General features: G+C 41.2%; 2 protein-coding genes across 2 annotated transcripts; one reads left to right on the plus strand and one right to left on the minus strand.

Annotated features, from left to right (window-relative positions):
• Positions 1–23,269: 23,269 nt before the first annotated feature.
• Positions 23,270–32,529, plus strand: ANKRD1 (ankyrin repeat domain 1). Its single transcript, XM_014839420.3, has 9 exons — positions 23,270–23,668; positions 24,312–24,491; positions 25,416–25,553; positions 25,681–25,788; positions 26,827–26,925; positions 28,425–28,523; positions 28,822–28,920; positions 29,059–29,157; positions 31,662–32,529. Exons 1-9 carry the CDS (start codon positions 23,456–23,458, stop codon positions 31,770–31,772), a joined length of 1,146 nt encoding a protein of 381 aa, XP_014694906.3. The 5' UTR covers positions 23,270–23,455; the 3' UTR covers positions 31,773–32,529.
• Positions 32,530–35,111: 2,582 nt separating this feature from the next.
• On the minus strand, positions 35,112–60,313 carry RPP30 (ribonuclease P/MRP subunit p30). The gene is made up of 11 exons (XM_014839421.3): positions 60,185–60,313; positions 58,622–58,677; positions 57,997–58,053; positions 57,512–57,586; positions 54,754–54,825; positions 48,767–48,856; positions 39,873–39,989; positions 39,299–39,328; positions 38,866–38,903; positions 38,393–38,472; positions 35,112–35,330 (listed from the first exon to the last, which is right to left on the minus strand). The coding sequence occupies exons 1-11, from the start codon at positions 60,264–60,266 to the stop codon at positions 35,221–35,223; spliced, it is 807 nt and encodes a 268-aa protein (XP_014694907.1). The 5' UTR covers positions 60,267–60,313; the 3' UTR covers positions 35,112–35,220.
• Between the last annotated feature and the right edge of the window lie 635 nt (positions 60,314–60,948).

Here is a 60,948-nt window from a genome sequence, read left to right on the forward strand (position 1 = left end):
TCCAAAGTATTACTTATGGTCCACAAATTCCCGCATGACCTGGCCTTCACTACCTCTCTGCCTTTCTCTCTCTGTTGCAGCCACGCTACCTCTTTGCTAGTCCTTAACCTTGCTAAGCATACCTCTGCCTCAGGGACTTTTCACATGCTGTTCCCTCTGCCTGGAAAGCACTTCCTGCAGATATCCCCAAGGCTTCCTCTTCCCGCAGACCTCTGTGCAGCTGTTACCTTATCAGGGAAGCCTTTCTCAATCTCCCTTATAATATAGCAACTTCTTACCTTGTTTGATTTTCCTTTTTGGCACTTATCCCCATGCAGTCTACACATTTACTTGTTTATATGTGTCTAATTTCTTTCCTCTCACTGTAGAATTTTCTCTCCTCTATGAGCTGCTCCACAAGGCCAAGGACTGGGTCTTGTTTGCTGCTCTAATCCTAGAACAGTACCTGGCACATTGTTATCATTCAATATACAAAGGTTGGGTATTGTTAGGGATTACTAGGTATTATTATCATTAGGTAACATGTTAGGTATTATTATACTCCTCATTTGTAGAGGAGAAGATGCCTAAGGTGGCACAGGAGGAGAACTTGGGTCTTTTAAGTCTTAATTCAGTGATCCCTTTGAAACCTTGTGGGACCAGGCTGCTGTGTTCGAGGCAGGAGTTCTAAGTTAAGTGGGAAGGTTCAGACCCAGGTTTTCCCACATCTCACCCGTCCCAGCTTTCACTGTTAGAGGCCGGAAACTGCAAGTTTCTGTGGTTAGGCTATGGCTGTGTGTCCTGCACAGGAAGTCAGTTAACCACGGCAGTACTCAGAAAACAAACCGACACGACCTTTTCCTTCCCAGGTTGGGCTCAGAGCAGGTCAATTCTATTACCAGTGATGCGAATGCAGAGGAAGGCATGAATTCTCATCAGGTGGGTTCAGGTACTTTGTCAGAATCATAGGCACTAGTCAGCATGAAATGCTGAAAATCAGGGGTTAGGATGAAATCCAGTGTAAACCACAGTAAATCATAGTCTAGTGGCGAGTTTTAGTCCTACTAATTATTTGCTTTCTAAACTGTTAGTTAAATATAATTTAAATATAATATGTTTAATTAATTTAATTTAAATAATATTTAAATAACTTACTAATTATATAAATACATATAAAATATAACTTTATAAAAATATATTATATAAAAATATATATGGAATATATAATTAAATAATTTAAATATATAAATAATTTAAATAAATAATATTTAATTTAATTTAATATAATTAAATATAATTACCTGAAAAATTCCAACTGTGCAAACGACATAAAGATTGTGAAGTTTGGCTCAGCGTCTCAATGTTTTAAGAGGTTGTCATTTTTTTGCCAAAACAGACATGTTTTGTTTTAGCTTCATACTAAAAATTATCTTTCACTTACTGAAAGTCAGGTAAATAAGTATTTTGGTTACCTATTGCTGCATAACAAGCCAACCTCAAATTTTGTGGTTTAAGACAGGAATTTGCTCTCCTGATCCTGTGGGTAGGCTGCTTGCTTTGGGTTCACTCATGCTGCTGTATTCAGCTGGAGACTCAGCTGTGCTCGGGACAGAGGTCAGAAAACTGTTTCTATAAAGGACCAGGTATTAAATAATTTAGGCTTCGATGGCCTCTATCGCAAATCCTCAAGTCTGCCATTACAGCACAAAAGCAACCACAGACAATATATAAACAAGTGAGTGTGGCTATGTTCCAATAATGCTCTATTTGTGGACTCTAAAATTTGAATTTCATCTAATTTTCATATGCCACAAAATATTAGTCTTCTTTTAGTAGTTTCCAACTGTTAAAATGGTTAAAACCGTCTTAGCTCATAGGCTATACAAAAATATCTGGGCCGGATATGGCCCACGGGCTGTAGTTTTCCAACCCCTAGTTTCAAAGGTCCAAGATGGTCTCCCTCATGTGTCTGGCAGTTGTTCCTGGCTGTTGTCTGGGGCGCCTTTGTTCCCCTCCACAAGCCCCTTATCCTCTAGGTGGCTGGACCAGCTTCTGTCCATGGCCATCTCAGGGCAGCATTCCAAGTTGGGGAGGCAGAAGCTGCAAGGACTCCAGACCTCACACAGTGTCCGTCCTGTTATATTCTCGTAGTCAGAGTCAGTCACAAGGGCTGCCCAGACTCAAGGGATGAGAGAATAGACTCCATTTCTTGATGGGAAGAGCTGTAAAGTATTGCGGCTGTGTTTTTCTACCACAATGAGTAACTGTTATGGGTTGAATTGTGTCTCCCCAAAATTCATATGTTGAAACCTTAACCCCCAGTACCTCAGAATGTGACCTTATTTAGAAATAGGGTTGTAGCAGATGTAATTAGGTAAGTTAAGATGAGGTCACATTAGAACAGAGGATGGGCCCTAATCCAGTTTGACTGCTGCCTTTTATCAAAAGGAGAACTTTGGAGACAGACAGGCACACAGGGAGAATGCCATGTGAACATGAAGGCAGAGATTGGAATGTTGCATCTACAAGTCAAAGAACGTCAAAATTGTCAGTTTATGAGTTTCCTAGGGCTTCTGTAACAAAGGACCTGAAACTGGGTGGGTTTAAACAACCAAAATTTATTGTCTCACACTTTTGGGGGATGGAAGTCTGAAAGCGAGGTGTTGGCAAGTTTGGTTCTTTCTAAGGACTATGAGGGAAAGATCTGTTCCGGGTGTCTCTCCTTGACCTGTAGATGACTGTCATCTCCCCGTGTCTTCACATTTTCTTCCTCCTGTATGTGTCTGTGTCCAAATTTCCCCTTCTTGTAGAGACATGAGTCATATTGGATTAGGTCCCACGCTGATGGCCTCCTTTTAACTGGATTAACTCTATCTAGACCTTATCTCTGAAGAAAGTCACATTCCGAGGTACTGAGATGGGACATCAACATACGAATTTTAGGGGAACATAATTTAACCCATAATGGCCAGTAACCCACCAGAAGCTAGGAAAGAGGTGTGGAACAGACTCTTCCTCACAGTCTTCAGAAGGACCCAATCCTGCCAACGCCTTGATCTCGGAATTCTAGCCTCCAGAACTATAAGAAAATGAATTTCTGTCTTGTAAGCCACGCTGTTAGTGGTACTTCCTTACAGCAGCCTTAGAAAACGAGTACCGTAACCACAGTAAAAGGAAATTTTTCAAGAGCTGAAACTGCAACTGGAAATCAATGAGAGGTTATAACACATTGAAGATCTAAGTTCAGCACTCAGATGCGTCTATTCAAATCTGTTGACAGATAAAAATATTCCAAAAGTCACTCGGAGTGATTTTACATGTGTTAGTTACAAATACCAAGGGTTGGGAATCTTCACATTTGACACTTTTTCAAAATAGAAATCCAGGCAATAATATTCTTGATCCTAATTTATATTCCTACACAAACATGAAAACATAAATTGAAGCAAACTAACTCAAAAATAAAAATATTTAGGGATAAAAAGGGGCATGTGATAACATCTAGTCTAACATTTTTAATAGCTAAGAAATTGAAAGTTTAAAAAAATTGTGTGATATCTCTAAATCCAGGAAGTCAGTCCAAGAGCTAGGTCATTACTGGGACCCACTATGTAAGTACTGTGACCTCTTTCTTCTAAACCACTTGCTCTTCCAGCCAGCCGGGGAGCTCCTCTCCTTTGGAATTCAATCCAGAAAGGTCATATTGTATAATTTCAATTTAGGGTTTATAAAGGTTTTTTTAACATATGCATCCTCATGTTTGTCCTGAATGATAGGATTTATTATCTTAGTTTTATAGATAAGAAAATGGGAGCTCAAGATCACTCAATTTAAGTGGACAGAACATGAGCCCAGGTCTTCAGATTCCAAACTCAGTCCGCTTTCTACTACACTTTCACTGCCTCCCTAATATTAAACAAAGGTGTCACAAAACTCAGAGCCAGTTGGACCATAGAATCAGGGAAGTCACATCTTGCCTTAAGTTGTGAAACCAAAGCTTTGCTGTAAAAGCCCTATGAACAACTTTATTTTTTTAAACCAATATTGAGCTTCCTTTAGAAAAAAAAAGAATATATATATATATATATATATATATAATGCCTGCTCTAAATATGGTGAGAAGGGTGTGGATTTTCATTTTGTGGCATGAAAGACCAGCTAGCATGGAGCACACACCCTACTCGGTGAGGTCTTCAAACATCGTTAACCATCATTGCCTTTTCAAAACTACGAGCTATCACCAGTGTGTTCACTCCTCAGTTAACCAGAGCACTCTCATCCTTGAGCGCTCGGGCTAAGACGGCACTGTCAGCATTTTCCCATTTCTCGTAACAGCATTACAGAGTTGAGTTTAGTGAAAAATGTGAGCTTAGGAACCAGCAGATCTGACTTCAAACTCTGGCTCTGCCACTTGCTGGTTGGGTCCATGTTGTCTAGCTACTTAATCTCTATGAGCCTCAGGGACCCCATCTATCATATGGGGATGACAACTAGAAGTCCTAGCACTGTACTCAGCACATAGTGGTTCTCAATTTTAGGCATCAGCATTATTAATCTAAAGTATACCATTAATTGCAGTGCATATCAAAACTGTTACAGCAATGGAGGACAGGGCGTTGGACACTGATAGCCACTGGTGTTCACTCCTTGATCACACTGTGCACCTCCCAGAGCATTTTTATTCTGGAAATTGTCAGCATATTTTATCTCTGTTATCATTTAATGGATCATCTTCCCCTTTCTGCTTCGGCTGCTGGAAAGATTGGAACCAAATTTGTGGCTTAGCCCTAACAAGAGTGCAGGACTGGAAGGCCTGTGGATCTTTGACCTGACTTTCCCTTTTCTTGACTATCATTCTATTCAGTTTATATTTTTTCTGAACCTACTTTTCATTTTCCACTGTATTAAATGGCTTTTTATAAATTACATTAAGTCTTTTGTGGGACAAAGTCAGGTATGAAACTAGGTTTCTGAGGAGTTTCAACTTGTTGGAGTATAAACATGAAACATTTTGATTTCTTTCAAATGCTGCTCCCAAGTCCCAATTATACTCCATCAAATCATTTATGCTTTAACAGCAACTTAGGTATATTCCATAACATTCTTTTCACTTTCAGCTGTTAAAGTTTAGTCTAGTACAGGGACTGGCCTGGTGGTGTAGTGGGTAAGTTCATGCGCTCTGCTTTGGTGGCCTAGGGTTCACAGGTTCAGATCCTGGGCATCTGATGGCTCATCAAGCCATGCTGTGGTGGCGTCCCACATAAAATAGAAGAAGTTTGGCATAGATGTTAGCTCAGTGACCATCTTCCTCATGCAAAAGGAGGAAGATTGGCAACAGATGTTAGCTCGGGGCAAATCTTCCTCATTGAAAAAAAAATTTGGTCTAGTACATTGTAAAACTTCAACCTCCTATGTGGTTCAAAGCTCTATACCTTTCCTCTCCACTCATCATTGCTCCAGCTCCTTCACTGTGCTGGAGCTGTGTACTAGTCAGAGTCTCTAGAAAAACAGAACCAACAGGATATTACATCCATATCTATATCCATATCTATATGTATATCTATATCTGTATCTATCTATCTATCTATAGGCTAAGATTTATTATAAGAAGTTGATTCATGTGACTATGGAAGCTGAAGCCCCAACATCTGCAGATGGCAAGCTGGAAGCCCAGGAGAGCCAATGGTACAGTTCCAGTCCATGTCTGAAGGCCTGAGACAAGGAGGGCTGTTGTCCAAGTTCCAGTCTGAATCTGAGTCCAAAGGCAGGAGAAGACTGATGTCCCGGCTCAAAGACAGCCAGGCAGAGAGAGCAAATTCTCTCCATTCAGGCCTTCAACAGATTGGATAAGGCCCACCCACATTGGGGAGGGCAATCTTCTTTCCTCAGTCTCCTGATTCAGATGTTAACCTCATCCAGAAGCAATCTCACAGACACACTCAGAATAGTGTTTAACCAAATATCTGGACACCCTGTTGCCAGTTAAGTTGACGTATAAAATTAACCAACATAAGTGGGGAAGAAGGAAGGAGAAAAGGCAAACTAGTCTTTACTTAACTGGCTGAGGCCCTCCCTTGTTGTATTGCTAGTTATCAAGCTCATGCTTGTCAGTGTCCACGCCACCCGTGTGACAGATGCTCATGCAGCAGTTCTCTGGAGACTCCTTCTGCTGTATAAACCCCTCACTAGAAGATTTGGCTCCAGCCCCACCTCTTCTACTCCTGGGCTCTCCTTCCACCTCAGCTCCCTCCAAGGGTGGTATCTGCAACATATCCTATTGTTGTTGGGTATCTGCACTGGATGGACAACTCTCAAGATGGCTCAAGCCCAGCTCCCTGCAATGCAGTGTGTCCAGCTGTCCCATGGGAAACTCAAGTTCACTGAGGCTCAAACTCAGGCTCAGTGCTGGGCGTGCAGCTGTTCCAAGGGGTAGATCATCTCTCTGCACCCTCCATATCGCTCCAATTCTCTGACACAGAGGCAGAAGAGCTAGTCTGCTGTGAATGTCTGTCTCCCCAGGGAAAGGAGGTGCCTGTCTCCTGTTCAAGCTGGAAGCCCCACTCTCTACACTCAATTCTCTTGGCGCCCTCTCCTTACTTGGCGTGGATGGGAAGTTGCCTCCCTACTGCAGGGAGCTGCAGCAGAAGCCACAGCTAATGACACTGTCTTAGACTTCCACCCCTTACCCAGTCTTTTCTATAAAGGACTATGTCCTCAACAACAGTAATACCATCTCCTAGGGGCACTTTGGACATATGTAGAGCTGTCATTGGCTGTCACAGTGAATGGAGACTGCATGACACTTAATGGGCTAGGCCAGGGATTCCAGACTTCCAGCAATGCAAGGGACAGTTCCACACCAAGAAGAACTGTCTCACATCCCCTGCATCTTTCTGGTGCCATCCAAGATATTTGATGATTATCTGAGCCTAGAATCTGATTCTATTTTATATTAAAAATATAAAATTTTTTTGTAGGGCTTTAATAGACATTGCAGAAACGTAACTACCATGTAAATCAAGGGAAGATTATACAATACTTCTTTCTTCTGGAACTTTACCAAGAGCTTTTAATCGTTGTGGACAATCACATCACTGATGACAAGGCTGGTTGTACTCTTCAAGTTGCCAATATCAATCTGCATTGGCAGTAAGTCTATATGTACAAACACATTTACCTACTTATCCCTTATTTCAATGTGTTAAATATAAAGACAAAATGTCAACAGTATTCAACTATATATTGCCCTGCTTTTTTCTGAATCCAAACTTATTCATTGTTTATAGACCCAAGCAATTGCCTACTTCATTATATCTTCTAGTGTTGTTGCGCTCCAGAAGAATACATACTAAAACACATATTATTTTAATTATAAATTACCTCCCTTTATTTATATTACTTCTACCAAATCGAGGCATTATGTTGGTTTGAGGGCGAATTATACGCATATACAAGTTACATTATCTATCGATTACATTTCATGATGGCAAATTGTCATTGAACAATAAAAGGAGGCACGCAGTCTGCTGGAGTTGATAGTCATTCATACACACTGAGGAGGTAGTATGGGAGGGGTGGTAATGGGGCTAGTTCCACCATCTCTTCCCTGTGGTAGGGTTTTTGGCCCCCACCCTTACAGTGTGTGGATGTTCTCCTTCTTTTTCAGTCATAGGCCCTAGACAGCAAATCTAGGGCAAGAAGAAAAGTACCACTCAGTGTCTTGTTATAGGTATAAATTAATTAATAATATTTGCTATTATCAATTTATTGGTGATTCCTAGATATTGGGAATATGGGATAGGAAGATGCTCTGTATTTTCCTTCTCACAAATTGTAGCTCTGCTCCTGTTTCATTTCAACATTTTGCTGTGTAATATATTGATCATTAGGCTTAACATTACTTTGGTCCAGGTACGTTTAGTTCAATTCAACTCAAATCAATTCACTTCACCTTAATTTATTTGATTCAGTTCTAGTTCAGCTGGAATCAACTCAATTCAAATCCTGAGAGGTCTCAGAATTTCTTTTTTCTTTTTTTAAGGATTGGCAACTGAGCTAACAACTGTTGCCAATCTTCTTTTTTTTTTTCTGCTTTTTCTCCCCAAATCCCCCCAGTACATAGTTGTATATTTTAGTTGTGGGCCCTTCTAGTTGTGGTATGTGGGATGCCACCTCAGCGTGGCCGAATGAGTAGTGCCATGTCCGCGCCCAGGATCTGAACCAGTGAAGCCCTGGTCCGCCGCAACGGAGCATGCCAACTTAACCACTCAGCCATGGGGCCAGCCCCTCAGAATTTCTGAGGTAGACCTTTACTTCCTCTTCTATAAAATTATGGGATTGCACTAAATAGATCAGAGATGACGTAATTGTGGTAAGCACGCTGCCACTCCTCATTCTAGAACATGCAGACTTGGCTAACCAATCATGACACTTTTTCTTGCCAAGTCTTGATCCATCCTGAGACTATTTTTCAAAGCAGCACTTCAGATTAGTCTTGATCAATTGACTGGAGTTGGCCCAGGGGAAATAGCTCAAAGGGGACTGGACAAAGAATCAGATGGATCTTGGCCCAAGTCTTGGTTCTGTTGGTTACTGGGTATGTGACCTTGAGCAAGACATTTAAGCTTGTTAGGTTTTCAGGTTTTTTCCTGTTAAAATGGGAACAACAACCCCTAAGTCATGGAGTTCTAGAAAAGATCATCTGAGATAATAGATATCAGTCTTTGCAAATGGTATAGGGCTTGATAAACGTAAATGGTTCTTACTTCAGTGGTCTTCATGACATTCTAAGATTTATTGAACAGGCCTGGGGTGGGCAAGCAGGCTCCCTATCTGGGACTTTTGTTGCCACTGGGCCTCAGAGCCAATTTTCTCTCTGTAGCTGGACTCTTAGGTGGTGAGTCTGGCCATGAGACAGGTATTTGTAAACGTAGACTGTCAGGTCAGCAGATATGGATTTGAATCCCAGATCTCTCCTTTCCTAGCTGTGTGAACAAATTGTTTTAACCCATCAGGCTCAGTTTCTTCATCTGTAAAACAGGGAAAATAATTGTATCTATATTCAAGTGTTACTATGAGATTTATATGAGCTAATTAAACATTTATCCCAGGGCCTAGCACATGGTGAGTGCTCAATAAATGTAATAAATAGGTTGGGTTGAGGGAAAAGTCCTATTACAGTTTAGAATTTGTCCTAGGTGGAAAGTTTCACACCCTGCATAGCCTTTCCACAAGACCTTATAAACCTTTTTTAATCAATTTCATGAGCCAGGAATTTAAGGGATAGGCTTCCCTGACTCTTTGACTGAGACTCTCCTAAAAAAAAATCACAAAAGGGAAATATAGAAAAAATGGAGCCGTGCTCGACAGTCTGCACCATAGCCTGTCTTCCCTGCCCCTCACTGCAGCTGTCTTCTGCAGCTGAAGAAGAAATGGTCCTGGCCATTTTGAAGATTTCCTGAAGGTTCTAGAAAGAATCAGTAAAAATAAATTCCCTAAAATGCCATAGAGGAATGCTTGATTAAGCAAAGCTCTTTGTTTCCCCATAGGTTGGTTGAAAGTTTTTCAGCCAGCCTTTTGCTCAAGGGAGCGTCTTGGAAAAATACTTCTCAGGTGGGTTAAATCTCAGGCAAACAAAATTATTCTTTATTCTTCACTCTAAGCAACAAGCAACTGCAGTGTTCTAGAAGGTTCCTGGCTTTAGCCACAGCAAGAAATGAGAGGAATTCTTAACATTTTAAAACTATGATGTGGCAATTTCTTTGAACATTCTTTTAAAAGGAGGTTGGGTTAAAAAAAAACAAAGATCTTTCAATAGTTTCATTGTTGTACCTGAGCGTTCCTTATCCAGTGGATTTACTCTAATTATCTAAACGATTCTAAGGAAGATGATTTCCCTCCAGTAAAGGTATAGCAAAGTGATCATAAGAGAGACATGAATGTAAATTGCTATGGGATGGAAAATTGACTGAATTCTAACAAGTGGCAGCTGCCAACAGAGAGCCTCTGCTGCCTTTTATAAACCAAGGTCTGGCTACATCCCTCTGTCTCCTCCTGATCTTAGGTGTCTGGATATAAGGTGGGCCAGTGTCTGTGACAGGCCTGAGTTTCCCAAGCACTGTGCAGGGTGCGAGCATTGCCTGGCTACCATGATCTCACTCCTGACCGAAACCCATTACCATATTTGGGCATCCTTAATGCTCACTCCATCAATAGAAAATGCATCATAGCAGCAGGGGCAGCAGCCATAGTCAGAGCAAAAAGCAGGAGTAAGGAAGGGAGGGAGACAGAAAGAGGAAGAGAGAAGGGCAGACAGCCAATGACTGAGAGAAATACGCTGAGCCCGACGGAGAGACACACAAAGACTTGACCTACCTACTGGCAGACACACAGGGAATGAAATAGAGGCAGAGAGTTACAGACCAGAGAGAAGAGAAAGAGAAAAGAGAACATAAGGAACGGAGAGAGAGAGACAGAAGGAGACCCCAAATTGATATCTGTGTATCTATTTATAGTTACATATATAAAAATATATGTGTGTGTGTATGTGTTCAACCCATTCACACACCAAAAAACCTTGCTGGTCAGTGACCTCGTAGGGTCTCCATTGTGTGTTCCCGCAGAGTTTGGAGGCATTTCTTTGGTTGGGTGTAGAACATAAGGTATAGTGGGGTCAGCTACGTCCACTCCCCTTCGAGTCTAGGGATCTCGCCTTGGTGTACCTGACAAAGGATCGGGAAGAAAAATCTCTCTTCTCTTGGAAAACTATTTCTCCAGCATTTCTAGCCAAATCATTGCCTGATTTACACTTATCAGCATAAATAAACTCTAGATTAGTACTTACTAGTTCTAAGTTTTCCTTTAATATCAACTCAAATCTCATTCTCCAAAAGAGATCATGCAGAAACCAAGGTGCCCAGGCCAGAGGCAACCTGCACCCTCGTTAGCTTCTCGGCCTCTCTCCTCCACTGACCCAAGCCCCACTGGAGGAGGTGAGATGTGGTTAAGAACTGAGTGCTTTAGTTCCTTAATTTTGCAGGGAATTTCATCTCACCTATGAGAAGCTCTACTCCACACCCTCCCTCTCCTTCTTAAAAGGTGGTAGATATGAGTTGAAATGAAGGAACTGGTTTTCTTTCTGTCTTTATTTCCATTCCTGGCAAGAAAGGGTTCAATTTTCTGGCATAAATTCTTTTCCTGGATTCATGCCCACCGTCCTGGAAGAGTTTAGCTATCAATCCACTCAAGTTTGATTGATTTGTCATTTTCTGATGCTGGAATGAGTTTGTTAGGGGGAATTTATGAACACATTACCCAACTGGCAAGAGCCTCGAGTGCTTGAGGATTTCCGGAAGAGACACTCCAAGAATCTTCTGTGGCTTTTTGTTTTTCCTTAGGATGTGGTTGAGATTTTCACGGTCTATTTGTTATAATGCTTCCCTGACGTAAAATACTCATGCTGCATAAATAAGCTCTCCCTGAAACCCTTTGAATCTTTCCGATCTGGAAGTCTGAGCTTAAGCGCCCTGCTTTAAATACACAGTAGGCGAATTATTCCCTGGAAGAGACGACAAGTTCTTATCGGGCCCAAACAATTCCTTTTACTATGTGAACCTGTCCTTGGGATGCCTGAGTTCACAGATTTGGTCTTTAGATATTTCGATGCTATGTGGTTGACTGCATAGAAATTAATTACTGGTAGAACTTCTCTTTGGATGATGTTTTCATCCTTGTTTGTCCCATTTAGTGCTTTTTGCTTTGAATTTAGTTTCTGGTACTAATATTCCCCTTCTGCCTATTTGGTAGCATTTACATGGTGTCTTTTTGTTCATCCCCTTATTTTCATCCTCTTAATGTCATTCTGGTTATAAGTGTGTCTCATAAATAGCAGTAGCTTGGTTTATATTGTTTTACCCCATATACGAGCATCTGTCTTTTAAAAGAGGCATTTAACTCATTCACATTTATTGATTTGGATATATTCCTGCCACTTCATTTCATTTTTATACCTATTCATTTACAGATGTGTTAAGCAAATATTTTCTCTGCTTTCTTGTTGTTTCTCAAATACAGAGTTTTCTTAAGTTACTCTTGCATTGTCTTTGTAACCATGGTGAGCATGGTGATGTTGATGAATAATGCAAGTGCACCTTTTTTTATGCTTTTTTTTTTTTGGTGAGGAAGAGTAGCCCTGAGCTAACGTCTATTGCAAATCTTCCTCCTTTTTTTTTTCTCCCCAAAGCCCCAGTACATAGCTGCATATCCTAATTGTAGGTCATTCTAGTTCTTCCATGCGGGATGCCGCCACAGCAAGGCTTGATGAGCAGCGTGTAGGTCCGCGCCCAGGATCTAAACCAGTGAACCTCAGGCTGCCAAAGCAGAGCATGTGAATTTAACCACTTGGCCACGGGACTGACCTCTGGAAGTGCACCTGTTGATGCCATATCTTGAAGAAAGAATACTTGTCTTGAAGTTAATGATGGCCAAACTTGGTAAATCGTCTTGACAGTGATTGCCGTCAGAGTCACGCTTAGTTGTGATGAGTTTTAACTACAATAAAGGTGCTCTGGACTTGTAGTTAGCCTCAGGTTTGAATCCACAACTCCCCCTCCACCCCCCCACCCCCCAAACACTTACACACTTGCTATGTGACCATGGATATTTAATTAACCTCTGCACCCACTAATTTCCTCATCTGTAAAAATCCTGGGGTGATTGAGAGGATTAACTGGAGCAACATGGGAAAGCACTTTCCACAATGCTGGGTTTATTGCAGAGTCTTAACAACGTCTATATAAAAATAAAACTCCACCTCTCTTGGTTTGTGGTACATTTCATTTTCGGAGCTGGGGTCTAGTTGGTATGCAGGAAAAGGAGAAGGCATGTGAGCTATGTTATCTGCTTGTCATCACAAGAGGAGCCAAGTGGCAGGCCACGGATTGAAGCGCATCCGGAGCGTTGGGGTGGGCCTTGGAATTCCACAGTGAAGACTCTGAGATAAAGAAGTGCCAAGGGTGGGGGCTGCCCGATGGCTTGGGCTTCTGCTGACAAGGGCCAGGTTCTTATGGGAAGAGAGATGAGGAGGGAATGAGGCTCACAGAGCCACCAAATAAGGAAGGACATCATCTCTCTCCACTTCATCCAAGTGTAGATGTCAGCAAGCGGAGCAACTCACCCCACACCGTCTCAGTACCCCCTAAACATGCTCTTGAAAGGACCCAGGATAAGCTCTGAGCTAAGTGGTACAGTCAGGAAACGCACAAATAAATCAAACATTCCTTTTATTTTTGATATGATTTCTAACCTCTCATTTCTTTTTTCCTTTTCTTTCTTTCCCACTTCATAATTTACCTAGAAAAGAGGACAGCTGTCCTTTGAAGGCAGGAGTTGCTTTAAGCATCACAAGGCTCCTGTGATCCCAGCCCCCTCCCTGCCCCGCCCAGGGCGCTGTGTCCAGGTTGGTGGTTCTGATCTGTTACTAACCCAAACTGACTCCCCAGGGAGCCATTGGGTTGTGCCTCCAGAGGTCATTTCCTTGCCAAACATTCCTTTTCAGTGAGAGGACGTTTTCATCCCCTGGTAAACAATCCCCAGCCCACACAAAGCAGAAAAGGGTGCCTGTCCCTCTCCGTGCTCTCCACTTAGTCCTGAGCTGATTCCAACCCCAGAGGCGTCAGTCGGCTCTATAAATTCCTTTGTGAAACCTGAGATCCCCGGCTCCGAAGGCGAGCAAAGATCTTGGAGGGGTTACAGTTTCCCTCCTCCCTGAAGATCTGCTTGTGTTGGCAGAGGAAGAGTGTGTTTTTCCGAACAGGCTCTTCCCTTTCTTATGTGAATTCAGTTCAGAAAGCACTGCCAGCCTCCTTCCAAGCAGGAGAGGTAAGATCACCTCCCTTGCAGGTCTACACAGGAAAGAGATGACAGGCCTGGGGGAATTTTTCTAGTTAAAAAGGTCTGAACCTCTTTCTCAAACAGTCGCTGTGAGGAAGGGCATGGCTCCATCTAACACGGGGAGACAGGGAGGTGGAGGCTGGGGTCAGCCTGAGCTCCACCTGCCTTTAGTTTCAGTTACTGTGGTTTGTTTAATTGAGAGAGAGAGAGAGAGAGAGAGGAAGGGAGGAAGGAGGGGAGGAAGGAAAGAGGGAAGAAAGAACGAAAGAAAGAAAGAGGGATGGAGGGAGAAAAGAAAGGAACGAGGTAGCGAAAGAGTAGAAGAGAGAAGAGAGAAGAGAAAGAGAAAAAGAAAGAGGAAAGACAGACACCTGTATCTAGGTGGCCTTCTGATGAGCCACCAGCAGTGCACACCCCTGAGTCTCTCACCACCGCCCCGTGTTCTCCTCCATTAACCTCCAGGGCATTTTTGCTTTATTCATATTTTAAGCATTTCTTAATATAGATGTTTCTTCAACACTAGAATTTGGAAATGAAGTAATGTCGTCAACAGGTAGAATCTCATAAAATTCATCTTTTTAGAACAATATATTGTTTTGGTGGCATTAAAGGAGATCAAATGAACGAGGAGGTCAGCTGTTGCCTTGCTATAAGACTTCCAATTTCACCCATAATGGGGAATCTATCGGATCTCACAATCCTGGAGGTTTAGCAAGGGGTCAGTCAAGATTTCACCTGAACCCAGGGGATGGCTGAACCCATGTGTGCTGACAGATGTGTACATTTTTATACTCTTATCAGGAACATCTTGACATTTCCAGTGGGATCGTGGCAGGTGGTGAGAAAGCAGGTCACCGGTAAGCCCTTCTGGCTGAGTGACTCTTCTTTCCCCAAACCCTGCCCAGCTGGCAGCACCAAAGACAGATGCGGCAGAGACAGCACCGCCCGCAGGAGCCTCCTTCTGTGGCGTTCCTGCGGTTCCCGGGGAGCTCTGAAAACTGCTGACTGGCAGGGCGCTGTGCCAGGCAGACACGCCAGCTCCTGGCTTCTGTCTCCTCCCTCTCTCCCTGACCCCAAGCTGGGGCCGCCTTCTCTTTTGTTTTTTGTCTCATTAAACATATGTTCATTGAGTGCCCGTTATGTGCTGGGACCGTGTTTGGCGTACATCAGTGAGAGAAACAAAGAAACATCCCTTGCTTCGTGGAACTTATGTTCTAAGGTTCCTATTTTACCAAAAGGCTTTATTTATTTACTTTAAAATTTTGAAAAGTACAGGAAAATTGAAAGAATAGCACAATGAGCACCTATACTCTTCACCTAGATTCAATTGTTAATATTTTAACATTGAGTGCTCTCTCTTTTTCTTTCTTATCTTTCTCTCCCTCGGTATATATACCCAACACACACACATACTCTTTTTTGCTGAAAGCAGGTATCATGTCACCTCACCCCTAAATAATTCAGAATATATCTCCTAAGAATAAGGACATTCTTCCACATTATCGCAAAACCTTCGTTACACATTAGAAAACTATCAAGTCAATAATAGTGTCTAAAATGTAGTCCATATTCAAATTTCCTTAATTGTCCCCAAAATGTATTATATAGCTTTTGTTCTTTGAATTACAAGATCCAACAAGTTCATGCATTTTGTTTGAGTCTTATGTCTCTTAGTTTCTTTTTATCTAGAACAATCTTCCCTTTCTTTTTTGTTTGGCTTTTCAAGTCATTGACTTTTTCGAAGAGTCCAACTAGTTGTCTGGTTGAATGTCCAATATTCTGGATTTGTCTGGAACTTGTCTCATGATTGGATTCAGGTTAAACATTTTGGGGAAGAATATTACATAAGTGATGGTGTGTACTTCTTATTGCAACACTTCAGGAAATGCATAATGTCAGGTTGTCCCACAGGAACTGGCTAAATAAACATTTCTTGAATGAATAAATTATATTTATATGATGTATGTACTTTTTTCCCATAGTCTTAGCAAGGTAGAACCTTTAACAATCAATATTCGGAGACTGTTTTAAGAATGGCTTAATTGTTTACTACAACTTCAAGAATATATATGTACATTTACAAGCGTATTCATGTAAATCTAGACCCTAGGATGGTGTTCTCAATTCTGGACGGAAATTAGAATCATGCAGAAAGCTTTAAAAAATACTGATATCTGAGCCCTAGCACTTCTCTTCATAAGGTTGGTGGTGCCTGCTGGGTCTCTCCGTTACAAAGATACATTTTGCCCCTTAGTATTTAATATGTCGTCTCTCTGTGATCTTTTAATGCTATAAGAATATCCTAACACCCAAAGACCTTTCATAAAATGGTTCTAGTGTTCCCTGATGATCTTTGCTTGAATCAATTATTTCATTTGGGGGTTGTAAAACAGTGAACTTTTAAATTATATCCTTCCATCTACATTAATTAGCTGGCATTCTTCTGCAAAGAAGAGCTTTCCCTTTTCCCTTCCTTTCTTTGTTTATTTTCTTGTTTATGTATTTATATTATTTATTTATTGAGCATCACCATGGACTGAGTAGATTGGTTCCCTCATAAGTTACCATCATTATTCCTTTGGACGCTCCGCATACCTTGTATTTGGGTAGCAGGAGCCCCTTACAGCTGCTTCTTTGGGCAAGTCCCCATTAGTCCATGACTCCCTCCTTGCTGTCTGGCACAGGATGGTCTAAGCTCATCTTGTACCTTCTCTGGCCTAGACTGAGAATCAACTATTTCTCCAAGGAATGTGAGCATATGTATTTTTGTTTTGAAAGTGACAGAGGAGTAGGAAGAGACAGAAAACATGAAATAATACATATGTGGACATTTACTTTGAAGGGAATGGAGCGCTAGATAGAGCTAGCATATCTTTGTGAAGAAAAATGCTGCAAGGCTTTTAATCTGGGGATGGAGCAATGGCCCGGAAGTAAGGAGACCTGGATTTGGATCCTGACTCGCTGTGTCATCTGGGATGAGCCACGTAACCTCTTCAGGTGTCATTTGCTCCAATCTGTTTAATTAGGGCTCTAGAGTAGACGGTATTGAAGGCCTTTCTATGTTCCAAAATTCGATGTTCTGAAGAGTTTAACGATACCTAGTTATAAGACGGATTGTGAGACAGTGGAGGGGGGTGGTTCCTATAAAATTTCAGTGGTAGGAACTTCTTCTTTTTCTCCCCTTGATCTAGCAAACCTCATTTTAAAAGGCACTCTTTTTACAATTGTTATTAAAGAAATAAATGTTTTGACGGTAATGATCTTTCCTGAAGCTAGAATGAGACTAAACTGTCGATATCTAGGTACTAGATTCAGATATCTAGAAACTATGCTGCAGTGAGATTTTAAGCATTGGGATGTTTATAAAGGGAGGTTTTAGTGTTTGGAGTAAGAGGGTCCTACCTGCCTGAGCCTGGCCCTTCCTGATGGTCAGGGAATGGACTCAATGACCACTCAGTGCTTTTCCTGGCCCTAAATTTCTCTGCTTCCCAAATAACCCATATGTAAGATGTCTTGCAGCATTTTCTCTTTTATTAGGAAACTCCAAACTACACCAAGAAAATTTTTTCCCAATACTCCTTATTTGAAGTCAGAAATTGCATTTTAAAAATAATTCACCCCTGCTTTAATAAATTGGCTAAAAAGGCTAAATGGATTTTCTTTCTGTGTTTGCAGTCACAGAAGCACTTATCTCTCACCCCAAGTGGGTGTCCTATGTAATTGGATGTGAAGTTATTCCGAAGTTGCGTCAAAATCCTTTCAGGGCGTTACTATGACAATTGGACTATTTTTTAAAAAACCACTTCACTGCAAACTCTCCATCATCCTACTGTCCATTCAGGGAAATTTCATCTCATGAAGTAAGTTTAGCTTCTCAGAAAGGTTAGGGGCAGGAGGGGGAATCATTGTGCATTCACATTAGCTCATTCTCCCACAAGACCGTTCTTCTCCAAGTTGTAATAGATAGTCCACTCATCCTTATCAAGGTCTCAGAATGTTGATTGTTAAAGACTTTGCCTTTCTAAGACTATGGGAATTAGTACAGGGGTCTAAAAAAGAACTCACTCTTTGAGGAAATAAGAATTTCAATATAAAGTTACTGACAGCCCTTCCTGACCATTTATCACTATTCTAAATGGATGCCAGCAAAGGCAAGAATTTGGGCACAGATTCTCAGAGAGGGGAGGAAGAGGAAAGACTTATCAAAATCTCTAAAGTCCATGAGGTTTGGAAAAGCATGTTGAAAATTATAGATGCTTTGATTTGGTCTGGCCCCAAATTGATCTTGATCTTCCTATTCATGTTAACAGAAGGCGTAAGATTTTCATGTTTATCAAATGGGTGCATGTCTTTAAAATGGTTGAAATACACTGGGCTAGTGAAGGCTTTATGGACCATTTCTATTTTAGAGGCTTCGGCAAATCGACTCTGCTGGATGTGATGCTGCAGTCATGAATGTTTATTTCTACCTTTTGATTCAGGGGTTTTGAGACCTCAATAAAACTTTAGGGCCCCAGAAATCATTTCATTCGAAGGTCTCCTTTGGTAACTTGAGGATTTAAGATTCTAAGAGGTGGAGGACTTGCTCAACTACACACAGGGCAGAGCCAGGACTGAAAGCCAAATTCCCTAATTCCTCATCCCATATCCTTCATACTCCACAACTTCATACATACACAACTGCTAGCTTCCTTGACCCTCCTTAGTTTTGTGGCAGAAGTGTGTTATATTGTCTGAAGTTTTCCTTAAATACCTCAGGAAAACTGTGAAAATTCCACAAGGGCAGGGGAATTTGTCTCTTGTGAGCATTGTCATACCACAACTCTAGAAAAATGCCTGATGCGTACATAGTAGGGCCAAATAAATACTGAATGAGTAAATTTTATGTGTTCCCATAGTCTTAGTGAAGGCAGAGCCTTTAACAATCAAAGTTCTGAGACTGGGATAAGGATGGCTTGACTGCCTACTATAACTACAAGAATATATGTATGTATATTTATATACATATTCATTTAAATCTATGCCTGGGATTGGTATTGTCAATGCTGGGCAGAAATTAGAACCAACTGGAGAATTTTTTTAAATCCCAATACCTGGACATTAGAGCAAAGATTAAGATTTCATTTACCTGCATTGAGGCAGGGGAATCAGCATCTTCTAAAAGCTTCATGGATGATTCTAAGGTGTACCCAGCCTTGAGAACCAATGTCCTAGGAAATGTTAGTTCAGTTCTGAGGTGCTCTAACTGGCAAATTACACTTGTGGTTAGTTAACATTTAAAAGATGCTAATGAGCTTCTCATGCTCCAGAGGAGGCTAACATAAGCATTTTAACTATCTCTACATCAAATTAGTACTAGAGGATTACTTGTTAATTAGCTTTAAAAATATGACAAATTATTTGTCATGGAGAGGAAGATTCTAGATATTGTGGTTTGGCTAGAAAAGAACATAAGACTTCTATGAGCTGTCAGCTAAATATTTAGCCCCATTATGTCTCAGGCACTTTGCTATGCCCTTTGGTGTCATGGACCCAAAATGAGTACTGGGCCTTGGTCAGATCCTGTGTTGGGCCATATTTGGAGGTTCCATTGTCTGATTAGACTAGAAAATTAGCTGAAATCTGCTGCTAGAATGTGGTTTCATTTGCCTCAAGTGAACTGTTGATGTTGGACACTGTCCGAGGGTCTAAATGGACAGAGCATTGGCTTCACTGAGTTTAGAGAACAGCCAGTGAGGCTGTGTGTGCCTGTGGGGCGACATGGGTTCATATGTGTGGCGGAATTTGGATAGAGACATATAATTTACCATAACAAGGCACCTGCTGTAAGATGTCGGGGCGAGACCTACAGCTTGCATCTACCCCTACCACTGGAGGCCGCTGACATCGGCAGAGAGGCAGCTTCGACTGTGTTGCTTAGAGCAATTTGTGCTCACTTTCCATCCACAGCCTTGGGTAGAAGAAGAGGACTTTAGTCTTGACCTTCTCCTTTGAGAGGAGATGAAGGCAGATGCCACAATCCTGCTCAAAATGTCCCCAGTACAGTCAGCTTTTCAAATACAGCTGATTCCATGTCTGGTTGTTGGGGGTGGGGAAACAACCTTCATCCTTGTTTGCTTCACTCTTATGACCTCCCGTTGGCATTTTGAGCATGTAACTGAACCACGGCTTGGCCATAAGGATACTTGGACTTCTCGTCAGGCGAAGTCAGCTACTTCTCTGAGCCAAGGAAGGTGAGGAGCAGCTCGGACTGGGAAGGCTATTAAGAGGGATGGCACAATGAGCAGTTATGAGTGCAAGGGCAGAACAAGGTGGCTTCCAAGTCAGAATCTGGCTGCAGTCCCTGGAGTCCTCCCTTTTAGCATCAAGGTGGGTGTTCTAAGGACAAAAAGTGTTAATAAAATTTTATGTGCTATGAAATGCTGTGGTAGCAAATAAAAATGACCATTGTGAAAAAAAGTATAAAGGTCTATAATTAGGGGAGTTGTTAGATGAGCAATGATATGTCCACACGTGGAAATCTATGCAGTTGTTCACAATAATGAGATAGATTCCTTTGTGCTGGTAGAATATGATAGCTAAGACACATTATCAAGTGAAAAAAATCAAGTATCAGGGGCCGGCCCCGTGGCACAGCAGATAAGTGCCCGGGATTCGCCGGTTTGGATTCCGGGTATGAGCATGGCACCGCTTGGCAAGCCATGCTGAGGTAGGCATCCCACGTATAAAGGAGAGGAAGATGGGTATGGTTGTTAGCTCAGGGCCAGTCTTCCTCAGCAAAAAGAGGAGGATTGATCAGTGCTAATCTTCCTCAAAAAAATTAAAAAATCAAGTATCAGATCAACACTCAGTAAGATTGCATTTAAGCAGCATTCTTTCTGTGTTGTTTTAATTTTTAACAATATCGTATTTATATATTGCTTACATAGTTAAAAAAATATAATAAGAAAAATAAAAAGTCTGAGTAGAAGTATGATGTCCTAAAATTTGGAAAGACAAAATTGTCCTTGGAGCTGATCTACGGCACACGAACCTGGCGGTGTCTGGACACGTCTTTCAAACCCTGGGCAACAGGATAAGTGCTTTAGGCCCACTGCTCTGTCTCTTACTTTCTCCATCTGTAAACAGGGTTACAATTCCGGTCCCTCTGAAAAGCATAGATCCTGAGGGGGCAGGGGGAGGAAAGGATCATGAGGTAACACTGGCAAAGCTCAGGGACACTTCCCCTGCTCATTCTGGCCATAGATGGCTGACACCGGGTTGCTAAGATGGTAGAACTAACTTGGAGCTTTATTGTCTTAATTCATCTTGATAAGGAAAGGTTATGCCTAGTTTGAGCTCATGATATAGCCTACAAATTTCAGAACTTCCCCTATTAGGTGACCTTTTACAGGAAGGAAGCGCCTTAAAATCAAGTGATAGAGAACTCTCCTCTAGTTGAGGAGTTTTGTTCTCACTTTTCGTGAATTAGAATGATTTGAAAAGAGAGTTTTGTCTTACGTGTTGCTAAGGAGCTAATAGTATCTAGACTCTCTTTTTGAAAAGCAAATTCTGTCATGTTTTGTGATGACAAACTGGACCAATGTGGGAAAAGGGGGAGTGGAGAGGCCCAGCAGTGATTTTGCTGGCCTGAAGATGTCTGAGGATCTGCCCAGCTTGCTCCTCTCTTTAAGTTCAGCCCATTCCATCCACCCTTCCTCAACTGTCATCCTTTGCAAAGTTTTCTTCAGGACTTCCTAGAGCTTCCTGTACAGAACCAGCCAAGTTTGAGGGGATAATTAAATATTTGGAGGAGGGAATGGGCTTGTGAGCCATCTGACCCGCTTTTATTTGCATTCTTTGAGTGAGGTGAACACTGAAGAGCAATGTAACCAGTTCCGGTTGGGCCCTGAGTGGGTCTAGGTGTGAACTGCTTTAGAAAATCTGCTCTGGGCTCAATGATGCTCTGCTTCTGTTGGATGGAATCAAAACTCTTCAACCTAGCATCCACCAACTAGCTATTTTTTGTCTGCAGCAAGTTCTTAATGTTTCTCTGCCTCCGCATCCTCTCTGTAAAATGAAAGCATTGGTCTTGCTCAGACTTTAAGGGCACTCACAGCTCTGGGATTCCATATTCAAAACCCTTAAACAACCCATGACTCTTCCCCAAAGACGTCTCCTAATGGTCCACTCAGTTTAGGTCAGGCCTGGGACAAAAAGGCATAGGAAATGGTGGGAAAAGCTTAAATGGCCACTTCTCACTTAGATGAAGAGACCAATGAAAATAGCAATAGCCATCTCTGTCTTAAAGAAAATACCAGGAAGTTTCCTTTAAGTAAAATTCCTTTGAGGATAGAACATTAGGAGGCCAGAACAGATACAGGAGTTGGAAGGGTTCCACTTTGCCAGTGTTTTGGTTTTGGGGGGAGGGGGGGGAGTGTTAATGTCTCCTTCTGAAAGTTCCAGAAAAATCATCCATTGGGCTAATCAGTTCAAGGGAAAAGAAGAGAATGGCAGCTCTGTTTGTTGAGTGGGTAAGTTTAAGGGAGTGACAGACAAAGAAAGGTGAACCTAACATTCTAATTAACACTCCCCTCTGTTAATACTCCCTGTTTCTCACTCTCCCCTCCTTCAAATGGCTTTGAAGATAGTAACCCCAGGTTCTCCTTGAACTGTAAAAAGATCTAAACATTTTTACATAATTTAACACCTCAGAGATGAGAAACCAGAAACAGAGGTCTTTGTCGCCCCTCCCCAAAGCAAAGCTCATTGCCCCTCTGGCAATGTGTCTCAAACCTTGATCTATCAGAATTACCTGGGTTCCTCGAAAAATATAGATTTCTAGGACTCGCCAAAAGTCAACTCAGAATGCCCTGGAGTGGGGCCGAGAGATCTGTACTTTTGACAAGCTCCCACAGGTGAATCTTTTACCCATAGCATCTGAGAACGTTGGCTCTATGACCTAATCAATCATTGGTAATAACTGGTCTCATATAATCTATCTCAGGACCATTCAGATTCTTTTTGAATAAAACATGTTCCAGTAAGGATGCTGTTTTAGAAGACAGTAAGCATGTCATTTGCTAATTATGGCAGTGACACCATAAAATAAAAGTGCATTACTGAATGCTTTCAATTTCTTATAATGATGGTAAGGTGGCATGTCATGGGGCCTTTTTAGCCCCAGACATCACTCTAGGGAATTCCAAACAGATATAGACAAGGGCCTTTAGGACCCGGATCCTTCCCTCTCAGGCTGTTTGCCCACAGGAATAGGATGTCCTGAAGCAACACTTCCCCCCAGTGAAGTGTTGATAAGTCTGGTTATCAGAAAGATATTATTGGGAGTGTGATATGCAGGGCATTTACATTTTCTTGATAGGGTTAGTCATATGAAAGCTGACAAAGAAGGAAAAAGAGCAGTGCTGTGGTGCAATATCAACAGACAGCTGTCCCCTGGCTTCTCGATAAATAGGATGACTTGCATTGCTGAGCGGTGTGGTCACTGCCAAAGGCATGGCCCTCTCACATTTCTTCCTGATTCACATATTCAGTGGGGTTACTTGTCATCCCCTCCCTCTTCTGCTTCCCAGACATTGCGTCTGGAATGAAAATTCACCTGCCTCTGAGTTGGCCGCGGGTGGGGGCAGGGGTGTTACTTGGGTTCCCAGGTTGGAAGATTATCTCACCCAGCCCTGGCTATATAAGCCGACCGGTGTGGAGCGGCTCACAAGGGCCGACTCAAGGGAGTCATTCCACAGGAGAAGAACATACAGACGAACTTCAGGCTGACATGAAGATGCTGAAAGTAGAAGAGCTGGTATGTAAGACATATTATTTTTTATGCAATGAATACTGGTTCAGTCTTAATTCTTATTTGAAAATCGAAATACCCCTTTCTTTCCGGCATAATGCACAGGTACTCTGAAAATGTCCAATATGGAAAATGGTTGGTTTAGGTGATGAAATAAGTGAAATTGGAAAAATGGAGCTGGCAGTAACAGATTCTCTACATAGTTCCTATTTATTATCTTCTCCTTTGGTTTTATTACTAAAGAGTGGAATCGCATGCAGTTACCAAAATGCCTTAGGGAGGAAGTTCTGTTGCAAGAAATGTATGTCTGGAAACTTTACAACTCAAGGCCAAGGGTCATCAAAAGTATCTAAAATGGAAGAATTTTAAATAATCAGAGAGGGGTTGGGATTTTCCTAGGAGAGATGTGATGAAGCAGATTGAAAGTAGATTTAACTATATCAACCTAACCTAAGACCTGATTTAACTGAGCAGAACAAGGTAATCCTGGAATAGTGCAGCAACACGGCACAGCCCAAGATCTGACACTGTGCTGCTCGGAGGTGTCCATCACCAGGGAGGGAGGACCGGGGGCCTCCTGCAGCATCCTCTGTGGAGAGTGACCCCAGGACCCCACTACTTCTGACCCTGCTATCTTCTTCCCTCTTAGGTCACAGGGAAGAAGAATGGCAGCGGGAACACAGGAGAGTTCCTTCCTGAGGATTTCAGAGATGGAGAGTATGAAGCTGCTGTTACTTTAGAGAAGCAAGAGGATCTGAAAACACTTCCAGCCCACTCTGTGAGCCTGGGGGAGCAACAATGGAAAATTGAGAAGCAACGAGAGGCAGAGGTAAGAACCTTCCATGGAATCCATAGTGGGGGGGGGGGGTGACCATGGAGTAGGGATGGAGGTGCCAGGCAGGAAGGAGAAAAGAGAGAAACAAGATAACCACAACCATTGCAAAGATGTTTCTTTACCAAACTCAAACCCATAAAGAGGCAACTTCCATGGGTCAGGTAGTGGGAAATAATTGTCTGGCAAGACTATGACCTTTGGATTCCGAATCAATGATTCAATGTTCTATGACCATGTTCTGATTGAAAGTCTTGGAAAGACAAACATGTCCAGTGAATTTCTGATGTCATAGGCCGTCTAGTTAATCCCAAGCAGAGGAAACCTCTGTTTCTCAATAACGTGGTTTGTGGTCCACTGATCATTGTTTGACTGTGTCCGCTATCTGTGTTGACAAGATCTGTGTTGCTGGGCAAATTTTCATTACTTACTAACCACAGATAAAACACGCATTAGTTAGCTGTAGTCCCAAGACAGTCTGTTTCATGGGCCTTTCTTAGCGGGCCACCTGAAGGAGTTTGGCTTTGATATTTCGGAGCTTAATGCTCATTATTGGGTTCTTTGGGGTAAAAAGAAAAAAAAAAATTCTTGAGCATGATTTAAAAATCCTACAGCAATTGGGGGTTTGTTTGTGGAAGTGAATACAAAATCCTCTCTTAGAGACCAGAACCTATCTCTAAGTAGTCCAAAGCTGACGCTACAAGCAAAAGTGAAGATGAAGGCAATTAGCTGAAAAACCAGACCCCCAAATACTTAAATCAGAATTCACTGAATCAGAATCAAAGACTTATCTTAAATGTTTTTATTTTTTTGTTCAAACTGCAACAAACTTATCTCAGACCTTGCAGATTTTGCTTAGACACAACCAGAATGCTTATCAGTAGAACTCACCCTAGTTTGAAATACGGATTTCTTTTTTAGCTCAAGAAGAAAAAACTAGAACAAAGATCAAAGCTTGAAAATTTAGAAGACCTTGAAATAATCATTCAACTGAAGAAAAGGAAAAAATACAGGAAAACCAAAGTTCCAGTTGCCAAGGAGCCTGAACCTGAAATCATTGTAAGGACCGTTTGGTTTTGTCCTATGACACGTCCGCCGTTGCGCTCCAGGGGAATGAATATCTGTGGAGGGTTTGACTGATGCTGGAAAGCTCACGGTAACTCTCACGCTATTTTTCTGGCTGTAGACAGAACCTGTGGATGTGCCTCGGTTTCTGAAGGCTGCCCTGGAGAATAAACTGCCAGTAGTAGAAAAATTTTTGTCAGACAAGAACAATCCAGATGTCTGTGACGAGGTAAGGCTTATACAGAGCACTGCGAAATCCAGCTCATTAATTTTGTGTTTCTTATGCTTTACTGCAGCCATGCTAATATGGTGCCAAAAATCCATCCACCTGAAACAGTTTCCCCAGCTGTTGCCACATATGCCAGTAGCATAATAGGCGAGTGCTGTGGTCCAAAAAGAGGAAAAACGCTGGATTGGTCCTATGGATTGCATCATTTTTTGCACTCATACACTTTCAGCTGATTTTTCAGTTTGCCTTTAACTTTTTAGAACCTTGGGATAGACTTTTAATGAGGCAGGACCAACAAGTTACTTTTGGAGAAATTATTAGCATTGACTTTGATTGGACCCAAACACATCAGCTCTAGACAGGGAATCTGGAGAATGGAGTTCAAGTGCCAGCTCTATCACTACTTGACTATGTGATTTTTAGCAGCTAATTTGCATTTTCTGAACCTCAGTTTCCTTATCTGTAAATAAAGGGCATTGGAGTGAAATCACGCCCAAAGTTGTTCCAGCTCTAATAGTCTATTCATCCATTCATATGAAGTCGATTTATCAGAAATCACTAATCCTTTTTGTATTCTTTCCCCTATGAACTGAAATGGGGATTCATTTCTGAAGTTAAACTAAAAATGAGTCTCCCATTCTCTTACAAATGAATTGAATACTTTTTGATATTCAACCTAGCAACAGTTCCAGACAGAAGAAAACTATCTGATCTGCATGGCAAATACTTCCCAAACAAGGAAGGTGCAAAATACAAGAAAGGAAAGTGTCAGCATTTTGGCAGCTTTGAACCTTTAAGTTCACATCCCTTGATTTAGACCTCTGAGCACATTGTGGGAAGCTCAAATCTCAGTTGCAGGATAATTGTTCTAGTTCTGTAATTTTAGTAAACTTGACATTTCTAATTCATAAAGAAGCACTCGAGGTCCTATCTGTTAGGTCATCAGAGTCCCCTGCTTCATACCTCTTAGAAAGGATTTATACATATTTTTATATGCATTGCTATCTCTCTCTTTTTTTAAAATCTCTATTCTGACAGTATAAAAGGACAGCTCTTCATAGGGCGTGCTTGGAAGGACATTTGGCAATCGTGGAGAAGTTAATGGAAGCTGGAGCCCAGATCGAATTCCGTGATATGGTAAATATATTTCTTTGCTTGGAAATGAGCCAAAATAAGTAGACTATATGCAGCTTGAGAAAACTTACAATGAAATACTGGGTTGATTGGATTGCAAATTTATCTGGGAGAACTAGGCAAAAGCTCCTTTCTCCATACAAAGGAAAGCTGGGAGATGGGACCATGTCATGTGGAAAGTATTTTCCATACACACCAAAAAGGAGAGGAGTGTTCCAGGGAAAATAAGGAAGTGAAAGCTGTTGAACAGAATTCAATAACCTCATCAGAGGGCTGGGTCATTATCAAGACAGTAACGTTACTGAGAAGTAATACTGTCAACACTTGCCTTTCAACATCCCTGTCCTCCCATTATACACGGCAGTCTGCTCGTGGCCCCTTGGCTGCCAGCAACACATCAGCATTCTCTAACTGCACACCTTCTATGATAGACGCCGACTGCCATCCATGAGATATGGGGCCAGACGGTATACAAATTGAACTGCACGTATGGAAAGTCGCTGTTATTCAGACCTCAATAATTCAACCACTGTGATTTCTACAAAGACCCGTATGCAGCATATTTTATGACCTGAAGATTGAGGCTGGGAAAATGCTTTATTTATTTAACTGCAGCTCAATTTGACTTTACAGCAAAGTGGAAAGGGGATATGAAAAGTCCAAAGGATATGGCTAAAACTGAACCCAAAAGACAAACACGCAGAAGAACAATTAAAGAAACAACAAAAATAGTTTCCCTAGAAAGACAGTAAAATTCATGAGTGTGGAATCCGGAAAGCCGGAGATCTATCAAACAGAGCAGTCAAGAGGGACTCTCCTCTCAGTAAGCGCAGGATGCAGTGACCATACATGAAGATACTGGAGGTACAGAGGCTGTGGTAGCACAAATGACAGCAGAGAACCAGCAAGAGAGGAGGAGAAAACAACAGGGATACAAGAAGTGTCAGATCCAGATTAAAGGCTCCTGGAAGGGACTACTCTTATTCTGCCAGAATTTTTAAATATACTTGTCTAGAACTTTTGGGTATATTTGGCAAAAGTGGCTAAAAGTTCCAGGCAGATGTGGGTCTGAATATTTATTCTGCTACTTATTAGCTGTGTTTCCTTGGGCAAGAAGCTTGGATATTTTGGAGCATTGTTTTTCTCATCTGTAAATGAGCACAGTAACACCTCATAACGTTGCTGGGGGGATCAATGTGTCTAGAATGTGTAGCACCATGCTGGCATGAGAAAATTCACAATAAATTGTAGTTCTGAATCTTTTTTAAAAGAGATTTATTAAGAGTCTCCTAATTATGCACACACATGCACACAGATACACACATACGAGTGCATTCACACATGTATAGTGAAAACATTTGACAATCTAGATGAGGACAACCCAGAGTTACCACAGATGCCGTAGGAAACCTGGAATTCCTGGGCCTTAGAAACCAAGTACCAATTCCTTGGACCAGGTTCTTCTTTATGTTAAGTCATGTCCATTTATCTTCCTGGTACAGCTTGAATCCACAGCTATCCACTGGGCAAGCCGTGGAGGAAACCTGGATGTCTTAAAACTGTTGCTGAATAAAGGAGCAAAAATCAGCGCCCGGGATAAGGTATTTCTCCTCCTCCCACCACCGCCCCCCTTCCTGTCCCTCTCCCCCCTCTCCTCTTCCTCCTCTTCTTTCTCTCTCTTCCCCTTTTCTCCACCCTTGCCTCCTCTCCTTCCTCCTTCTTCTCCCTCCTCCTCGTTGCCCTCCACTACCAAATCCACCTCACCATTGCCGTCAGCTGGAAGCTCATGGTGTGCATAGTCACCATTGTGCCCACATCCCCTTCTTGCACATGCTTCGGGGTCTGGGAGAGCCTCTGTCCTCACGCCCGGTGAATCAGTGGTGTTCTTCAATTTCCCAGTTGCTCAGCACAGCGCTGCATGTGGCAGTGAGGACTGGCCACTACGAGTGCGCGGAGCATCTCATCGCCTGCGAAGCTGATCTCAACGCCAAAGACCGAGTGAGTAGCTGGACAAAGTTTGGCCTCTTTAAGCTTTGTTCCCCATTTATTTGGAATCACTTCCCAAGCTGGGTACCCTTTAGGTGCCTACTTCCTGGCCTCAAGCCCACCTTTAGCCTGTTCACTCTGCTTCTCTAGGAAGGAGATACTCCCCTGCATGACGCTGTGAGACTGAATCGTTACAAGATGATCAGACTCCTCATTATGTATGGCGCCGACCTCAACGTCAAGAACTGTGTAAGTGCTCCAGACATGGGGCCCCACTTGCAGGCTTTCTCATTTACAAAAGCGTATCTTACATACTTGAAAATATTCCCACAGTGGTAGTATTTCAGGGGTCTTCTGATGGTTTAAATGCCCCTGTTAACCCCATAAGGACATTGCTAACCTTGGCAAGGACTTGGGTCACCTGGTCAGTGATGGGGGAAGCCATAGTGACTGCTTTGACTTCAGCGCCTAATATGGTGTCTAGTAATTGTTTAAAAATTTTCTCTTGAAAATAAAAGACAGTCAAATTGCTCACCTTCCCAAACACAACCGTAGTCTGCATGGGCCACCTCTGGCTGAGCAAGACACCCAGCATTCCTGAAGTGGGCTAAAATTCCACAGTGGTCAACACAGCCAAGGGCCAATGAACCCAAATTAATCAATCTCTATCCGAGTAATTCAGAATAGCCCTCCCCTCTTTACAACAGCATGGCATGCTACCACTTTCTTCCAGAGGTAGCATGCTTTTGCCTATATTTTTGAGATAATTTCCATTCATTCTCCACTTTGGTGTATCTGCACATCCCTCAAAATAATTTCCTATATTTAGACCTGAAAAATGCTTGTATAAGTCCCTTCCACAAGTACATATTAATTTAGCTTCATCTGTAAGCAGGGAATGTAACCAACTTTTCCTCATGGTCCCAATTCCCAGACAAACGTCATCTAATATAAGCTTTAAAAATATCACCCAGAGGAATGAGTGTAAATTACTGAAGAAATAACTTGAAATAAGCTTTTAGAGAATCACTTTACAAAGAAGGAGAAGAAAACCCCAGTCATCTTAAAATGTGAATAATTTCTTCCCCTTATTGTGTTACTATGAGACTGAAATATTTTAGCACTAAAAAAAAAATAAACTGGCTTGGTGATTTAGGAACAAAGAATAAATGCAATAAATAGAGACTGCTTGGGGTAGGAAAGTGTTAACAGTAGGGTTCCCTCATCCTTGATATTAGGACTGGTCTTATCTAATTATTTAAATAAACTATCAGAAAAAGAGTAGATTCAATGAAATCTCCAAAGCTGCAGAAAATACGATTTTTTTTCAGACAGTGAGACACTACCAGCAGAGGAAGCTAGCATATAGATTGGGGGAAACTGTGTAAGCAGCCAGAAAATCAGGAGATAAATTTCAATAAAGGAGTGCAAGGAATTTATGGAATAGCCCAAAATATACAAATAGGGCTCAAGGCTCTGAATTATTAGACTCAGGCATAAGGATTTTGGAACTATTAATATCATTGACCCAATGGATTGATGTTCCCCAAAAAGACCTCTAAGCTATTGGACACCATCTTGATGGGGACTGGAAACAACACACGATGCGTTATTCTATCATTGTCCAAAACTCAGTCTTAATGTCTGCTGATGTGTTTTTCAAGGAAGATGCTACAGACGTGAGAAGTTCCAAAATGAAGGTTAGAGGGCCACTCAGATACGCACAGGGGCCATGCAGATCACATACATGACTTAAACGGGTGGCTGCAGGAGTCTGTGGACGTAACTTGTAAAGGTGGTGGCTCTTTCCCAGCCCAGTCTGTTGCTGCTCTGTAGAACCAGGGGTACTGTGCTGCCAACTCTTCTGATTTTTTTCAGAGACCACAAATTCAGTTGGGAAATCTCTTCATTGCCAACTGTTGCCAATTAATTCCAACTTTAAAAAAAAATCTAAGCTCTGTTTGGGCCCAAACAAAACCGGTCTCTAGACTGATTTGCATCTCAAAGCCGCCAGTTTGCAATCTCTGGGTTAAAGAGACTTCTCAATGAATAAAAATGGAAAAATTTAGTACTTCTCATATTTAAAGACAAGAATTGAGGTGACATAGCTTTAATTTTTGTAAATATTTTGAGACACATGCATAAGGGAAAAAAATTTCGGTCTCAAATATTTATTCACACTTGTCATTGCTGTCACCTCCAAGAAAAATAAATTTCCTGGGAGCCCAATGTAACTTCTGAGCAGTTATGAAAAACCTACCCCCTGGAGCAGGAATAGTCCTGAGCAGTACCTGAGCACTTAAGCCCAGGTGTTGAAGGAGTTCATTTACCACCAGCTTTTATCAGTCAAGGAATCATCTTCCAACTTGATAGGAACCGGTTTTTGACCAAGAGATCAAGATTACCACCCCATGCCCATTCTGCAGCATACTGGAGATGTATGGAGGCATTTTTTTGAATTCCAAAATGCTTGGCGTGCTCCTGCCATTTAGTGTCTAGGGACTAGGCATTTTTATCAATACCTGAAATAGTCCCATAGGAAGAAAACCACTGCTAATCTCAAATGCCAAAAGCATTCCCTGGGAAACAGTGAAGGACTGGTTTGAATATAAACTGCAAATCACTCATAGTGGAAAGCATAAAACACTTCAGTAACACACCTATCCATCACCTCATTAAACACACAGAGAGGGGCTGTGAATTTATAGATGCCTCCCATCTGGAAGTGAAATTTCCTCACCTATTTTGACTAGGCTGGGAAGACCCCAATGGATCTGGTGCTACATTGGCAGAATGGAACCAAAGCAATATTTGACAGCCTCAAAGAGAACTCCTACAAAACCTCCCGCATAGCTACGTTCTAAGAGAAATGACGACAGACTTTTCAACAGCTGCTCTTCTTCGGTATTTTGAAGGCACGGCCCTAAAGAGTAACTAGTCATAAAATCCAGCTTCTCTTCATCAACCTGTTGTAAAGCTGCACCTAATGAAGTTTTGACAAAGCACAGGGATATAGGTATTGAAATTTCCCTTAGTGAAGCTCACTCTATTTATTTTTATTTATTCCTGTTTATTTATTTTTTTAAACTTACTTCGATACCACAGATATTCAGATCCTTCGCAATCATCCGTTTGGTGAGCAAAGCTTAATTTGTGTGTAACACTTCGGAGTCTTCCTGTAGACAGTTCTTAAGCCATGTTACAGAGCAATGCTCTCAGGGCCTACTCATGTGTCACCTCGCTCATGGAAGGTCCTTCAAGGTGTTTTTAAAAGACAAAGGTGATAATGCAGCCCTCTTTTCTCTTGAGTTTTTAATGCTGAAGTTTGAGGCAATGGAAGGCATGTGGTGACAGGGAAGGAAACAGGAGAATGAAAGCGACTCTGTGGGAAGGACAGTCGAGCCAGCCTGGGCCTGGTATTTCTTACCAAGTCAGGCACAGTATCGAGGCGAAGAGAACGTCGGAGCGTGCGCGAAGTGTAGTGGAAGGAGCAAGCACTTGGGCCATGCAGAACCGAATCTGCTCAAGAAAGATGAAAGTTACTGCAAATTGTAAATGTGTAAATGTACATTATGTTGTATGTATACTTTATATTCATAATAAAAGCGAACAAACTCTAAATCTCTTTCTAAGTACTTCTATAAGTATTGAGGGAAACAAGCATGTGAAGGAGGCCATTAAGATGGGGTTTTTCTTGCCTTCCAAGTTCCTCAGATTAGGAATGTCCTGTCAAATAGGACTTCTCAGTATCTCATGTGTAGACAGATCACCTGAGGGTCATGTTAAAATGCGGATTCTGATTCTGCCTGTCTTGGGTGGGGCCTGAGATTCTGCATTTCTGACAAGCTCCCAGGTGATGCAGAGGCGGTGGATGCCGCAACCACATGTGGAGCAACAAGGCAATGTCCAAGCAGGGCAAGTTCTTTTGGCCCCAACCACGGGGAGAAAGAGACCCCTGGTGGGCAGAATAGTTACTGCAAGTTAAACATGTGCTCTTTAAGAAGTTCCCATCAGAGCTGACTAATCTGAGATTTCACAATTATTGTGGACACGGGCTGGCAGTGTCAGAGACACCCCTCCCACCACCAACCCCAACGAGAAAACACACCCGGTCCATGATTTTTGACCTCCAATGTAAGCTATTTTGTTCCCAGGTGTGGGGCCACATGCTAAGACCCGTAATGAGAAAACTCGATGGTCCCTGCACTGCCTTCCTGGAATAGATGAATATCAAATAATCACAGGAAAAAATTTATAGTAACAATCTGTGGCAAGTACAATGAAATAAAAAATACAGAGTGCTGTGAGAGTCTAAGATGTGGAGGCACATCATTTGATGGAGGGGTCGGGATTTCTAGAGTCTTCTCTGAGGTGGTGACCTTTCAGTGGAGTCTGAAGGAGAAACGAGTTATTCAAGCACAGTGTTCCAGGCAGCAGAGAGAACAGAGGAAAGGGCGAGGTTATGGGAAGAGTCCGGCACTTTAGGAAATGCATGAATGCTGATGTGAAACACTAGCACTGGCAGCCACCCTTCCCTCCCTGAATACCCTTCCAGATAGGGTCACACACGTAACCTCTCAACTGTGCCTCTAACACTCTGAGACGGTGTACAGTGACAGTCCATAACCAGGTCTCCCAGTTAGCTGGTCATGGACACATACAGAGTTGTGAGAATGGTTTGAAATATTTTTGAACCTTTTCTATCTTGTCTAACAACCCGTAGAGTTCACTTTCCAGGAGCACTGGGAGCTTCATTCTCTCTGTTATCTCCTTCCCTCCCAATCCCCTTTTGTCACCCCTCTACCTTTCCTTGAGGGTCCTGGTTGTAACCCATCAAATCCTTGAGGCTCAGGGTCCTTCCATTTCTTCCAAGTAAAGCGCCAAATGTGCATAAGCTCAGAAGCCCCTATGTTTCTAATCTGTTCCCAGCTGCTGCTTTTGAGTTTTTCAAGAAGACAGTCACATCTGCAGTAACTTTACTTCCTTCCTAATCTAACACGAAAGTCCTCAATATTCTACCTGGTGCAATTGGGGCTCATAGATACAAAGTCAGCTGGCTGAAAAGTAGACTGAGGTGGAGCATCAAAAAAAGTTGAACATACATCCCCTTAAACATTTTATTTGAGTTCAAAACATATAAATGTATGCCAATCTTTTAAAGGAGGGTCAAAGCCGGTTCTTGGGAGAATGGATCCACTGATGGGAGACCTAGTTGTCTTTCCTGAGTTCCAGTCTCTTTAAAGAAGAGAACTTACGACTCCAGTGAAGTAATCCAAGTATAGCAATTTTATGATTCTTTGTTCTATTTCTGTAAAGAATGTCATTGGGATTCTGATTGGGATTGCGTTGAATCTGTAGATTGCTTTAGGTAGTATGGACATTTTAACTATGTTTATTCTTCCAATCCATATACATGGAATGTCTTTCCATCTCTTTGTCGTCATCAAGTACAGCATTTTTACTGGATCGCCCCTAAATCTTAGTTGTCCTGCTCACACCTCCTTTGACAGCAGTTCTTTTTAATGAGTCACCTTTTTCAAATATTTCAAAAGCATCAACTTAGTTTTCCTGGGAATTCTTTTTTTGCCCCTCATTGTTCACAAGTTTTCATAATTTTTAGTTAATTTACATGATTTTATGATGCTAAATACAATGGCATAAACAGCCCTGTGAATAAACACACACCTCAACTTCTGGTGAATCCCCGTTGGGTGAAGGCAGAGGCGAGCTGGCACTCGAGGCAGTGGCAGACTCGCGGTGTGTGGGCTCAGCAGCAGTGGCCGTCAGCTTAACAGAGGGAGTGAACGAGGCCAGTCCATCAAATCGCTCAAGCGCAAGTCAGTCAAAAATGCTTTACATATATGTACATAGAGAGAGAGAGGGAGAGTCCTCAAAAAGAACCACTTCTTGAGTAGTAAGATTAAAAATCATAAGCCATGTATATCAAGTAAAGCAGAAAAGCACTGAGTTTTTAAATGAATACGAAACATTTTTAAAGAGTCTCCTGAAACACTGAATCATCTTATTCAATTACCCCTGCCGCTTTATCACTTCACACAAAGGATAAACTAACTAGTCTCTGTTTTTCTCTTACGGTGTATCTAAATTCATTAAGCTGGTAGTCTTTTTTTTTTTAATGCTTCCCTAGATTTTGTTTGTTATCTTAATGGCTTGACTATAAAATCATTTTTATGGACTACTGATTTCTAGCTCCAAGTGAAAAAGTCAGTCATATGAAGGTTTTCTCTCTGTTGTGGCTGATGAACTATCAAAGGGAAGAAGGGAGTGTTGACAGAGACGGGGGGATTCTTTTCAGTCCTCACACTTGGCTTTTTTGCAAGCTGGAAGAGAATCATCATCTGCTTCTGATGGCCGAGGCTTCTTCACTGTGGCAATGATTCCAAAAGCGGTTTTTCTAGTTTCTATAAAACAAAAGGGAAACCATAGTGCTTGAAGACATGATTTAAAAAGAGGTGGTTTAACAAGTTTCACCATGTTACTTTGACTGACAGCACTAGTAAATGATAAAACCATAATGAACTGCTACATGTGCTGATGCCATTTACTGTTAGTACCTTCCCCCCACCCCCAACATATACAAATATCGGTATATTACTAACATCTAATTCATTCCAAATGGATTACCTCAAGGGTAAAATTGTGGGGCAGGTTATGTCTATGGTCTGTCTGTGGCATCTTATATAGCATAAGACGTTGGTGCAGCAGATGCTTTAAGTATGGTAGAAAGACAGATGAATAAGACAGCGAGGACAAGAGTCAACTGCATTGCTCCCATGGTGGGGCGTGTGCTCACTTTATTTTATAGCACGTACCATATCTGCGTCCTTCACTAGATCAATGTACCTCTGAAGAATCAATTGTATTGTACTGCCAACACCCAGCAATGCCTGGTTATGTAACCACTGTTCAACGAATACTTGTTGAGTGAATGAAGAGAATCAAACTCACATGTTTATTGATCTCATGTGTTAGTGATGACAACGGACAAAGAAGAATGGGAATTATTAGATGTTTAGGTCAGGTTGGCAGCAGAGTTCAATTTAAATTTAGCTAACTTCTGCTAAATATCTACTAATGGGCCAGGCATTGTGTCACCTCTGGAGGGTATAAAGATGCCTAACACAGTGCTGCTTCCTACCACACACCGAGATAAGTGCATTCAGGGCAAGTACAATAGGAATGGCGGCACCCGCAAGAAAGAACTGCCTGGATGAATCAAGAAAGGTATCATAAAGAGGTGACACGGGAATAGGAAAGGAATACTTTCTTCCCCATTTTTTTCTTCTTTTCTCTTCTTTCCATCTCAGAAATGTTCTATTTTTTCTCACATGAACTTCTTAATCTAAACTGACAGACTATAAACAACTGAAAAACAAGACTTTTATAGTTATCAGATAAAGTAACCCAAGTGGGAGTCTTTTAGAAACAAATTTATTTTTTGTAATAGCAAGAAGCTGCAATGTGTATAGGGCTAAGTGTCCTCACATTAGCATTTCCTTTAATCACCCTGCCAAGGACATTCCACAACTACTTCTACAGGAATTATTTCTGAGTACGCTGTTTTGCTCTAGAGGAATTAAGGGGCAGTGTCCCCAGCAGGTCCATCTTAGTCCAAAGGCTGAGTGGACACCAAGCTCCTCAATCACAGGCTGAAGCCTCTGGCCTTGAACCTCATTCCTCTGCCCCTTCTCCACAACCTTAGAAGTGCTACCACTGAACCCCACAGGCTCCATCTGATCGTGAGTCCCTGCGGCAAGCCTTCCAATGTCGAATGCCAGCGACTACATGTCCCAAGTCTTCTGTTTTCCAGGTATCCATTCCTCTACTGCTTTCACAATTCCTTTCATGAGGTTTCTAGATTCTTTAAGAACCTCTTAACCGTCTTCTGGTAGTGCTCCAGTGCACGTACGTCCTTCTTAAACGTGGCGCTCAGGATGACAGAGGTGCCAGCTGGAACTGCATCAGTGCAGAGGGCAGTAAGGGGACTGAATCCCCTTGCTTCAGAATCCTGTATTTCTTCTAAGGTAACCTTAGACTGAACTAGCAATCTTAGGAACATACCACACTACTGTCTCATACCAATCCCAATGTCAACTAAAACCAGGGTAACTATAATTTATCCTCTAGATGTGTTAATTCTACAGGGACAGCAGGTACAAACTAGGTCTGTCCTGGACACACTAGGGTGAACGGTACTGCTACTAAAGTCCACAAAGTCTTCCTTTCATTTAGCTTTATGTATATCGTATGTTGAACAGTTGAGTTTTTTGAAGTCAAATTCAGAACTTCCTATTTTGCCCTATTAACATGTTTTTACACTTCCCTTTCATGTTTTAGAACACCAATTGTTATCCAAAATCTTGATGATTGCTTACGTTCATTTAAAATAGACAACAATTCTGGCAGAACTAACCAAGTGTGAGTCAACAGTTCCCTAAGTTCAAGGCAATCTTGGTGAAGTCCTCGTTACTACGGTCATTCCCAGAGCTTACGTGATGGCTACACAACACAACGATGCCAAACTAAAAACGTTGAAAACAAAAGGAAAATCATCTAATTCACAGTAAGTCAATACAGTCACCAGTTCTCCCAAGTGGAAATCAGACCATTAAAATCTAGACACAACACACAAGCCCTCAATAACCTAACCATTCTATGCCAAATAACCAAATCGGTATGTAGCCACCTACACTGGTTTGAAATTGATCAGGGTGATATCAAGTAAACTGCTTCCTGACCACTGCTACTAGTCCTAAACATTACAAAGAGAATGAAGATAAAACAGCAGATCGAAAGTGTAAGTTTTTTTCTTTTAACAAAATCTCACTTTCATTCCCCAAAGTCTCAGCACATCAAATACTTCTAGTCCAATTTTTATCATCTGATGAATAAAAAACTCAGTGGTCCAGTAGGTGGAATTAAGATGAGGAGGTAGATATGTATAAACGAGATGTGAGTAAACACATAGTCTGCACATACTTGAACATGGAAACAAAAAAGGAGCAAAGAATCATAAGTTGTAATAAATGTGAAAAGTCACAATTTGAGTTTGTTAGCTGGGTTTTAAAAAATGTATTTGCTGTTTTTGTGTTCCTAATAAATGGCTTACCATATGTTAACATTTCAGTTCTCTAAAACTGATTCTCAGCAGGGAAAGCGTACCCCTCTGGAGAGGGAGGAGAAAGGGGGATTAGAAGCCTATCAAAAAATGGAGGCAGGGACACATATGCAGAGCTTGAAAGACTGCATTCAATACTCATTTCTGTAATGCAAACTGTATTCATTCCACAAACTACAGGGTGAAAAAGCATTGATGGGTATGGTTAAAACAGGCTGAGAGGAGATGACCCTAAGGGAACTCTGCCGGGCAGGATAAAACAAGCAGATACCGCTCAAATGTTTGATAACCATGATTGGCTTCTAACAGGACCATTGGGTGTTTTTATTGGAAGAACTTGCTCACCTCCATGGAGAACTGCTGCTCGGCAGTTGGTGGACACCGCAGCCTTGGCATCACTTTCAGACAGCCCAAACAGCAAGCCTCTGGCGGGATCATTAAAGATTTCAACCCAGAGTCAGCCAAGGACACAAGACTAACAAAAATATAAGTGAAAAGGCCAGCTCACCTGGTCATACAGAGAGAGCTGCTTCACCTCTCCACGAGGTCTTAGCCCAAAGGGAACGCATCTGAGAAGAGGCTCCTCTAACTCTAAGCTTTTCTACGGAGTCCCTCCTCCACCTTTTCCCACCTCACCCTTCATCCAGAAAACAAAGGATGAAGCTCTCTACAACCTGATGTAATTTGTTTTTGAAGCTATTAGTTGGAAAACTTACAGTAAAAGGTTGAGAAAAATATCTTGTTCAAGTATAATATCATATCAAATTCAAAATTTCCTAAAAAAAAATTTCGGTACCTTCTTACTCAGAAAAGGATACAAGTTTGCCACGTCATATGGGCCTCTTATTTCTAAAGGCTAAAATAAAATGAACAAAATACAGACATGAGAGAAGTTATTCATAACATTTCAATGACTTCATCTGCAGTAAATTAATAGCATGCTTAAGTAACCAAAAATAAGGAAGTCAATTGCATAAATTTTAGTCCTTATAATTTTGATGAGTTTCTTAAGTTTTTGAAAATATAAAAGATCCTTGAAAATCATTTTGTAACAATATAAAGAGAAAACTATTGATATAAACAAAACTTGAAGCCCAAAAGGAACTGGGATATATTTTATTCTTCAGCAATTACAATAAGCAAATGTTGTTAAAAATGAAAACATACAATAAACATTCATTATATTACTATTTTAATTTCTCCCCTAGAAAGTTTTCCAAGTTTTAACAAGGTACTTAATGCCAGACTTACCCTTTCTGCAGCACTAGATATAATTACATTCTACAAAATAGAAAGTGATCACTATTAATCTTAGATAAATGTAAGAAAATTCAGAGTCTTATAATACAATAACCAGTAATAACATTTTAATATTTAAGGCTCTATAAATACCAACTTCTTTTAAAGATAAGGTAAATAATTAAAATGAAAGAATGAAAGAACTCACATCAAACTAAAAGCAGCCTATAATAAGAAATAGAATAGGCCTTCTCAATAGATGTTAGAAAAGATGAATTAGTTTTAAAAACTAGTTGAAAAGGTCATATAACCTTAATTCAACTCACTGATGACCAACAGTTGTTATCTAGACTATTCTTTTCACAGTGGGTAAACTGCACATGCCTTACTGAAAGACGAAGGCTTTCAATACATCTTTTGCCCCCTCGCATTATTCTTTCCCTTAAAACTTGCAGAGCGCATTGACATGGGAGAATTTGTTCTTGTGCCTTTCTACTTTAAGGAAAATGAATCAGTTTGTTAATTCTGGTGTATTAATAATAACACACTGCTAGATTTGAAAAAATCCTAAATTTACAGAACTTACCTTTCCTTTGCAGATCTGCATCAAATTGAGGGCATTGGAAATTGTATACCTTCTCATTGTGGAGTCTTTGATAGCGGGGCTATAGACAAGTTCAAAGCTCACGCCTCGGTCAATGGCCTTCATGAGAAGTAAAGAAAATAAAAACATCAAGGATAAACACACACTGTCCTACTACTTTATTTTCACTAAGGCTCCTCCTCGCTTCCTACCACCCACCTCCTGCATGTCAAGGTATAGCCCTAAACAAAGGCAGATTTACGCCCGAATGGCACCATCCACAGGAGAAGAAAACAGATCTGTGGCTCTATTTGATCAACAGAGTTTATCTTAGCTGTGGGGAAGCTGACTTTGTACAAACAGAAATCATGAAGAGGCTAAGGAGAGCAAAATCCCAGTTGGGGGGCAGAGGGCTTTTACTTCATGAACTAGCAAAAGGAAACCGGAGATGTGCCCCTGCACTTAGGGTAAACTGCTTGCAAACTGTAATCTAAGTAATTCGATCCAAGAATGAAGAGACAAAGAAATGAAGAGCTGAAAAGTGTCCAAGGGACAGGGGTGGGAAGGCCTCTCCAGTCATTTATGATGTACATGTTGAATGAAGGAATACGAACAGCCACGTTGAGTGCCACGTGCCAGGCACTGTGCTGAGAGTCCTATGTACATATTTAACCTTCATAATACCTTTATAAGGCATTGTGGGAGAGACTGCCAATCGCTCCCAATATCTGTTGTCCCCTTTTTCTTTACTAATGGACACCCTGATTTTTAGCTGGACTCACGGATGCCCAGCAAAAAAGAAGAGGCCTGGGCCCTCGACGATTCTGTTCAGCTCACCAGACAAGCTTGGTCTTTTACATGAGAAAAAGAAATTTGCTTATTCAAGGCATTCTTAATAAGTAGGCAACCACAGGTAAGAAAACAGCCTGAAACGGGTGGAAATGGGATTGAAATCCATCACTACATTATGCAGCTTCCTTGAGGAGCAACTCAGTATCTTCACTCATTCACCACAGAATTGTGTTAAGACACCTTTGTGTGGGAACAGTGAGCAAAAGCTGACCTCCCTTCTAAGAGCTTACAGTTAGCAGGGGAGACTATCAAATAATTACACAGAAATACAAAGCTTCAACTGTGATAAGCGCCATCAAGGAGAAGTTTAGGAGTGGATGAGGAAGGAACTTAGCAGTAAATAGTAGAGGGAGGAGTATGTGGAAAGGCCCTGGGGTAGGAGGGAGCACAGCAGCAAGTAGAGAAGGTCACCAGCTGGGGAGGGGAGAAGAGGGGGCCCCTGTGGTGGGAGTGGAGGCTAAGGAGGATGGGACGGCCCAACCATCTACTGCAGTGCAGGTCTAGAACTGGAGACAGGATGAATCTTAACGGCAATAAGAAGCATCAGGAGGATTTTAGCATGAAGGTGATAACCAGACTGTAATGGCAAAGCCCCCCAGTTGCAGTGTCTTTTGAATGAAAGGAGGGAAGGCAGTCCAGTCCAAGTCTGTGCCTGGCAGATAAAGTTCTACTGCGCAGTGGACGAGTCGGAACTGGTCCAGCTGTGGCTGCTGGAGGTCTACTCCCGAGCATTTACAGGAAATAGAAAAACCCGTCCCGTTCCAGAACTGGTAGCCCACCTCGATTTAATTCAGGAGTACCTGGCAGGCTCCTTCTACTTTCCCTTCCTGAGCACAGATTTCCTTTTTTCCATTCCCCAATCTTCCCTTTCCTTAACTTTTCCTTCTGCTTTGAGGCTCCCAGGTTTTATTTTAGATTTTCCTACATATCTGATATTTGTTTAGTTAGAATTTACATTCTAATTTCCACATTGCAACCATACCCTCTCCCCTTTTCTGACAACTTTTTCCCACCTCTAATTCTTGTGTTATTTCTGGGAATGATGTCTGTTATGATATTCTTTGTGCCACAGTTAAATGTGCGCCTCATTCTCCCTGCCCAGCTTGTATACTTCTTGAGAACTGGCATCATGATACTTCTTGGTAACACACAGCTGCATTTCTACAAAAAGTGTTTATGATGTTTATATTCCGAGGGAATAAATAGCAGCTTATGGAAAGGAGGTCATTGATAATGCTGTTCACTACAGATTATCCATCATAAAAGGAAGCAGGATGAACTTGGGTAATGGAAATTCAGATAAACCAAAACACCTCCTTTAGCCATATTCTCAACTACTCCTCTGGCTATTTCTCTTACCAAAACTACTAATTAGCCAGAGGCTGACTTGTATGTCTTATCTTCATCCTTCTTGTTGCTGAACTAAAACACAGGCAGTAGAATGGAGAAGAGGGGAAATAAAAGATGTGGATGATACACAGAACTGGGCGATCAGGTCTCAAAGTATTTCTAACGGAAATTTAAAATTTTCGCTTCCTCTGGGGACCAGATCAAAGTAAAAGCTCCTTTTCGGGAGGAGCGTGGGGAGAAAAAAATAACGTAATTATCAGTTTATTCTTTAAGAAAAAAGACCTGATTTTGATCTTAGTACATTAATCAAGTTCACTTTTAAATAGCTAAGAAAACTCTGAGACAGAGAAATAAAAGATGATGTGCTATTGAAAGTTGTGAAGAGTTTCTTCAAAACACCTTATTTGAAATTTTTAGATAGATAAAATACAGGTTCATTACCTGGGCTCCTGTTCTAAGACCACGTTAATGTAAATTGCCTTAAGCTCATCAAATGATTGTTCATAACAGCCTCTTCATAAAGAATGACAGCACCTGCCTGATTGGCCTTTGTTCGCATCTCTGACCAAAGGTTCTGGAATAGGCAGATGATCAGATTTCTTTACTCAGGAGAAATAACAGTCATACTGACGCTACAAACCAAGGGCAAGTGTGTGATACTTGAATCAAGAGATACTGGTGATAAAATTCCAAGAACTTAGCAAAGCTTAAGAAAAGAGAAAGGAAACAGGGAGTTGATTACTGGGACAATACATAGATTCCCTGTTAATTTGATAAAAATTAGCTCTTTATTGAATTCAAAAGGATGATCACTTTTGGTCTATCTGTCTTTAAGATAGGTAAACTTGTTCACGTGATTCACAAATCAAAGTAAAATAAGAAAGCAATACGGAGTCTTATTTCTATCTCTGCTCCCGTCTGCCCCATCCCTACCTCCCATAATCACTCATTAACTTCTGTGTCTTCTTCTAGAGTTTCTTCACACAAATATAACCAAATATGAGTAAATATTATTTTTCCTCTTTCTTACTTAGAAGGTAGCTACGTTCTTGTTCTGACTTGAAGGGGCTTCCATGTCAGCTCCCAACTTCCACATTCTGTTTTATAGCTGCATAGTATTCCATTGTAGAGGTATGGCACGTATTTAACCAAGTCTCTACTGATAGACTTTGGGTTGTTTCACTCTTTCTGTAGAATAAACACTAAAGTGGGATTGCTGGGTATTACAGGTTGAATTGTGTCTCCCCATAAAACTTATGTTGAAGTCCTAACCTTTAGTACTTCAGAATGTGACCTTATTTGGAAAGAGGGTCACTGCAGGTGTAATTAGTTAAGATGAGGTCATACTGGAACAGTGTGGGTGCCTAATCCAATACGGTCCTTCTAAGACAACGGCCACGCAAAGACAGCGAGACACACGGGAAGAACACATTGGGAAGACAAAGGCCGAGACTGGAGTTATGCAGCTGCAGGCCAAGATCGCCAAAGACTGCCAGCAAACCACCAAAAGCTAAAAAGAGGCAAAGAAGGATTCCCCTACAGATTTCAGAGGAAGCAAGATCCTGATGACACCTTGCTTTCAGACTTCCGGCCTCCAGAACTGTGAGACAGTAAATTTCTGTTGTTTTAAGCCACCCAGTTCACGGTACTTCGTTAGGGCAGCCCCAGGAAAGTAGCATCCTAGGTCAGAGGGTAAAGCGTTTGTAATTTTGATAGCTGTTGCCAGTTACCCACTCCCCTATACGGACTGTTCCAATTTACACTGTTACAAGCAATGTATGAGAATGCCTGCTTTCCCATAGCCGTACAATAGAGGGTATCATCAAACTTCTGGGTTTGTGTCAATCAGACAGGTGATTTTAAAGTGAATTTCTCTTATCATCATGTGAAGCAGCTTTCATCTTCAAGAGCTATCTCTATTTCCTTTCTTGTGAAATGTCTTTTTCCTATTCTTAATCTATTTATCAGGACTGTTCAGCTTTCTTTTTTAACTTCTCAATTTCTAGGAGCTCTTTATATATTAAGGAGATTCAGCCTTTTGTCTATGAGATGAGTGAATATATTTCCGCCAGTCTGTCATTAGTCTTTCACCTTTGTTTCTGATGTTCTTTTACCACACAGATATTTTTGATACTGGCAACTTTGCTGGCACTGGTCCAAGCACTGAATCAATAAAGTACTTAACACATTTAAGTTCATAATATGTGTGATGAAAAATAAAGTTTATGGAGCACTCACACCCCACTCAAGTACAGATAGCATGATTCCTGGAACCACCTCACTACTTCAGACACTGTTTACTGGACATCTCTCAGTGGGGACTGATTAGACCACGAGGAGAGAAACGGATTAGGGTTAAAGGAAGTGGTGAGGGGAAAACATCAGAAAGAGAGTAAAGCAGACCATCAGTGAAAATAACTCAATAAACTTTCAGTCATTGTGGAATGGCAATAACATTGAAAAAAATCAAAGGGAAGGTAAAGATATGTACTGCTTAAAAAAATTCTTCTCAAAACCTCAATTCATAAAGATCACCTTTTTTTGTTTGGTTGGTTGGCTCCTTTTTGGTGAGGAAGATTAACAACAGATGTTAGCTCAAGGCCAATGTTCCTCTTTTCGCTTCAGGAAGATTGTCATTGAGCTAACATCTGAAGATCACGTTTTAAAATATGAAATTATTCTGTGCTTAACAGAGTTCCGCTGTAAAGTAACTTTAAATAGCATTATCCACTGGGAAACGACAGCGGATTCAGAAGCAAAGATTGAGTACCAATCCCAAGTCAACCCTTGAGAGAAGAGTATCTGTGTGAGCCACAAACTACGTGGGTCTCAATTCCGTTACCTACATAATGGAGATAATTCACATCTACCCCACCCTAAGGCTGCTGGGCTAGAGCAGGTATGAAAGTGTTTACAGTATAAAACGCCAAATAATTAGAAGCCATTTAATTATCCAAGAGGAGTTGAATTCAATCTTTCTGAAACCCAATTAGCACATGATACAGTTGTGATTCCACAAGTTACTTAGACTCCAGAAGAGGTCTGAGGAGACTGTGGAGGGAATTACCTAAAGGAAATCAGGGTGCCCTACGCATGTGGTGAAGATAACAGAAAGGATGAGAGCCCGAAGGTACGCAAATGGAGCGCTTTGGGATGTCCCAGCTCCTGTGCCCTCCTGAATAATCCCGACCTTCTTTTCTTTTTAACTTTACTGAGGAATAATTGACCATTACAATTGTATATATTTAGAGTGTACCATGTGATGATTTGATACACATATACACTGTGGAATGATTTCCAAGATCAAGATAATTCACACATCCACACATCTATCACCTCACACAGTTAACTTCTCTTTTTTTTTTTTTTGGTAAGAACACTTAGGATCTGCTCTCAATAACTTTCAAGTTTACAATACTGTATTATTAACTATAGTCACCCATGCTGTACATTAGATCCTCAGAACTTCTAAGTAAAAATTTGTACCCTTTAATCCTAACCTTCTGAGTGGAAATTCTCACATAGCTTATGGCCTCTAGGTAAAAGACTAAGGAATGCAACGTCTTAATGCCCCAGCTTTTCACCACCACAAAAGAAAAGGGTATCCAAATCCAAATTAAGATCTGTGCCCAAGAGAGGGATCCTTATAAAGTCAACCTATCAACTTTTCATGGCCAAAGACAAGTTTATTCTCAAGGCCAAAGGAACACACAAGGGCCCAGACATAAGATGGAACTGCCACCCACATTCACTGCATATTCTATACTCTCATGATGAATATATTTCCATATTTTAATGTAAATATACAGCTTCATATCCAGAATAGATAGTATTAGATACAAATAATACATACATACTCATACAACTACTATTATTTACCCTGAACAACAAGCTGGACACCTTTCCTTGTATGTTTCCAGCTTTCTCTCTCAAGTGAAAATTACGTGCATAAATTAACAGGGACTTAGATTCGGCTTCCTGACCAATTCACACCACAGCCTACTTCTACACTAGATGAAGACTAAAAATAATCTTGCACAGCCTTTCCCTCCACTCCATCATCTAGTTTTTATTAAACAACATATGTAAAATGTTCACAGCAGATTTTTTAAAAAGCAGACGCTGTGTTAAATACTGCATATCCCTCTCACTTGTCAAATTTTTACTTTTCAGAATCCTTAAATTGAAAAATGTGGGAATTAAGCCAAACATAGCCATCAAACAGCAGCAGCTTTTCTGACCTCACAGATGGAACCAGAGGGTGGGATGTCCTACCACTGCCGTCTCCAGCACCCTTCTCCTCATGCCGCCCCAGCACCCCACCTCCTTCACCTCACTGTGTCTGCTTCCTGCCGAACGCTGACAACCAGCTAAAGGATTAACCACAGGCAGAATTTGACTGTGTGCCCCAGGCTGTACCTTGATATGCTAAGTTAGATATACACTCATTCAACTGACAAATTTTAGGGAGGACCAATTATAGGCAAGATATTGTGGTAACTGAAAAAGGCCCATGACACAGTTGGTGCTCTTGACAAGCTCTCAGTCTGGGTTGAATAGTCAGGCATGATCATAAGAAACCAATTGAAAGCCCTCACCAAAACAGCCATTGGGAAGCTTACCACTGCTGTGGGACACGAGGAATTGTGTGCTGTGCACTACTGTCCATTCCATGGACTTGGCTTAGCATCACATGCTACTATCTCCTCCCAACCAAGGACACAGCATCATACGTGGGTTTACTCAGGCAAAGCTCTCTAGAAAATGGCCTTCCTAGTTCATTAAGGTGAAGAGAAAGGTAAAAAAGTTTTAAGTTTAATGGCAATTTATACAGTGGCTGCACTGCTTAACTCCAGGGGGCACCTTTTCCAGAGAAACTGGATTGGCAGTTTGAAGCTGGCAAAGCCTGGCGAACTTCTAGAGACAAAGATTGCTACCTCTGGAGAGGAACAATATGTGAGGCCGACAAGAGTGCCATCACCTTGGGGGCCGTATTAGTTTGTGCCTTTTGTTTTTTGGTGAGGAAGACTAGCCCTGAGCTAACATCTATTGCCAATCTTTCTCTTTTTGCTTGAGGAAGATTGTTGCTGAGCTAACATCTGTGGCAATCTTCCTCTATTTTGTATGTGGGATGCCACCACTGCATGGTGGGATGAGCAGCGCATAGGTCTGTGTCCAGGATCTGAACCTGCAAACCCCGGGCTGCTGAAGTGGAGTGTGCAAACTTAACCACTACGCCACCAGGGCAGCCCCAGTTTGTGCCTTTTATCACAGGTAGCTAGGGCACATCAGAGATCTCATCTGATAGGGAATCAACTAGAACTGTCCTAACCTGGTGAGTGAAGAGGTGAATGGCTTCTTGCTAGCTTTCATTTTACCACATTTGATAAGTGGGCTGTTAAACAACATATACATCTCCAACTCTAAAAGGTGATAATTCAGGGTTTTTGAAGTGTTTACTTATAAATTTATAAGTACTGGCAAGACCACGGGGAAATGATGATTTCAGCTTAACCAATATTGCTGCGTGTTTAGTAGTACTCTCAATATTTATTAGAAAAGACCTGTTACATAGTCTTCCCATTAAATATAGATGACTTTAAAATTGTGAGTACTTTTCAAGCACAGTTTTAGTAGCATATTTTTAGGGGGCAGAACATAAGCCAACTTAAATTTTTCCACACTGGATTCCATTTTTCCACACCATACAGATCAATTTTCTCCTCTCCCCGCCCCCATTCTCAGCATCAAGCCAATTCCTTAGCACCAAAGACAGGGGAACAAAAATTGAGGAAGTTGTGATTCTACAGAGACAAAAGAATAGGGGAGCTATCTATCTTGAGAAAATACATCCATTTTTAATTTTCCAATTCTGACAGGATCGTTTATAATCTGAGCTGTTAACCCCTTTTTCTCCTTCAACAGTAGTTTTTGAGAGTGGCAAACAGCTTTGGAAACCACTATCCTAAAATAGCACCCTACCCCTTCCTAGGACCTGGCTGCCAAAGCAAACAGTTGACAGGCGTGCTGACCTTACAGCTACTGGTGTGAAATAGCATCACCTTTATCATGTAATAAGACTTACAGGAAGGCATGACAGAGGGAAGATGAAGGGTAGGAGAAAACAAGAGAAATGATGTAGCAAGGTAAGGAGAAAAATGGTATAGCAAGGAAGGAATAAAAGATCCCCTGAATATACGACCACCCTCCTAGGTTATTATAAAAGCAACCCTGGGCTTTCGGGTGAACTAGCGTCTTCCAGGCAGATTGTAATTTTGCATGGACCACGCCCACTGTGCTTCCATGCCCTGCTCCCACCTGCACCCCTCCCGCCCGTTTGCTGGCACCTCAGGAACCCTCCAGATATTTTTTCCCTACTCCTTCTTGACTGCTCTGTCCCCTTAATGTTCAATGTTCAGGCTATTAGTGTCTGTCACTCTTAAGAAATGTCCTTCATAAATTTTGGTTCCTAAGGCCTTTCAAAAATCTTGATGATTTACTGGATATTTTTATTTTAAGCTTTCTTTCTACCTTTAGTCAGCTTACCAAAAAAGGCCTCCTTCTAAACTGCCTTCTATTTATTACCCAGCCTTTGTTTTTTCCCTCTAAGAACACTGGTTTCTTCTGCTCCTTTTCCAGTTTGTTAATGCAAGTTTCTACAGATTCATGTATAAAATGGAAAGTGTAACACTTACCACATTAATCGGGGGTCTTCTGAAGTAAAATGGTAGTTTTTCTGTTACAGTTATGCAGACTAAATCCACATCTAAATGTGTACAAGCAACCTGTCAAGAAGAAAAAAACAGGTAAAGCCAAAAGGAAAATTGGCACACATTAAGGATGGGAGATAGGATCAAACCTGATATAAAGAAATGGTTACTCCATAGGCATTATGACGGTTCTGTGTTGAAGCACATCTGTCCCTTTGCAAAGTCAATGGTCAGCCATTCCTTCTCGTTTGGTTTGACGGTTTAACTGCAATCTAGCTGAAGCAGAGCAATATGTCCACAGACAGTCTCAATAGACAGGGCCTAGAGACCCTCTAACTCACGGTCTGCCACATAAAGATGGGTTACTAAGAGAAGCTCAGTTTCTGGAAGGCTACTTCAGATTGTTCCAGAAAGAGAAAACCAACTATTCTGAAATCCAAGAAAAAAAATAAGCCAAAAGGAATGTATGCATGATCCATTTATTTCACAAATTATTTCTGCGCCAGGCCTGCGGCTCCTATCAGTCTACAGAGTGGCTGAAGACACACTAACATGGCACTAGCAATGGCAGTTTGTTCAAATGCTAACAGAAACAAATAGTCTACAGAAATGGTTAAAGCAGAGCTGTTACGAATCAAATGATACTGAATGCATTTTTGCCAACTTTTAATTTCCCTTTCCTTTGCTCTAATTTTTGCTACTACTTGTTGATCAATACTCTACATTTACTTCCAAAAGAGATTTGAAACTGCTTACAAAAAAATACATACAAGATAAAATGAACAGATAAGGAAATCAGGATAAACAGAAAATAAGGGCAGGAAAATAAAATACAGCTGGGGAAAGGTTCCGAGCCGAGGAGTACAAGCCAAAGAGGCTGCCAGAAGAGGGAGCTCTGGCTCTAACTTCACCACTATGCGATTACAGTGATAAAAAGAACTGGCTGTTTTGCACTGTATTTAAAACAAGCCTAAGTGACAAGGCTGCTGTATGCAACCTTGAAGAACAAATTCAAACTGCCAGGATGGCTATGCTGGCAAACCAGCCTCAGACGCGTGGACCCAGGGAAAGGGCGGAGTAAGGAAAAGGGGTAGAGAAGGAGTAATAATGTCCTGTAGGATCCGCTCAACCTTCAGAAGTGACAGGAATGTCACATCTTGCTCTTTCTCTTCAGAATCCCCACTTGAGTCCTAGCCCACCCCAGGGCTTTAGGAAGCAAGTAGTGATCAAAGGTTCCCTGGCTTAAGGCAGACAGTCCTAGTAACTCATGAAGCCCAGGCAGTGAGCTGTTTTGGCAGAAACTGGCTCATAAAGAATCTGCCCCGTGCTAACTGCTACAGCTGTCCAACTCATACAAGAGTCACCGAAAATTTGATAAGAATGGACGAAGAAAACCCCTGAATAGTAGATAAAACGAGTTCAGCTTCTGTTCACCATTTTTAAACTATCAGAATGGCAAAGATCAAGAAGTCCAGTAATACACGGCTGACACGAGAATGAATAAACAAGCACTCACAGGGTCTTCAAATCAGTACAGGGTCTTGAAAAGCAATTTAGCAATCAAAATTTTAGATGCTTACATCAGCAATGTCACTTATAGGAATGTACAAACGCTCAAAAATATTAGTGCAAGGATAGTCACTGCAACACCAATTGCAAAAGACTAGACACAATTAAACATCCCTCAATTTTACGTGAATAAATTATGATTCCTTTATACAAAAGAAAATGCTGACTCTTTAAAGGGAATAAGGTACATCTCTAATTGATATTATGGAACCACCTCAAGATACACTGTTAGGTGGAAAAGGCACAGTGTTAGGTAGGAAGGGAGGAAGAGGACAATGACGGAAGGAAGGACTAGGTAAATGCTATTTCCGAAAAGAGACCCAAGAACTGTTTGTAGTGGCTGCCAATGGAGAAAAGGGAGAGGGAGTCTCAGGTGGGAGGAAGATGTACTTTTCAATGCATATCCCTTGGTATTGTTTGCATTTATTATCACGAACATAAATTTTTCATTAAAAAAAGTTGATTCATTTTTTAAAAAGCTGTTAAACATTCTTCTCCAGAGTCAAGCTAAATTAGGTTATTTTCTACTTAAGTATTGCTTTTTTTCCCTCTCCTAAATAACGGTAATTATCCAAAATATCCCTTGTGTTGGTTTAAGTACACATACTACAATAAACTTTCAGTTACAAAGGACAGCTCCACTTGGCTCCCTCTGACACCTCAAACTTATAATGTCTCAAACCAAACTCTTTTTATTTATTTATTTATTTTTTGAGGAAGATCAGCCCTGAGCTAACTGCTGCCAATCCTCCTCTTCCTGCCAAGGAGGACTGGCCCTGAGCTAACATCCATGCCCATCTTCCTCTACTTTATATGTGGGATGCCTGCCACAGCATGGCTTGCCACGCAGTGCCATGTCTGCACCCAGGATCCGAACCAGTGAACCCCGGACTGCTGAAGTTGAACGTGTGCACTTAACCGCTGCGCCACCAGGCCAGCCCCCCTGCTGAACTCTTTTGTTATTAGCTTTCTATTAATCCAAATGCTCAATTCATACATTTAGATAACTATAAAATAAGAGCTAATGTTCACATTATAATGAAATATTTTCTATATCACTAAAAAAGATTAAATTTTGCCAAATAATATCTGTGGTTAAGAATCATCTTACAGTGGTTTCGGCAGGTTGTATATGAATTCCTATCAATTGTTCTCATCCTTTTTTGGTCCAAGGACTCCTACGAGGATTTAAGTAAGGCTTATTCCCAAAACTGTACATACACACACATACGTTTATTTTTGATTTTATGGAACAAAGAGAACAGAAGGGTAGGGGTTCAGTCTCCCCCAAATCCCCTTAATGGATGTCAGGTTAATACATCTTGGTATTTTATGATAAAACAGTATGCGAGGGAGAGCCAGGCTTACCCAGGGAAAAGAGAGATGCCCATAAACAGTACTTCTCAACCTAAAGTGTGTAAAAAAAGAATTCCCCTGAAGAATTTATTTAAAGTGCAGATTACCAGGCCCTACTCCCAGCAATAAGTTCAGCAGTAGGGCCTAATATCCTGCATTTTAACAAACATCCCCAGCAATTCTGAATCCGGTGGAGCCACACCACACTTGAGAAGCACTGACTTGAAAGGTACTCCTGCTCCTCAAGAGCCTCAGGTGCTCACAGCCTACTCCACAATACTGTTCTCCAACGCGGAAGGCATGGATTTCAGAAGCTGGATGGAAATAGAACTTCCATTTCCATTTATTTTTTTAATTCGTTCTCTTAAAACTTGTTTTGTGTGTGCATATTATTTCATAAAGCACACTGATACAATGGAACATGTAAATAATTTACAAGAAAATAAAGATACATACTGGGGATGCAGGCTCAACATTTTTTTAATTTGACAGGATACACAATCAAGTAGTTTGGAGACCACTGGGCTAAACAAACTGAATTCTCCTCACCCTGTCCAATCGCTTTAAATTCTAAATGGAAATAACTAACCCAGAAGCTTCTATGTAACTGTCTCTGCCACATTCCACTGCCTCCCCCCAAACCAATAAGCCCTGGCCAATGGACTCCCCTTACAATCTTTCATCTTTACCTTATCCCCTGGGGTAACTATGGAGAAGAAGGGTTTATTTATGAGACACCTTCCAGATACTCCAAGTGGAAAACAGTGTTATTCGCCATGGAAACAACGCTATTTAAAGTGGTTAGATTTTATATTACTAATTGTTAACATATGTGTGTACGCTTTTATGACTCATCTTAGGGACTTAACTTGGCTTTAAATATCATATCTATAGGGACACTTGTTTAAATTCTAGATAATCAACTTACAAACTAAACAAATAATACCATGCACAGAATGCAACCTGTTAAAGCAACAAACTGCTCTCATTTGACTCAATTCCAAGCCATGATATAGTTACAAAAGCTTTATGATGATAAGAAAGACATCTTTTAAATTGATTTTCTACAGACAAAGGAGACTGATAACTTCAACTGAGTCTTAAAGAATGGGTAAGCCTGGGACAGATAAGACATTCCAACTGTAACACATGCTTTCACATAACTTTTTCCGTATATCTGTACAGTCAATTCCAAACAAACACTTTGTGAATTATTTATAGCTTTCTTCCATCTTCCAGAATATTTCCACCCACCATCATCAAGCATGTGTTCATGCTTTCGAATTCAAACTTTTGAATAATCTGAGAAAAACAAGTATTAAGATAAATAATATAAAATCACTAGATGAAATTATAATGTATTCTAAAACCCCAAAGTCCTAACTTTACTACACACAACCTGAGATTTAGAGCAATTTATTTAACCTAAGTCTCAATTTTCTCTTCTACAAAACAGGGATAGTAATAAACATCTGTACTGATTACCCCCAGGATTGTTGTGTTAAAGGTAATAAATATGTAAAAGTCTTTGGAAGATTGTATAAATGTATGCCTCCCAGCTGTGTGATTTTTAAATATTTTGTTTGCTTCTCTAATCACTAATAAATGGCTATGGAAATGTTAAGTTGTATGCTCTTCAAAATCAATTAAAACAACACACATACAACAAAAAATTGGGTACATCACCAACTTTTAGCCTACATTATAACTGAGTTGTCATTAGTGAATAATAAAACTAAGCTGCTGTTTAACAAATTTGGAAATACCCATGGTCCTCCTCAGGGTTTCTGCAATGAATCAAAATCCTCTGTGGGACTTGAAAAAACAGATACCCTGACTCAACCCCAAACATCCAGTGGTGGAGATCTGAACCTGCCTGATTTTAAAAAATTCCACAGGGGTCTCTAATGACTAAGAACCACTCTATCTTACCTCTTTTCCTGAGATGAAATTTTTGGGAATTACTATAATTGAGAATTTTATAAAGGCAGTCACCAAAAAAAGGGCATTCATGGATAATTTGTGCTGTTTCCCTGCATTAACATAAACAATTCAGAATTGATAGTATGCCTTGAAAACTAAATTTACCACAGGTCAGCCTCTTTAGTCAACAGCTCCATCTACTGGACAAACTTAGGGAAAATCTTCCTATAATTTTAGAACAGATTTTACTTAAAAATGAACTATGGTGCAAAATTAAAACATCAAAGACCAGTATATTTTTTTCCCTAAAATATCCCTTTTGTGTATACACTTTTGGTAGAAGGCTATTTTTCTGAACCTAGATAAAGCCAACATTCAGAACTTCCTGAAGTAGCCATACTTCATTTCATACAGTAAGACATATTCCTGAAAAACCGTTACAGTTGATTTTTTTTCTGTAATCATTTAAAATGCCCAGGTGGTGTGTCTCAAGTTGACAAAATGAGCATACATGTTAAACAACTTTCTCTCCTGAAAAGTCACAGTAATGGCAATTTTGAAAGTATAAAAGGAATTAAATTCAAAAAGGCTCTCTGAACATGAAGGGGAATAGTATCAGCAGGCTGGTTTTGAAGAATTTCTGGAAGACTAAAGGTTGACATGATCACACTGGCATATGGACCACCCCTGAGAGCATGCAAAGGAGAAAGCCAAGATGGGATCCTTTACGTCCCAGGAGAACCTTGCAACTTTCTTCCCTCACAGGCAGCAGTGAATAGTAAGGACAGAAACTGAAGTGATCTTAGAACTAGAACGACATAGACCAACATTTAACTAAGAGAAGTTTCACATGAACGAATGAATGAAGCAGAGATAAAGAAACAGAAGAAAATCTTGATGGACTTTTTCAATCTGAGCCCATCAAACATCTAGCAGGGTGAATAAAACAAAACAAAACAAACACATGCCACCTCGATACACTTGAGGAATTCCAGAACTCAAGGCATAAATGAAAAATGCTGAAAGTTTTCAGATGGGGCAAAACAGGTCATCTACAAAGGTATGACATCAGACTTCTTATATAAAATAATAAATTCTATTCTCTTTTACTATCTGTTACTTACGTGAAAAAGTTTTTCTGTCTTTGGAAAAACTGCAACAATATCATACAGCCGAACCCTTGAAGAAGTTGCTCTCTGGTAATGCAAAAAGAATGTCATCATAGAGTAACAACAACGATACACGTGGAATTCTGAGTAGTGGCCTGGCTACACTTATATTTCAATCACATAACACTTCTAATACACCAAGGACATTTCTGCTTTGCTTTGTCTGTTGGCAGAAGAGACCTTCTAAGCCCATGAGAATTTAGATGTCAACATCCATTCCACTAACCATCCTCCTTCTTTCCTACACTGTTACACTTTACCTGTGTACCAAACACTGTTTGAGATATAAAACCGCAATTAGATAGCTCTCGTTCTTACAAGCTAGTGGAGGAGCCTGCCAGACATTTACTGAGCACCTGCTGTGTGCAGGGCACTGGGGGTACAAAATCATTTAAGGCATCTGTCTGCCCTCCATGGAATTCGCCATTTTTCTGTGAGACAAGAAATACACATGACTGAGGACGATATGACTAGGTTCATAATGAGAATACTGCTAAATACAAATTAAACTACTAGACGTGCAAGAAAATACCTGAGAGTCCTAGAACAGAATGAGAGAAATATATCAGTTAAAGAGAAAGAGTTCTTGTTTTAAAAAAGAAAATCTCAAATTTATACTGTATGTGTATGTATGTGAAAAGACTACAAAACTATATATTCAAACCTACAATCTCTGAATGATGGAGTAATGTGTGATATTTCTTCTTTACCTGTCGGCACCTTCTAAATTTTTATCTCTTATTTTGTAAAAAGAAAAGCCATCATAAAAATGAGAAGAGGGCTGAAGAGAACCAGCAGCCACCATGCTGAGGTAGGTGAGTGGGCCTACTGGGTGGACCTGTGCTGACACAGGACCGGCTCCAGGTCTCAGAACAAGTCAGGATCCAGGATTCTCTGCTCTCAGCCTGCCCACTCTCACCTGGGAAGGGGACAAAAAGGGGCCACCAGGATCTTCAGGATAACAAGAGAAAACGAAAGTCTTTGTGATCTATCAAAAGGCAGCTCCATTTATGTCTATCTGGGCCTAGAGAACCAGAATGCTGCTTAGCAGCTGTATAAAACACCAAAATTTAGCTTTAGCAATGTTAATTGGTACAAGGACGCTAGCCTTTCCTTGATTACTCCTGTTCTATGACAGAGGCATCCATTCCAGCTAAAGATGAAAGAGCTCACCTTCTCAGGGGTCTTACTTTCTCTCTCCCCATCTAGGCCCTTCCCACCAGCAAGCACACTCCAGTCTCTCCCATCTCACAAACAAAATCTAGACAGCATGTTCTCATCCGCCAACCTCTCTATGCCTTCTGTTCCCCTACAGAGTCAAATTTCTCCAGCCAAGTCTGCATCACACAGTCCCTACACCTTCTCATGGCCCTACCATTTCCATGGAAATGGTGTTTGCTGAGGCAACAAATAACTTCCTTGTCAATAAATTCAAGACATTTTTTAGCCCTTCTCCTGCTTGACTGCTTAGGTATACCGATGCTGCTGACACTTCCTCATTTTTCCCTTCTCTCTCTCCACGATGTCCTTCTACTTCTCAGACAGTCCCTCCTCCGTCTCCAATCCCAGCTCATCCTCCTCTACTCCACCATTCAATGCTGAAGTCCCTCTGGACTCTGTCCCAGATCTTCTCTTCCCACATGGCACTTTGATCAGCGAGTCTCATCCATTCCCATGATTTCAATTACTCTCCACAGGGCCACCCCTTCCAAATCAGTATCTTAACTGGGATCACTCTTCTGAGGGCCATAGCTTTTTTCCCAAATGCCCATTTGACAAACTCCCCTGGAACTCTCACAATAACCTATTATGTCCCAAACATGATGCCCTCAAACATGCTTCTCTTTGATTTCCCATCTTGGGAAATGGTACCCTCATCTACCTTCCAGGCTGCCCAGGCCAGGCCAGGAAGTCATCATTCTATATCCAATCAACCATCAAATCCTGTCAATCCTCCCCAGATGCTCAAAGCCCCTCCTTAACCCCTCTGACCCATTCTCTATAATGTAAACCTCATAACTTTATTCCCTTGGTTAAAACCTTCAAGAGCTTCCAAGTGCTCACCCAGACCTGCCTCTCTAACCTCACCCCAGGTTAGCCAGCTCACTAGTCTCAGCTCTACTGCTGTTTCATTTCCCAGAACACACCATGTTTCCTTGGCTTCAAGATCTCTGCATAATCCATCCTGTCTGTGGGAACTCTCTCCCCTGCTCGGTACCTATGCAACACTTACTGATTCTTCTGGCCCCAGTCTGAACATCAACTTCCTCAGGTCAGCCCCGTGTTACACACTCCCAGAGCATCCTTTATGTACTATCTCCCACTTTTTACACCTTCCTCACATTTTTAATTACTATTTATGTAATGCTTGTCTTGCCAATTAATTTGACTATAAACTTGAAAAGTTCAAGATGTATGTCTCTTTATTAATCACAGCAATATCGTCAACACCCACTTTATGTCTGGTTCATGTGAGTTCAATGAATAACAGTGGTCAAAGGACTCTTTAATTGTGGTACCCCTACACAAGTGCCATGAGGAGAAGAGAGTTTGCTATAGTATGTGAATTCTGAGGTTAGGGGGAGCAGGCAGGTGTCACACGTGGTGGTGGTCAGGGGATGTAAGAATGGAGTGAGTTGAAAAACAACACTGTTCAACATTAGCCAATACAACTTACAAGGCCAAAAAGAGAGAAGAAAAATAATTAACTTACCAAAACGTTGCAGTGAGATGGATCCGAAACGATAATCGTCAGTCTAGTTAAAATTTTAATTGGTCTTGATTTTCCCTACAATCAAAAACATGCTATCAAAAAAGCACAAAATACAAATGATTGACTATCCTCTCTATCAGTGGAAAGTATTCATTAAAGGGTACTAGCAATAAGGGAAGTGAAGATTAGTAAAACCTGGTTTTTGTTTTCAAGGAATTTATAATACAGCTAGAGAAAAAAAAAGAATGTACATATATTAAACTACATAATGAAATAATTTAAAGGTTGTAGGACTTCAGGAAAGAAGATCATTGAAGTACTGAATCGACAGGCAGAGAACGCTTCATGGAAGAGCTGAGTTTTGATGGAAACGTGAGACTGGTCAACAGAGGAAAGGGCAGTGCAGGTAAGAGAATCACAAATATCAGTGGGCACGTTTGAATGAATGAACAGGTATTACGCTTCTGAAACAACACAACACCTACCTGCACAATTGGCAAACTTGTAAAGAGTTCAGAAACAGCTACTGGCTTTTCAATTTCCTACAACAAACAATCAACAGTCACCCTAGACTGTACATGTCAATGGGACGAAGCCTTATGGAAAACTTAGAAGAGGTTTTCAGAAAAGATAATTAAAAAACAATAAACAGGAAAGCTAATTTCTGGTATTCAGCAACACTAAAATTTTTTTGTTTGTTTTTAAAAAGGAAGAAATCTGAAGAGTAGAGAAGCAGCTGAGTATATCAATGGATGAGAGAGACAAAAACTAGTGTTTAGACTGAAATAATCTGTAAGGTAGAGCTGTTGGTCTAAAGAGAAATAGACATATTTACTAGTATATTTAAGAGGGAAATCAATGAGTAACGAGTCTATAATAGTAAAATAAAAGGTCTAAATAATGAGATTACAGTTCAGTGAATAACAACGCACTTTTTAAAAGTTACTGAAAAATTTTATCATTAGCACAAATATGCATCAGTTCAACTGTTAACATAGGATAGGTCACAGAGTGCATTTAGGAAATATGCTCATCTGTAGCTTCCATATTACCAAGATAAACACAAATAATGATAAATTCTGGTTATTAACTTCAGGAATTGTATTTTACCTGTTTCTTTTCCTTAAATTCAACAACATGATTGATGGCAACAACTGAATAGCCCACTGAAAAGAAAAATTGAACATTCCTGTTAAATATAACAATCTCTCTTTCCTGTACACATAGGGTCATCCAACTCATGTCAGGACTAGGAGGCAGTTAGCAGAGTGGTTACAGGTCTGGGTTTTCGTGTCAGACTGCCTGCCTTCAAATCTAGATCGCCACTTACAAGTTATTTAACTTGAAGTTTCAGGTTCTTCATCTGTCAAATGGTGATAATAAGAGAACTTACCTCATATGTCTGTCATGAGAATTAAATGAAATAATACAGGTAGGATGTTTTAGAACAGTGCCTGGCACATAGTCAGGGCCTTGTGTGACCTCTGTTATGTATTGTTAGCATGATACTAAGACCGTTAACTTCATGCTTTTCCTTTCAACCATCACTCTCTTTCATGTCCTTTCTTTCACTTTCATCCCATCGAGTTTACACTTTTTCAGTGTCACTTTTATTTGCGTTCATTTCTTTTGTTTTTTACCCTTTCTACTTCCTTCAGAGGCCTTCTTCCTAAGGAGAAATGGAGCAATGACCCCCTCACACCACTGCTCACTTCCCCTTTTGAGCTGCCCACCATCAACAGACTGGGAACTCCTTGACGCCAGGGTCTTGTTTTATCAGCCTCAACACAGCACTGTTCTAGACATTTGTACTACCTACAATATGTCTAAATCATGACTCCTAGCTTTAGGTTACTAAACACCAATGGGGACGACAGGATATTAATAGTAAAAGATAACGCACATTAATACCAAAATAGTGATCCTCCCTCTGATCAGTTACTCCAACTTCCCTCTTTCCTTCCTCCTTCAAATATTTATTGAGCACCAATTACTTGACAGGCTCTGCAGAGAGCTATTTATTCTTAATCCTCTCTATCCTCATGCTTTACAGTCTAATGAAAGAAGACAGCTGTCATCATTAACCCCAATAATTAAAATGGGGTCCGATCTCTCAGGGCTTTCGCTTCCCTTGGATTCAGACACGAGTAACATTCTAGCATTTGGGCCAGGCTGCTCCCCTCTAACTCGCTTAGTATGTCCTCCGCCCCAACCTACCCTCCCTCTAAATAATATTATTCCAACACTCGCATCCCCATCTCCCTCCCCGTCTTGTCTGAAGCCCCACAGTACTCCCCGTGTGTGCTGACACTGTTCTAAGAGGCAGGGAGGAGAGTCATTAAAAGCACTGGTGTAGGAGACTGTATACTCTGAAGTCCTGGCTTCCGCCAACCACCAGCTGTGCGCCCTATGCAAATCCTCTCATGGCCTCAGTTTCCCCAATTTACAGGAAAGAAGGAGCAGGACTGGGTAACAGCTGCCCAGTGTCTTCGAGTTTCCCGCGCTCGGGAAGAGCAACACCGCAGCGGGCATCAGCTTTCAGGGACATCCCAGAGACCCCAGGAGACCTGAAAGAGCCCCGGCCTTGCTGGCTCCCTCCCGAGCGTGGCCCGACTGTGTGGGGGGCAGCGAGGCTGGGCGGGCACCGCGGCCCGCGAAGCCAGGGCGACTCACGGTGAGCAGCGTTCTCCACCAGCCCGCGCAGCGCCTTCAGGTCAGAACCGGCACGCAAGTCCAAATCCGCAAACACCGCCATGCCGAAGTCACATGACACCCACGCCCGTCTGCGCAGCCGCAGGGCCCACCCCCTCAGCACTCTGGGAATTGTAGTTTACCTGCGCGGTCGGTCAGTCCCTCGAGTTGAGTGTTTAGTTAAGGTTCGCAGGTCCTTCCCTCGCCTTCAAGTACCAGCCAAAGTTAGTGTGTTGGAATCAACAGCCTCACTTCAATCCTTCTTTGTCTTCTGAATGAGAATGTTTGGTTTCCCTCGGAGGGGTTCAAATCTCCGAGCATTCGTCTCATAAAATAATGTAGAAAGTGACTCTTTAGAAAGGCACATATACAGCGTTTATGGAGCGCCTACCGTGAACCAGACACTTTTGCTGAGGGCTGGAAACGCTTTTTAAAAAGTCGTAGAGAACCTGTTTTTCTTTAGTTTTCCTAAAGTCCATCCTGTTGTTAGACTTATCGGGAAGAGGGGGAAACTGACCTGAAGCCCTCGAAAGCGGACTGCCCGAGAAGAGAGTCTCTTTGCCTAGGCAGAACTGGCAGTGTCACGGCACGCTGCTCTCTGTCACAGTCAACAGCTTCAACCACAAGATGGCAGGGCTCGCTCTAGGATGAGCGGTTAGCTGCAACAGTGGTTTAGCCAAAGACAGGTTTGATAAGGTGCAAAATTGAAATGTTTTACAGTTTTCCATCTGAGAGATGTACAAGGT

Source organism: Equus asinus, chromosome 2, assembly GCF_041296235.1.
Source record: "Equus asinus isolate D_3611 breed Donkey chromosome 2, EquAss-T2T_v2, whole genome shotgun sequence".
NCBI lineage: Eukaryota > Metazoa > Chordata > Mammalia > Perissodactyla > Equidae > Equus > Equus asinus.

Bases quoted from the DNA above. Each gene is read 5' to 3' on its own strand.
- ANKRD1 (XM_014839420.3), top strand. From the start codon at position 23,456: ATGAAAATTCACCTGCCTCTGAGTTGGCCGCGGGTGGGGGCAGGGGTG. The intron at 26,926-28,424 runs GTAAATATATTT...TTCCTGGTACAG, and splicing joins AGATCGAATTCCGTGATATG to CTTGAATCCACAGCTATCCA. The intron at 28,524-28,821 runs GTATTTCTCCTC...TCAATTTCCCAG, and splicing joins AAATCAGCGCCCGGGATAAG to TTGCTCAGCACAGCGCTGCA.
- RPP30 (XM_014839421.3), bottom strand. From the start codon at position 60,266: ATGGCGGTGTTTGCGGATTTGGACTTGCGTGCCGGTTCTGACCTGAAG. The intron at 54,826-57,511 runs GTAAGTTAATTA...TTGCATTACCAG, and splicing joins CATCTCACTGCAACGTTTTG to AGAGCAACTTCTTCAAGGGT. The intron at 38,904-39,298 runs GTAAGTCTGGCA...ATTTTATTTTAG, and splicing joins TATCTAGTGCTGCAGAAAGG to CCTTTAGAAATAAGAGGCCC.